The 72,089-nt window shown below is 43.2% G+C and overlaps 2 protein-coding genes across 2 annotated transcripts in view; both read right to left on the bottom strand.

The window, feature by feature from the left end:
- LOC139204896 (IgGFc-binding protein-like) overlaps positions 1–101 on the bottom strand; it is a 10,988-nt gene extending 10,887 nt beyond the window's left edge. The window contains exon 1 of the mRNA XM_070834920.1: positions 1–101. This exon is cut by the window's left edge and continues 114 nt beyond it. Coding sequence (XP_070691021.1) covers positions 1–101 — 101 coding nt within the window.
- Positions 102–41,476: 41,375 nt separating this feature from the next.
- LOC139204895 (blood vessel epicardial substance-like) lies at positions 41,477–62,393 on the bottom strand. Its single transcript, XM_070834919.1, has 10 exons — positions 61,857–62,393; positions 60,430–60,538; positions 57,954–58,229; positions 53,549–53,789; positions 52,506–52,630; positions 51,647–51,834; positions 47,331–47,439; positions 46,955–47,122; positions 46,636–46,777; positions 41,477–42,509 (listed from the first exon to the last, which is right to left on the bottom strand). Exons 1-10 carry the CDS (start codon positions 62,354–62,356, stop codon positions 42,394–42,396), a joined length of 1,974 nt encoding a protein of 657 aa, XP_070691020.1. The 5' UTR covers positions 62,357–62,393; the 3' UTR covers positions 41,477–42,393.
- Between the last annotated feature and the right edge of the window lie 9,696 nt (positions 62,394–72,089).

Below are 72,089 nucleotides of genomic sequence, written 5' to 3'. Positions count from 1 at the left end.
GTGGTGCCTCCAGCGGTTGTCAGCTCATCCTCCTTATTACCGTTGTAGTTACCACAGAGCCCAGCAACATTCTCATAGTAACTGCTGCTCATGGACACCATGACAAGTGTGGACCAATCAAAAGTGATTTCAACACCAATGTCACTCTGGAGTATGCCTCTTATTCCAGATTCTGTGATGGCGATGCTGCCTCCTTCAAGAAGCACAGGAAGATCTCTCTTAAGGCCATCCACCTGGAGAGAGAAAGACAGAACGCGTGGCACTGAAATCGCCTGTTAATTGCATGCTGATGGGTTGCTGCTGCTGTCACCCACAAGAGAATTTTATCAAACCAGTTTGATAAAATAGAAATATTCTGCCACACTTGGGATGGGCCTTAGAATGCATGCCAGTAGATCCAAAGTAGTTGTCTATTATTTACAATGACATCTACAGGAAATATTGAAATGGTTGTGAAAGAACTTCAAGAAAAAGCAAAAAGAGCATTTAAAAAGATTGGTACCAAGAGATATCAGAACTGGCTGAAAATATCTAAAACTCTTATGCAGCTATTTGCACTCTATGGTTGTGAAACATAGTGTCCTCTCAGACAATTCACATTTTGGAATTGGAAACACATTTTGATACAACACCATGCGATTTAACACAATACAATGCAAAGATTTCATCAGGTTAAAAATCTGATTGAATCTTAACTATGAACTGTGCCTGAGAAGGTGGCACAGTATTGACACAGTCTATGTGCTAAAGTAAGACCCACCAATATGACACCTCTGTCGTTCCTTGGGATGGATATATGGTGGCCCAACATCTCCACGGTGACTGAACGCACAAAGGAACCTTCAGAGTTCCCACGGAGCTCATTCTTAGTGGTCACAATTACCTCTGGCAGGGAGGGATCAAGACCTGAGGATGTCAGAATAATTGATATTGAGGTCAGCGGGACCACGGCCAACTTTTAACAAGTGCTACATGAGCGCACGTCTCATGCTGTCATCTAATAAGAGTGACTTTTATCCTGCATATCCTGTAGTCCATCTTTGGGTGATTTGGGAATACATGACTCACAGTGACACAGTAAATACTTGTTTGTATTTAACTAGTTTTTTCCATGCAGACAGTTTGGGTTTTCATTTAGGTTTTTATTTATAGGTTTTGAAACATCTCTCTCTGAGATTTATCATATAAACCAATGCTCTGCCCTCTTTAATACCAAATAATAGTCACTGCAACTTTTCATTTGACAATGACAAAAAAATATACAAATTATTATAAAGACTTCTTAACAAAAATGTGTAAGTTAGTAATGTAGGTATGTGTACATGGAGAAGTAGCCTATCCAAGGCAACACAATGGAGCAATAATAACATAAAGTTAAAGAGATCCTATTACGTTAATTTTCTGGGTCATATTTTCATTTGTGGCCCTTGTAGTATAGATTTACATGGTTCAATGTTTGAAAAAGACATTATCTTTTTCATACTGGCTCCCGTCTCTTTAAGGCCCGAGCAGGCACTGACCACCATGTTACTGCAACAGCAAAAATGTTATTCATTCTGGACCTGGGGAATACATTTGGTTCCTTCATGTTTTTAACATGCTTGAATGACAATGAACTAACTGAGCAGAACTTTGTTTTCTTCTCTTTATTTTATCAGTCCACATCAGTCCGCGGCGGTCTGGAGGGTCCACTGATTGTCAAAAACGTGATTGATAAAGTAAATGACCGGTTAATGTCATGACCATCCATTTGAATTTATTTCTCCTTCCATCCTGAAAAATCATGTTTTGTGTCACTTTTTAATAGCCAAAGGTGAAGACGCTCCACTTTTCCTCACTGTCGCTGCTTCCTGTTAAACATTTCTCTACATAAAAACATGACAGAGTCCTTGACAGCTCAACAATACAGCAGACTCTCAGTGAGGCCGTCAGTCTGAATTATTTCCTAACTGCTTCAAAAAACAATCAACTTTTTTGTCCATTTTTCATAGCTGAAGCATCTTCATTACCCATGAGCCACATCAACTGATGCTATGAAGATGAACACATCCGCTTTGCTTTACGTTACAAATCTTTAATTATTACTAAGATACTATTATATAATTCACTATTCAATTCAATTCAATTCAATCGTTCTATTGTGATATGTACAGATGAAAATAAGTGAACAATTCAGTTCAGTGAACAATGAAATTCTGGCTTTGCCCTTGTGCCTTCAATGCTGCTTCAGGATTTAAAAAAAATAGATAGATTTCCTGGTCTTCACCTCCTCAGATAATGGGAGGACATGGAGACTGTCGTGTGGGCTTTTGCAGCCAACTATAGAACAACTGGCCTGCTTTGCTCTTGCCTTCGACATCTTCATGTTACCAGAGCCTGCTGCAGTGAGGGAAGACAACAGCGAACATTGAGCGAGATTTGGCCGTGGTGCCAAACTAGCGCAGGGCGGCCTTTATTACATAGTGATGTCACAAACAAGGCGTTTTCAGGCAGAGTATTTCCCTTTAGTGTGGACTTTGGGCTTTGCAACTATGCAGACCTTTTACACATTCAATAAAGCTACAGGGTAAGTAAGTTATGTTTAAAATGAGGTAATTACACACCTGTGGTGTTGACGAGGACGTAGGTGCAGGTTCCCTGGAACGAGTAGCTCCAACCATCAAATGTGGTGTAGTGAGGGTCCCCGAAAGCCCAGCATAAGGCCTTCGAGTCAGGCACACACACTCCTTGGCCCTCTGACACCTCACAGTGCTCCTTTACCCGGCACTCAACCTCAGCACAGGGGTCTGGAACACACACAGTATGGATTAGTTCATGTGTAACAGCAAGATAAGTCAGTCAGACATGAAGCTGAATTATCATGACCTTCCTCTTTATCATACATGATGTTCACATAGTACACAAAATGTTCACTACTAACACTTATAACAGTTATAAATGTATGGTTTTAGAAATTGTTGTAAAATAGTTGTTCCACGCCACAGTTAGGTGTCAGTCTGACTGATTGTGTTATTTGGGAGTAACTCAAAGACACATTTCTAAACATTCATTTCATCACTCCCCTTATTTACAGTGGAGCCATTATTTCCCTGTCAATGACTTGATCCTAAACTGGGAAGCCCTTTCTAAAGTCTGTTTCAGTATGAGCTCTATGAGTCACTCCCAGATCAGGTATCACCACCAATAGTGGTTTACAGGAACATGTAAACATGTGATGGATTAGTGCTGTGGCAGCTAGAAAGCCCCACAGCCGTCATGGTGCTGTTAGAAAACCACCCTTATGGACACACAGACTGCACTCATTAGTTCCTTTCACTGACAGGTCTACTGAGTGTGGATCTGCCACAGAGCCCATTACGGCTGTTTTTATGTCTATTAATGACAAGGTGTGGGAGGGGAAATGAGGCTCGTGGGCCTGGATCCACAATGATTGAGGTGTGCCTGTGCCTTTATAATCTGACAAAAAAAATGGGTTTGCACATTTCTGTCTTTTTGCGTACACACAGTTTTGTGGTTCTGGTTTCATGGTTCTGGTCCCTGGCTCCACCGTTTACACATCGCTCATCAATGTGGACGTTCACAGCGTTATTGTTACAGTTATCATTGTTGTATACTGTATAAACACTATATAAACCCTCCATTAAGCTTTCCTATATTCACCCCAGGGCGCAGCAACAGATTAGCATATTAGCTCGCAGGCTGATCATGTGACTAACATCTGTGACATCAGTCATGTGGGACGAGATTGTTTTGTGCAGCCAAACATGCAGAGGCCACGAAGGATTGTTGTGTTGTAGACTAATTATGTTGCATAAAATAAATACGACCTGTCAAGGAAATATTTGCACTTTTTCTAACAAACCTGAGCCCTTCATTTTTATCTTAATATGAAATCATTACATTAAAACTGCGTTCCACAGACTAAATCTGGACTAAAACAAAGGAAAAGTCTAAAATGTGAGTGTCTAGAATGTCAGTTAGCAACTTGAACTAAAGCTAAATGTAAAATAAATGAACACAGAGTTGGAACGCTGCCATTGGTCCATCTGGCAAACGTCTGCTCTTTGGTCAACTAGGTGGACGAGCTCCTGCTTCTCGAACTGACCTGGTGAGCCTGGCTTCAGCTCCCCTGAGCAGACTGTGGAACAGATCTGTGACCCACCTTCACCCCCTAACACCACTCTCCCTAATCCACAGAGACATTCAGATTGTAGGCATCATGCAAACATAAACACATGTAACAGAAAACACATGAACTAACCTGTGGAGTAGCAGTCAACTGTTCCATCCCTGTTGCGACACTCCTCACCCTCCTGGCAGCTTGTGGAGTTGCAGCTGAACTGTCCGGACTGGCAGACACAGCGCTCTGAACAGTCCTCCAGTAAAACTGATGAACCCGACTGAAAGAATAGACATAGAATCCAACATGTTGTGCAAAACGTGTTATGAATTGGCACTTTATAAAGATTGATTGATTGATTGATTTTCACTGTAAAGAAACGATGCAAAGTCTGTCTAGAGACTATGAGAAAAGACCATCCTTTCCCTTTTTCTCCTGCTCCATCTCTCAGTAAACGTGTAAAAACACTCTGTTTAGATTTGGCTCCCCTTATGATGTCATAAGGAGATCTGTTAATCACATGACCTCCTCCAGCCCTTCAGCAGGCCGACCTGAGTCCCCCTCTCTATCTGCCATTGGGTTTTCTTTCCTAACGCCAGCTACTGCCAACAGGAACATGTCGAAGGCAAAAGCGAAGCAAGAGATTGTTCGGTTCCTCTAGAACGGTTCAGACAGAGGCTGAAAACAGCTGCAGCAGCCATGTCTGTTATCTTTCAACATGAGTCCATGTAAACGTGTTCTCGTACTCAAAGCAGCAGGATATGGTACCTTTGTTACATACTGCCTGACAACCTGCATCTTCGAGTGAAGCACAATTCAAGAAAAAGAAAAAGAAAGGAAAAGATAATAAAAGATAATCCTTTCTAGATCCCAAAGAGGGGAAATTCAGGTTATATCTGTATAGAGACAGAACACACACACTAAAGTAAATATAATTAGTATATATCTAATATATTCAACACCATCCAGCCCTTCCTGCTGAGGGAGAAGCTGCAGGTGATGAGTGTGGACGCTCCCACCATCTCCTGGATCACTGACTACCTGACAGACAGGCCGCAGTTTGTCTGACTGGGCAGCGCTCTGTCTGATGTGGTGGTCGGTGCCACAGGGAACTGTGCTGTCTCCTGTTCTGTTCACCTTGTGCACCTCAGATTTTAAATACAACTCAGAGTCATGTCACTTACAGAAGTTTTCTGATGACTCGGCAGTTGTAGGGTGTATAAGAGGTGGGCGGGAGGAGGAGTACAGGGCTCTGGTGGGTGATTTGTAGAGTGGTCTGGTTGGAATCACCTGCATCTCAATGTGGCCAAGACCAGGGAGATGGTGATCGACTTCAGGAAGAAGAGGACAGCTTCACAGCCCCTGAACATCCTGGGAGAGGACATTGCCACCGTGGAGGAGGACAAGTACTTGGGCGTCCACATAGACAATGGACTGAACTGGAGGACCAACACTGACGCCGTTTACAAGAAGGGGATGAGCCGCCTCTACTTCCTGAGGAAGCTCAGATCCTTCAACGTGTGCAGCAGGATGCTGGAGATATTCTACCAGTCTGTTGTAGCCAGCGCCCTGTACTGGGGGGCAGTGGTCTGTTGGGGGAGCAGCATCAGAGCCGGCGACATCAACAGACTGAACAAACTGATCAAGACGGCCGGCTCTGTGATTGGCTGCAAACCGGACACTTTTGAAGTAGTGGTGGAAAGGAGGACCATGAACAAACTGTTGTCCATTCTGGACGATCCTGACCACCCACTTCACCCACTGCTGGATAGACAGCGGAGCAGCTTCTCAAACAGACTGGTTCAGCTCCGCTGTCACAAAGACAGATTCAGGAAATCTTTTCTGCCAACAGCCATAACACTGTTTAACAACTCTACTCTGACTAGCAGAGAGCTCTCAGCACCCTCTGCTATTTAACAAACTTGGACTTTGGTTTTAACTCTAATCTATAAACAGCACCTGAACTAGTATTGTACATGAACTATTTCATGATCCCTAATAGAAAAGTGCACATGAAACATTCATATCAATCCAAATCCAAAGCCACACTGCTCTGTTGTGCACTTACTGAGCAGACAGACTAGATGTTAATTAGCATTGTGATGAAGGAGGTGATGTGGATGATGACGGTAATTACCTTATAATACTGTCCATCAACTCCACAACCACATTTGTCCACAGGAACACACTGGGCTCCATCAGACATGAGGCCGTCGTCACACTGGCAGCCCTCCTGGCACACCGGGCAGGGCTCGGAGCTCTGCAGAGAGAAGCAGGTGGACGAGCAGGAGGCGGCGCACAGCTCATAGTGACTTCCTGCTGGGCATCTCACAGCTGCCAGGACAAACAAGGCCAGACACCCAGTATTAACAGCTGCGTTGGAATATCTGTAGCTCTTTTTCAATTTCTGGTTTTTAATCATTGGCCCATTCAATCATGTGGCATGGTCATAGGAAGGTGACTGCAGCTGGGTTCTTCTGCTGCTAAACTTCTCCACAAAGCATTCCCTGCTGCCCACCTGCTCAAATACTTATTAAAGCTACACATGGGGCTGGGTCTTTTTGTGACCAAGCATTTGATGTAATACTGAGAGAGGAGCTAGAAAAGATGTGGGGGAGTAAAGGCAACAGTGGTGCCAGTGATGATGAGAGCACTGGACGTTGTGACCCACAAACTGGGAGAGTAGCTCCAGCAGAATCCAGGTACAATATCTGAGGTCTCTGTCCAGAAGAGCACAGTCATAGGAACAGCTGAGAAATAAAGCACTATTTACAATATGAGGGTAACTCCCTAACTGTGGGGGTGAAATGAATGCTCATGAAACACAGATATAATCTGGGAAGAGCTGTCTTAGACATGCTCCCAATATTTTGACCCCATACAGGACAAGTAAAAAAACCCACTTTTGTAATGTATTTCTGAAAATGTGTTTTTTTTGAGTGCTCTCTTTTCTGAAATGTTGTTCTACTTTCATCCACTGTTGTTGTGCTTGCACCTCCGGACCACAGAAAAAAAGGCATGGGAGAATGAACACATCAAAGCCACATTCAGCATCAGGGAGTCAGATCAGACTTACAGCAGAAGCTGTCGCTCCTCCATTCGCTTATCTTGGTGCCAGCTAGTTGACAGGCAGTAACATAATTCTGGATGTGACGACACAGGACATCCTGGCCCCCTCGGCCTGTGGACATCTCCCTGGAAACACACTTTCATTTAATGACAGGAAACAACAGAAACAGCCTCAACAATAATACATCACAAATCTGGTTTATTACAACTTGGATCTTAGTTTTGGAGTTTTATCCCTCATTTCTATCAGTTAACTTCCTCCTGACGATCTGGGAACATGGAATCAGTGCTATGACACTCTTCTATTACTATTATTTTGGTTACTGTTTGTTTTGTGCATGATTTGCTGATGTATAAATAGCTCACTAACTCGATCCTTAATTTACACCAACATTCTGTCCTCAATCCCAATCCAGAAATCTATATAGAGCACTTGAATTTCTCATCAGATCTTTGAGCTTGTATCCACCAGCTTACCTAGAAAACACCTGTGCTGGTGTGGAATCACTGCTGTAAGCTAGAGAGATAGTCTCTTCACTCACAAAACCAAAGTTATAATGTAACCATGTGTTCTCTGCTGTATCGGGCTATCCTTCCATGTGTGAGGGAACTCTTTATCTGTATAGCCCACAGGCCCAGTTCACAAAGCAACGAGTAACAAACAATTTTCAGTAGAACACAAGAGGAAGAAAGGCTGCTCAAGTTAGTTTGAAAGACACAGACTGACCCAAGGAGAACAGATAAAGGCCTGGCAAGACTCTGGTCAGCAGTGGCTGAGCTGACCGAGGGAAACAACAGACGGAGGAGAATAAGCAGGCAGCCTGCAGCAGGCCTCGAGCATGGCCTAGTCATCTACCAGTCAACCAGCACTCAGTCACAGAGGGAGGCACTGGCTGCTATGTTCAGATGGTAGAGCCTGGAAAATCTGTAAATGTAGAGATGATGATGTGGCTGCAGCACATATGGTAGACAGGGAGGGCTATGAGGCTCTATGAAGCATCAAGGGAAACTACCACCTTGGTCTAGTAGGACCCCCTATGGACACAGCAGGCAACCTTGTACCCACCCTTGTGTCACATGTACAGGGTGAGCAGACTTTACCATGGCTGTCATAAAGCCCTTGGGGTGAAGGCAGACCCCCACTCTACGGAAGAATGCAGCTGGAATATGGATGTTCTGTCTAGTCTCCCTCAATTTCCCATTGTCTTCTTGTTTCTCTCCTCCCTTTTGTCTTGTGTGCATGTGGGCGGAGCTGCCTGAAGATCACTTCCTGACAGGTCATTCAGCTGCACATCTGCTGCTCCAATCACCTAAACCCAGTCCAGCACTCCAATCTGTGGTATAGACACAATGTCCTAATCTCTAGTTTCCTTGTGCTCTTGTGTGACATTTCCTGAGATATTTATCTCTACTTTCCTGTGCTCCGGGTCTCCACCAGCCACGCACACCTCTCTCCGGGTCTTTGTCATCTGTCCCCCCCCCCCGCTCACTGTCAGGACTCCCAGATCTCCAGTCTCAACCTGTTTCTCACCACCTGCCCTGTCTCCCACTGTTAAGGATCTCCTCATCTGCCCTGCTCACCCTCTCTCAAAAAAACAATGCTTTCCACTCCAGAGTCGGCTTTTTTGGTTGGTAATATGTTGCAGCTGTAGTAAAATTAGCTAGCTCACACAGCCAAAGTATTTCACCATATGAGCCACAGTGTCGGTAACAGTTGCTGTTCCTCACTTCGCCCTGGCAGAACAAAGGAAACACCAATCCAGGTAGGCTGCTACTGCAAACACACACACACACACACACACAGAAGTGTCCATATCCCCTGACAGCAGGGCGTCATCCCCTGTACATGTGGAATCTGTAACAAAGTGGAGAGATCTGATGGAGAACTAAAGAAATGTATATGTATGTGAGCCTTGATGCTAAACCCATCAGGAAGCTCCTGGCAGTGGTTTGGAGTGGAAAATGACTTGTAACATTTATCACAAGAGTTGTGTCTGAAGCAGGTAGGATCATTTGTAAATGTTGCACATACTCAGTATATGCAGTATATGGGATTTATCAGCTCAAATACACAAGTAGTCCTTTTCCATAGCAGAAAGTTAATGAAACATGACAAAAGTGGCCATTCTAAGGGAGCTGCTTTCAGCGGTCAGAGACCAAGCGATGGAACAGAGGATACAAACTGAGATACAACACACAGCCAAACATTACCCAATGTTCAAAGAGGTCAGATGAGACACTCCACATTACAGGTTGCTAAGTTCCTGCAGTGGAAAAGGGCTGATGGAGTGTTTAGACTAGAGACCAGGGACAAGGCAACATGCTGAGTCCCAGGGACATCAAGCTTGGATCACACTTCACGTATGTAATGTATCGCTTTGACATTGGAGCTACTTTCAGATATTTCCTTGCCTGACACAAGCGTTGTAGTCTGGAGTTGGAGGCACTGTCGAGTGGCACCCAGCAAACGGGCCCTGCTGGGCTTTGATGATGTCACAGGCCTTCTGGGCTTCTGGTTCCTTCTGTCCTTCTGGCTCAGGGCAGGAACTGACCCCACAGCTGGTCTCACACGGAGCGTCGTCCTTCTTCACTACCCAAACGGCTGCCACGTCTGCTGGTTTCTTACTGCCTGAGGCTAGGTCATCAGACACTTCACCATTATAGTTGCCACACAGACCACGTGGCGAGCTGTGGTAGGTTGAGGGGATTTGTAAGAACACGCCTGCCACACTGTCAAAGGTCAGCTTCAGACCAAAGTCAGTCTCAATCAGGATGTTGATGCCATTTTGATGCACTCGTACTTTTCCGTCAGCCAATGACACAGGGAGGGACACTCTGATGTCATCAACCTGAGACGTAGAGGAGACAGACACACACACACACACACAAACACACACAAAATCACAACATGGACTGTCGGTGGAGAACAACCAGTGACTCACACCCGAACCCGAAGCCAAACCCTAAACCTACAGAAGTGTCCATATCCCCTGACAGCAGGGCGTCATCCCCTGTACATGTGGAATCTGTAACACAGTGGCGAGATCTGATGGAGGACTAAAGAAATCCCCTCTGGGGTGTATGTGAGCCTTGATGCTAAACCCATCAGGAAGCTTCTGGGAGTGGTTTGGATTGGAAAAAGACTTGTAACATTCATCACAACAGATTGTTGGATGATTTGGCCCTGAGGCTCCATGATGTCTTCCAACACTGGTTTTCTTTTGAAAACAACGATCATCCTTACAGCTGGGCAAAAAAAAAAGTCTTTCATACCTTAATTTCCCACACAGCCCCAGTCTCCATAGTGATGTCCATGTTGTACACTAGGAGTTCCACGCTGCGAGAGACACTGCCGTCCTTGTCGGTTTGCTGCTGTACCAACACAGAGAAGGCTGCTGTCCCTCCGTCGTTCTCCTCCACTTCTGACAACGTGAACAAACAGTTTCCCCACAGAGGATATGTCTAGAGGAACAAATGTAAATCTGAATATATCACCAGTCTTACAGAAGATAAAGCAATATTTGAAAAATGGAAATGATTAGAATTAAGTTTATGGGGAAAATCAGTACTGTTAAGATAACAATTATCCTAAAATGTAACTACATTTCTATGATGCTTCTAATAAACTTCCCAACCATCCATTGTCTATACCGCTCATCCTTAAGGGTTGAGGCGGGGAACACCCTGGACTGGTCACCTGTCAATCACAGGGCAAACATGGAGAGAACCCATGCAAGCACAGGGAGAACATGCAAACTCAGCACAGAAAGGTCCAAGGTTCAAAGCACGAACCTGCCGGCCGAACATTGTGAAGCAGCAGTGCTAACCACTGCACCACCGTGCAACCCCAAATAAGCTCTGCTATTAATAGTTTTTAATGATTTTTATGGGAAGGAAAAGGGAATCAAATCAGATTTATTCAGACTCCAGAAAGGGGGGATGGCTAGGACTCCCAAATGTTGAGCTATGGCATTTAAACTGTCAAAACTGGCTAAACTGGGGGGAGAAATGGCAAAATGGGTGCAACAAATGATGAAGGTGTCCCCCCATAAGCAGAGATCCAAATCTGTATGGGAAAGACATCCATATAGTGGGGAAATGGGTAAAAGAGGGAGTGCACACTTTGGGAGATCTTCACAAGGATGATCGATACCATTCATTTGATGAGATGTGTGCTCAGTGTAATTTGAATTGTAAGGATGCTTAAAGATACATAAATAACTGAATAAATGACTAAATACTTGATGTATATGACTGTCATGGACACTGCTGGAGCTTTCTGCTCCTCTCAATCCCCACCTTCCTTCTGCTTCTCATGCACAGCCCCTCTGCTCATCCTGCAGTCAGCACCAGCCAGCCTTTCCTGCCAGTACACCATCCACACCCACTGCCACCCACTACACCCACCCACCCACACCTATTGCTGATTTGCTCATTTACCCCTTAGTACTAATACCAGTCAGTTTGCCTTAGTTCTTCACTAGATTGGAGTTTGTGCTCCTGCCTGCTTCGTATCCTTCATATTGCCTTTTGGATTTCTGACCTGTGTCTCTTTACCTGATTTGGATCTCTAACCAGTTGTCTGGATTTTTGGACCGGACTGTACCATACTCCTGCCTCTGCCCTTTGATCATGTGTGTGGGTCTTCTGAACTGTGATAATAGCACCAGGATCCACAGGGTAACTAATATGACTGAGGATGTTTTTCCCTGAAGTATGCAGACTCGGTATGCTATAAAATGTTGTGTGACATGACAAGAGGAGCTGAAATGTGAAATGGATCAGGAGACATGGTCATATGTTGTAGTGAACGGTGGGAGGACTCTGAAACAGGATGTGATCTGGAGCTCTAGGGGGGCACGGGGCTCCCTTCTCCATGCACTTTGGGCCTGTCCTATCACACAGTGACTGTGGGCAGGGCCTCCAGGAACTTATGTGATAGAACAGGAGGGGAGTAATGAGCCACTCCTTCATGCCCTTAGTAAAGGCTACATCTAATGAAACTATGTCCAGGGTGTACCCCCACCTCTCGGCCAGTGTCACCTGGGACTAGGTAATTGTAATATAAATGTATTATCATCTGTTTATATAATCAAACATTACAGTGAAATATGAAATCATATTATTGATATTAAAGAGTTTTTTATTGAAATGGAAGTAAAGTACACACGTTACCTGTCCGTCAAAGGTCCGGACTGTCCTGACTCCACTCACAGAGCAGGAATTAACACTTCTGGGAGAACAGGAGGCCACACCCTCTGTCACAACACACCGCTCATTGGCTGAGCAGTGGAATTCATTATCACACTGTACTTGTCCACCATCAGAGCAGACACAGCGAGCATCACAGGACTCTCCTGGATAGAACACCTGTCAGACGAGAGAGCAGTGAAGACATGTCAGCAGTAGCAGTGGCAGGACACACAGAAATACTCCTGACAGAAGCAGCAGCATTACCTGCCCTTTGATATGAGAGTGTCACTAAAGTACCTGTCCGCTCTGATAATACTGTCCTTCGTGCTGACAGCCACACTCTGCCAGAGGTACACACTTGTCATGGCTCAGCATGAATCCATCGTCACACACACAGCCTTCTGTACAGGAAGCACCTTCGTCACAGCCCTCAGGGGGGGTGAGACCACTGCAGGTCTGCTGGCAGGGGGAGGCACACAGCTCATAGTGGCTGTTTTCCTTACATGATGGAGCTGGCAGAGATACACGTAGTCAGTCACATCAGTCCATCACAATAAAACCCAGCGACTATGATATATGACATTCTAAACATGCTGGGGACTCTTTTGGGACATCCTGTACTGTCCAGACAGTTTGTCAAGATGGAGAAACAATAAAGACATGACCACTCACTCAATGAGAACATCTACAGTAACCTTTTGAGAACTATGCTTGTTTGCCACTTCACACAGAATCAGCTGAGAAGACTGACATCAGATTGACCTCTGTAACCCCGGTTCAGACAGATGTTGGCTCACATGATGGGCTCAAATTAACACAGAGACCAGAAACAGTGGAAATGCAGAGAAACTCTGCGTCCCAACTGTCCTAGAATGAACGTATGCGTGTTTATGAACAGCTGCAGGGCGAATGACTGAATGCAGCCGCTTAAACCTCATGACCTCCGAGAAGGGCTGGCAGCTAAGTTCATGATCCCCATTCTGAACACAAGGAGGGGGGTGGGTGGATGAATGGATGGATGAATGGTTAGGTGGATGATTTTAGGTTCAATGGATGGATGGATAGATGGATGGGCAGTTTTCATTGAGTGTTGTGTGTGTGTGTGTATGTGTGTGCGTGTCTTACGACAAAAATGTTCAGCTCTCCAACTCTCCACTGTAGCTCCTGCCTCTTGGCAAGAGGTGCTGAAAGCTGATAGGCTGTTGCATAGGGCGGAGGCATGTCCTCGGTACATACACAAATCAAAAACACAGTCGTTGAGGAAGGGGGTGTGGTCCAGTTTACTGTGACACTTTCTATATGAGAAACACAGCAAAGACAGAGCAATCAGAGACACAGTGTCCAGATGCCATTTAACAGCTCTTCTTTGAATGGGCACTGATGCTCATTTATATATCTGACCACATCTAGTCGTTTCACATGATGCACGAGCATATATAGTTTTAGCCAATGTTCTATCCATAGGGCTAACATTGGTCCTTCCCTTCCTTCACTTTTGGTCAGTTATGGCACATATTTAGCCAGCTACTGAAAACATTTAACCATGTGATTAATTATGTTTTTAGTTTTCATGCACTCTCAGTGGCTTTTGGCTGAATCTGGCTGGTGGAAGATGTGTTCAGTGCCGTCAGCCTATTGCAGTGACAGAACATTTACTAAAGGTCTGCATCATAGGAGTCTGCAATGCTATTTAGATGGTTGTTTCCCTCCTAAATACAAACATGAGGATGTATACACTGTTGCCCATAAAGTTGGAATCAAATGTTTTTTACCTCTTCTCATGAAATGATTGTGACAATGTGATTTATTCTTGATAAATAAATTGTATATCTTCTCAACTTCATTGATCAAACTCTTCCAAACATATCACAGTGAAACTTAAACCACAATGAACCTTTGCAAACTGTGTATTCAGGCTTTAACTAAATTGGGGGTATTGAACAATTATTCCAACTTTATGGGCAACAGTGTAGTATTTAGTCAAATTACAATTTCCATTTTTCCTTTTAAACTGTTTGAACTACTCCTCAATCTTCCCAAGTACTCCTTGACAGCTGCTGATGCACCCACCTAAAAGGCCCAGTTTTGTCAGCGATGACACCACAGTAGCGTCCCTGTTGGTAAAGAAGTACCAGTGCAGGCTCACACTCAGGACATTTACCACCAGGACAGTCACTAGTGCAGCCAGGGTCTCCTCCAACCTGCGTTCAATGACATTTAGATTAAAACTGTGAAAATACAGAGGTTACTGGCTACAGGTTGGTTAATAACAATACATTAAATTCTTATAATACAAAGATTGATATTGTGAGTTTAAAGGATAGGTTCACATTTTCAGGTCTGTCTCATCACAGTAGGCACATGCAAAACAAGGTACAATAAGTGTGCTAGGTCCATAAGCTAAGCTTGACTTTTTGTTTCTCATGGGACACAAAAAGCAGTCTCCTGGATGAACTATTTAAACTACGTCAGAAAAATGAAAAACAAAATGCCTCGGAAACACAACCAGAGAGGGACTACTCAGTTCTACTGAATGGTAAAAGGTGTGTATTTGGATAGCACCTCTCTAGTCGTTTCCACCACTCTAAGCTCTTTTACATTCACACATCATTCATTCAGGAGGAATCTAAAGTTGGAGGAGACTGTTCTTTCACACAACTAGGGATCAAATTGATGGACTGTCCACTCTACCTGTGAGCCACAGCCACCCAAATTTAAATTGAATAGCTCTGATTTTTTTAATTTCAAGCACTCACTGACTCCCCCAGGTCTTTTGGCTCAGATGACCCCACCTCCCTGTGTACCATCAAGCAGTTTGGAGCTAATGTCATGCTAACAGTATAGCCCTATATTGTAACTACCAAAAGCACTTACACGAACATAACTGTTCTGACTGTAAGAATCATGACTGCTTGAATGTAACACCCCCCCAATAGGCTCAAATCACGCTGCTCTCCCCATAATATATTCCTATTGAGCAGATCTGATAGAGTTGAGCAACTTGTGAGCAAACAGTGAGCCTGCTTCATATTAGCACCACTATATTATCTTAACTTATATTTGTTTGTCATTCATGACTTTATCCAAATGTTGGTTTGTTCTAATCTATCATAGTAAGTAAGCCTATTGAGGCTCTGATGGAGCAGCACACTGTTCACACATCTAAATTATGTACCATAAATTTAAATGCCTTTAAAGAATGACATCAAATGAAAATCCAGGATCTCATCAGGTAGGTGTGTGTATTTATTATTTATTATTAATATTTTATGTATGTGTGGGCTGGGTGTCAGTGAGGTAGATCACTTATAGATCCAGGTGGCAGGATGTGTTTTTACCCTTGCTCTGACGGAGCCCGATGTTCCTGACCTGGAAATCTGTGTGTGTGTTTGAACTGTAGCTGAAGCACAGTGTCATTAGGAGAGCCTCCTCTGTGGTTACTCTGGTTAAACACACTCTCTCTATCTATCTCTCTGTGTGTGTGTGTGTGTGTGTGTGTGTCTCTCTCTCTTTCTCTCTCTATCTCTGTCTCTCTCTCTCTCTCTCTCGCACAAATGTCCTCACAACTATGGTGTAAAAACAAAATAAAACACAATCAAACTTTCTTTCTATCACGTTGTACTAATTAACTGTATATTTAAAAATCTTTTAAGACTTGATCAAATGTGAAGTAGTGCTCTGCAGTTCAGAGGTCTTTTGCATGACTTCGCTCTTCTCCCCAGCTGTCCAGCCATACGCAGGTACCACCCTATATTCAGGGTTGTGTAAAGTCATGATGACCTCCTGTTTCAACCAATACAGACCTTCCAGCTGTGTCCAAAAGCGCTAACATGCTTTGCCAGGGCGCCATCAGATGTCAGGAGGTCATCACCAGGTTTTCCATTGTAATTTCCACACAAGCCTGTTAAAGAGAGCAGGAAACAACCTCAGTGGTCACACATCCAATAAACACCTCATCTACATTCCTGTGCATATTTGGAAGCATGAAAATAATTTTTAATTATTATAATAAATAAATAATCATTTAAACGCGCTGAATTCTTGTGAGACACGTGCCCGCAGTTAAAGGAATAGTTTGGCAATTCTGGAAATACACTTATTTGCTTTCTCTCCAAGAGTGAAGTGAGGTAGATATCAGAAGCTTCTGCCAGTATAACAGTTCAACTTCGCCACAAACAACATACACACAAACAACCGTGTGTACACAGGCCCCTCACAGGCTTCATGAATGCTGCTGGATTACATGGAGTTCGTTTGCAGAGCTGGACCTGATGGACTGGACCGAGTGGATATATTGAGTCAGCTTCATTATGCAGGAAAACCAGTATGTTTAGCCCAAAGGCAGCTGGTCAGACACTGGCCGTGCTTCACGAGAAGGGCAGCAGTATTTCCACTGCTGACATAAACCCTGCTGACATTGCTTTGCACGCTTGTTTGCTTTCTAGCTTAAACACCGTTAAGTGACCAAACCAGCCCCCGGTGAAGAACGTCGACTCACCGGCTGTAGCACCAGAGTACGAACTGGGCAGAGTCAAGCTGACGTGGCTGTTCCAGTTGAACCTGAGTGTCAGTCCAAAATATGTTGTCACAATACCAAAGTAGCCTCGGCGAAACAAGGTCAGCTTGCCGTCTTCCATGGAGTAAGGCAGGTTTACTGACAGACTGTTTACCTGTGGGGGGGGGGCACAGAATCAGCATTTACCAGTTAGAGCCATCACTTATCTGTGCAGAGGGCACATTTTTCCATCTTAATAGTCCTGATGATACTCCTACAGCAGAGCCACCCAGCTAACATATGATGTCACAGAATGGCGTCCCATTTAACTTCCTGTTCCCTGGTTTCTCTGTCTGTTCACATGGTGCATCTCCTGCTGCTTAGGCCAGTTCCACGCAGCTCTGACGCCATTCACGTGTGTGTGTGTGTGTGTGTGTGTGTGTGTGTGTGTGTGTGCTGTAAACGTAACTGAATGAGGGGGGATTTAAAAACACTGTAGGGGATGTAAGGGAGACCGAGGATGGTTGTAACAAAGGGATAGTTGTAACAGCATCACTTTCAGTCATGTGATCAATTTCACATATAACCACTCCCTCCCTGACTTTGCATGTGAATTTGCACGGCTATGTGACAAAGTGTTGAGATCTTACAGGCAGAATACTGAGAAGAAAGCATTTTTTGGACCAGGTCTGTATTTTGATTTGTACTGATACAGTAGAAGTCTGAAATAAGTAACTTGTATTAGATTAGTGAGTAATCATCCATGCTAATTTCAAACCAGCATGCTGGTACAGCTAGCTAATCAATGACTGACAGTGTTACAACCATCCCCATAATTACAACTTACATATTTTCTCTATCCTACTCCTTTTTTTCAACATGCCAAGACATTGGATGAGGAAAACGAAGAGGGGTGGTGGAGGTGTTGACTGGTTACTTGATTGAGGCACCAGACTTGTACTATGGACTCACTCCATGTGAGGAAGGCCTGAGCATCTGACAGGTGCAGATTAGTGTGTCCTAAGTAGGAATTGGTACCAAACAGGTACCAATTCCTACTTAGGAACCAAAAAAAGGTTCAGTACAACCACAAAAGATGTCTTATCAAAAGAGACGAACCTCCACCTAATAATGGTTTTGAAATACTCAGGACCAAAGTAACACGGTGGCAGTGCATTTCAGGCAGGAAAATCATTGGCCTCTCTCAGATACATTGGCAAAAAGCACGTTAGAACTCCGAGAAGACAACTTAATCACCCTCTTACTCTAAAGAGAGAGTTTTTATATTTCTCACACCTGAATCAGGAGTATGAGATCAAACATTTTCTATCAGAATAATAAAATAGTGGCAGTGACACAATGTTGGTAGTGTTTTTCATTGTATGAAAAGAGGGATGTACTTGGTATTATGTCTGTTTTTTGAACATATAGTCTTTCATTGTTGTTTCCATTCATGTATTTGATTTTATGAATGAATGAATAGTTAGTGATGATTTGGAAGATGGGAAGATCTGGGTGTTTACAATGGTTAAACACACCTGTGATCATGTAGCGTGCCAGTCCATTGCAGGGCGTGATGTATAAATATGGGTGTGGTCACCGTTTTTTAAACACATTGACCAGACAAAGATCCAAGCAGGACTGACATGCCATTAATAAAAACTTTTTTGTGGCTTGGAGCCAGCGTGCAGGTGTTACCTCTTCTTCACTGATGCTGTCCACTGCTAGCCTTGCACCTACATGATGTGTGTTTAACTACTCTGTTTCAAATTCATTTTAAATGTGACATCAACATACACACACAACCATCCTATGGATTCCATGAAGTCAAATAGATTTTTCAATGTCACCTCAACAGGAGGACAAAAAAAGAAAGCTTGCTGGCTGTCGATCCTGTCAGCAGTGTTCTACAGTGAGCACACTTAAGATCTGGTGAGCTAAATACTGGGGCACACTGATCTTACCAGTATCTGTCCAGGGCTGGCCCGACTCATGCTGACAGTGAGGTTACCAAACAGAGTAAGGGAAACGGACTTGGTGTAGGACACGGCCTTGTTACGTCCTCTGTTCTCATTTTGGACCATCACTTGGAACGGCACCAGGCCCTGACCTGATCCCTCGCTGAGCTGAGAGAGGATATAGGTACAAGTGCCCTGGAAATCAAATCGCCGGTTGTCAAAGCTTCGGTAGTGGGGGTCTCCAGTGCCCTGGCATGTTGCATAGGATTCTGGGTAGCAGTCCCTCACGCCCCCTTTCAAGGCACAGTGCTCATTCTTCTTACAGGAAACTGATGTGCACTTCACCAGAGGGGAAGAACAGAAGAGAGCAGAATATCAGATCCCAGTGACAAGAGATGAACAAGAAGAGCACGAGATACAAAACACTAATCAATAAACACTTTCTGAGTAAAATCCATTTATTCTATATGTTCTGTGTTTGTATTCAGTGTGGGGGCCTAAGGCCTGTTGCTGTACAGAGGCACACACAACTGCAGGACAGCTTGGAACAAAGATGCATTACAGTTGGCTTGTCCTCCCCGTGTGCCTGCTGTGTCCACAGAGCCACTGCAGACTCCCACAGGACAAGACTGTGCACACACCGGCAAAGGTGGTGGTTCACGCATTAAGTCTTACATGAAGTGTGTAATTGCACACACACACACACACACACACATACACCCACCAACCTTGGTTTTTCCATTAAGACATTGACACCTGGTGGTGCAGGTGTCATCACCCCAGAAAGTGGTGGTTGATGGGATATATTTGCCCTGATAGTGACATCCACAGCTAGACTTAGGAACACATCTGACACACACACACACACACACACACACACACACACACACACACACACACACACACATAGTTATTAAATGTACAGCACAGTGAGGCTCTGTTCTCTGTAATGGCTTAGCCAGCTAAATATTCAGCTCCACTAACTGACACATCCTTTTCCTGCTGATTATTCTGTTGTCCAGGCCGGTTGTTGTCTGAGTTAACAAGAGAGTAAACAAGCGTGTTTTGGTGCTCAAACTACATGAATGATTCTCTGGAGCCCTTGAAAACCTCTTGTGCTTGCTTGCCATGCATTCCTTCATACTTCTATATTTGAAGTCAGACGGCTGAGCTCTGACAGTAAGTTCAGCCACGGCCCATGAACACATTGTAGCTAGGTGTGGTGGCTGCTATGCTGTGGTCATGATGTGTTCACCTGTAGATCACCATCTCAATCAATCAATCAATCTATCTTTGCAGCTACGGGTAACACAGCTAGTGGAGGTTAGTTAGTAGGCTCAAAACCTTCCTTGGTGATAAAGCCTATAGTTTAGTGCTGGCTCAGGCCTTGGAGCAGCCCTTAGTTATGCTGCTATAGGCTTAGACTGCTGGGGGACTCCCATGATGCACTGGGCTCCTCTCTCCTCCTCTTCCTCTCCATCCTTATGCTTCATGTCTCTGTGGTTCTCAGGCTTCATGAATCACTGCTGTGGATCGTCAGCCAGAGACACTTTTTACTGGTATTGGTCCTGTTATTATTATTCAGATATTAACTATTGTCATGTTTTTCAGTGATGCTTTTTAGTCATATTCCTATTGTCAGTACTATAGTTGCTGTTAGTATTTTGGTTACTGTTTGCTGTGTCAGTCATCACATCTTATTAAAACACTTCCTAGCTGAGTGTTTGGCTTTGCAGTGCTTTCTCTGCGTACTGATATGTTGTAGCTAGTGCGAAAGCCAGAGCAATGATCCTAGAAACAGTCCCAGCCATCACTACGGCTACAGTTGGAATCAAAGAAGACTATTAATTAAAGAGTTTGGTCGTCTTGAGATAACACTGTTATATATATTGTAATATAAATAAAGATTGATTGATTGATTGATATCACTTAATCTCAGTTCTCTATGAAAACCGACATACAGCCACTTGAAACCTGTTTGACTTCAGGCATCAAAATGTACCACTTTTATTTCTTTTTCTCAAAGGTTATGTTCAGAATTGGATTTTATTTGATAAACGCCAAAAAAGCATTTTGGAATAGGAGCCTGATTCTCCTGGGACATCAAACTTCAAACCACTGGCCTGTCTCGATATGAACAACAGAAAGCTGGCACCAAATATCTTCTTCTATGAGAAGCACTTTAGTGATCCTACGTTAGCAGTAGCTGCATCACTGCCACATTACCTGTCCCCACTGAGCACCCGTCCTTTATCACACTGGCACCCCTCCACACAGGGGGCATCACAGCGCTCCTCGCTGTCTGGGGATGTGCACGTGGCCGAGCAGGCTGAGCCACACGCCTCATAGTGGCTCCCTGCTGGACAGGAGAGGACTGGGGACAGCAGAGTGGAGGTCATACATCATCACTCATGTTTTCATTGCGTAGGTCTGTGTCTAAACCAATGCAACCGCACCAGAAACATTACTATCAATATCTTTGGATTCATTTACTGGACATTTATATTGAAGATAAATTAGAACATTTTATCTATTCAACAGATCGATTTTCAATCACATTTCATCAATCACGTTCCCATCCTGTAGTTCTCAGTGTGTAAACTATGAACACGTCACAGTGCGAAACAGATGGAAAAGGGCTGGAGATGATGGAAGGATTTGCACTTAAGGACATTTTCACCAGGACCCACCCCAGGAAACAATCCCAGTTTGGTCTCACTGCTGCTAAAGTAAGAAGTCAAGTCAAACAGCAACTGAACCAGCTTTACTGATTTGGTTCATGAAGCGATTGTCCTGATTAAGAAAATGTGGAGTGGATACAATTAGGGATGTACTTGCGATGCATTAGCTTTTTTCATTAGCTGCCCCTAGCAGGCCAGTAATAGTTTTTCTGTGTTTGAATTTTCCTTTTTACATTTATTTTACACTACCAAGGATTTATGAACACGCCTGTTTGTGAAAGAACCAAGTGTTTTTAACTGTATAGCAGCACCACTTGGCCCAGTCAGAGTATCTAAATGAACTAAACGCACCCACACCTTCAGGCTTGGGGACAGGAGGACACAGCCTGCTTCTGGAGTCCCCAAGTGCCAGGAAGTCCTCACAAAGTACAGAGGAGTAAAGGACCTGATGGAACATCTATCGCTCAAATCTGGACCTGCTCTGCTACAGTTACACACCCGTATGTGGCCAACAAGTGTCACATGACATACCGGACCTCAGTGACTCAAGGTGTGAAGAGCCCTGCAGATGGTGGAAGGCCTAGAACTCTCCTTGTCAATGAAGGCAGAAGACAGTAAATACTGACCAGAGCTGGCAAAGTCAACCAAACTCCCAGTTTCTACCCAGAAACCATAAGAGAGGACTGAGTCTGGGTGGGGGCTTGTGGTGACTGGGATTCTTGGTAGGCAATAACAATTTTACTGTGCTGGCGTCAGATTTCCTTTTCCTTCTTTTCATATGATAGAATGAGATGTGTGTCAGCAGCTGGAAATAATCGTTAGCTGGTCTTGTCTGGAGGCCGATGGATCTCAGCAGTAAATTAAGCCCCGATGATGGTAGCAGTAGCTGAGGTGATTGGCAGAGGGACATCCAGCACAGCTCATATTTATCAGCCAGCCACCAGCCACCACAACAAAGTTCTGACACAGGTCAAAGGAATCACACTTTGCTCAGTGACTTACAGCATTTGGTCACCATTCTCCAATTAGGGTAGACTTTCACTCCCTCTGACAGACAGGCATCATCATAACTCTTCATGTTATCACACAAAACTTGTCTTGCACCTGGACGAGCACACAGACACATGAAGATTTTATTTTACACAGGAACTCTTAACATTGAAGACATGTGTTGCAGCAAGCCTGGACCCCACTGTGGAGCCCCTAAAATGCAGTGGGAGATTGAAAATGATCATTAGTTACTATTCCACTGAAAACATCCAGCCTGGAACAGACAAACAGTTGTAGTGAGCACCAAGGCAAGCACACAAAATTAAATTCACAAGTATTCAACTGAGAATTTAAATTTCAGTTAGTGTGCATGTGGCATTACACAACTGCAACAGCTGGATTTTTCCATGAAACTGTTGCAGTGTGAAGGTATGAGGATAATTCCATGTATTTTGTGTGTGTTTGGGTTACCTTTATTGACACAGACATCGTAGACACAGTTGTCCAGGTACACAGTGGGGTCAACATGTTTGTGGCAGGCTGAAAATGGTCCGTCTGCCTTCGTCAGGATCCCACAGAGGTTGGGACGGAGGAAGTGGGCCTGCCGACTCTTTGAACATTTGGGACAGCGGCCACCACAGTTATCATGACAGAACAAATCGGGATCCTCCACCTTCCACTGCTGGATCATCTTGAGCACAGCTGAGAGAGGGGAGCCTGCAAGAGACAGAAAGCTGCTGTTTGGATTGCAAATGCTTCAGAATCACAAGAGTTGGACTTGTAGGTGAGTGAACAAATCAACATATGGGTTAGGGTTAGCTCAGAACTCTGGATTAAAATCATTTCATAATGTCCTTCCAAGGTTCTCACCTCCACAGCTTAGTGAAATATTACCTTTGGGACTTGGGAAAACCTGAATCGATTTCATTTCAATTCATTTTGCCACCATCTCTCCTACTACCATTTTGTGTCCCCTCCTCACCTGATGGTGCAGGTAGGTCATCTCTCCTGTCTTCATTGTAGTTTCCACAGAGGCCTCCTAGGTGTTGATAGTACGAGGATGGCACTGTGATGTATAGCCTCATGTTCCGGTCATATTTTACAGTCAGGCCAAAGTCAGTGCTGAGGGAAACATAGACTCCACTCTGCTTTACAGAGACCTTGCCAGCCAATAAAGTGACAGGCAAGAACTGAAGTTCTCCATTCACCTGAAGGTAATAACAGAACAACTGCTAGAACAAGCTGTATGTCTGATGTTGCATTGCATATAACAATGGTGAAAGATGTATTGCAATACAAGGTCAGCTTCTGAGAAAGTTGTGTGTGTAGTTGTCTGAAAGACAAAGATAACGTGTGAAGAGAACCAGTTAATCCTGACATTCATAGCATTCAGCACCGCAGTGAAGTTGTACTTGCATTAGCTTATTTTCATCAGCTGCTTCATTCAAGCTTCACTACACACATGCTTGGCCACCCGCTGACTGGTATGGTGTACAGCATGGCCATTATAACCTCGCAGTCCTCACTATTATGCTGTGATTCCAACGGAAATAAGAGGAAAATAGATGGATGGATGGATGGATGGATGAGCTAAGCCTTAGCTCATCCATCCATCTATGGGTGTCCAGGGGTGTCAAACTCATTTTCACCGAGGGCTACATCAGCATAATGGTATCCCTCAAAGGGCCAGATGTAACTGGAAGACAGTATAAGTGTAACTAAATGTAATGTAAAATAAATGCAGCTACTCCTTAATGTTAAATAACTCTGAATTTCTTACTTATTCAACTTACAAATATTACATATTTATTTGCATAGATGTAAAAAAAATATGTTTGCTTGTTGCTCTGTTATTATAACATAAATCCTTTTAATTTGTCAGGTTATGAAACCCACATTACTCCATCAATCAGAAAAATAACAACAAGTTATGACCAGCTGTGTTGCCAGGTTTCCTGCTAGTTCCTAAACTCGGTCCGCGATGGTGTTTCTTGATGATGGACATTTTTAAAAGTCAGTATCTGGTCGGGACACACCTGCTCACAGACCTTCAGCAGGCACTGCTTCAAAAATGCACCCTCTGAAAAAGACTTTGCAGACTTCGATGTGGATACACTGCAATCGAGTGGCGGGATGCCGTCACTTCGCGGGTAACATAATCGGCATGCATTATGGGAAATGTTTATGGTCAATGCACTCTTTTGATTTATTTATTTTAAGACAATCAGACCTTTTAAGCTCTCGCGGGTCACATAAAATGACCGGGCCTTGAGTTTTTGTGCGAAAGGCCTCCTTACATTCTTCAGACCTCTCTTCACAACAGATTGGTCTGTGGTTCTGTTCACAAACGCAAAAACTGCACGAGCCGTGTTCAGGTACAGGGAATAGGCCAATCAATGGTACCCAATAAGGATCATTAATATTTTGCAGCTGTACAACTACTATATGTAAAAAGTTTTGTAACTGTAGAAATATTTTGTGTTTGTGTCATTAAATGTACAGGAATATTTTTAACAGAGAATTCACAGTCTAAGTAAAGAGTTTGGTCTAGACCTGCTCTTTATGGAAAGAGTCTTGAGATAACGCTGTTATGAATTGGCGCTATATAAATAAAGATTGATTGATTGATTGATTATTCTTTGCAGAAGAGACAACCACACACACACACACACTACAGAAACACCACACACACACACACACACACACACTGACTGCAGAACTGCTCATGTGTCACTACTGGCCCCAAAATCAAGGTGGCAGTGGCTGTAAACCAGGATCATGATTTCGCAAATGCCAAACTCAAGGCTTAAAAATGGCAGTCCACAAAGCTTCCACATGGTGGCTTCATCCACTTTTTCTATACAGTCTATCATCATGCATTACTGTAGTGGCCCCAATCGGCCAATTCAGTTCAGAGAGGAGTCAGCAGGGATAAGGTTATTCAAAACTTGCAAATCACAGTGACCACGAGAGGCAGAAATGTGAACAAAATATAAGGCTGGTCCCGTATTAGAGCCACACACACCCACACTCACACACACACACGCATGCATGACAACCAAATGCATGAACCCCAACATCAAAGACACCAAACACCAAAGGTGCTTCATCCTTTCTGTCTACTTTGCTGCGTCTGCCATTCTCTGAACTCTGTGTGAGGGTACTTGAGCTGAGCAGCTAATCTGGTCAACACTCTTCCATCTAAACCCGGCAGTAAGCCTTCCTCCAAATTAGCTAACCATTAGCTAACAAAGCAAAGCCCAAACAAACAATGTTCTTCGCGCAAGTCCATATCCCGGATTTATCCGTCACAGCACAGGTCCTGCTCTTAAAAAGTTGTCCAACTACTTTCGGCTGTGCAGGCTTTAACCGTGTTATCTGTATTAGAGAGCGGAAGTAAACGTGCAGTTTACTTTTCTTTCTCCTTCTGGTCCAGCAGAATGAAAACCACATTCACACGGTCCTGCCGCATAACTTTAATGAAAAGTATGCCATGCACTTCATTCCAGTCGTTTAGACAGCGATGGTAACTTTTCCTTATTGTTGTCTAGTTAATGTTTCTGTTACAAATTTTCATGTGAGATTTTTGTATGCCCAGTGACACAGAGGCTAGCCTGGAGGTTGAGTCCAGACTTTATCTTTCTACAGACCCCATTTACATGTGTGCAATGGTGCTATTGTCCAATACCATTTGTGTTGCAATGTCCATTGCAATAACAAATAACTATTGGAAAACAATGTTGCAGTTTTTCTACAAAAGCTTTGTGTTTAAGCAGTTTCATGATCTGAAAGCAGACATTTGTAACAGAGCTGGTGCTGATGCTACTCATGACAGCTAATGCCATATCACTGGAGGGAGAATAGCTTTGTCTAAGTCTTTCTATGGTTTGTCACTGTCATGATGAAGAGTACTCAGTTACTCAAACACTGCGTGTTACAGTAGGTGACAGTAGATGAGGGAATATATTACCTGTATTCGTCCTTTGTGTCTGCCGATGATGATGGTCTGCTTGTGAACACTGACAGTTACAGTCCTCACAAATGAAACTTGACGATTGCCGCGGTGATCATTCTTGGCCGTCACAGTGAAAGGCGCAAGGTCGGATGCCATCTTTGCAACTGTTGCCATAATGTAAGTGCAGGAGCCCTGAAAGACATGTTATTAGCCAACTGTAGCAAAGTCCATCATAAATCCTCTTGGCACCTCACCAGGGATAGTGAGCTGTAATTAGTAACAGACCATGGCTCATCCAGCATACAGGCAAAATAACAATGACTAGCTACAATATGATGGAATTGTGTCTCTGAGACACGAAATTAAGTCATGATATGTTTCTGCATCATCAACATGCAGCTGAAGCAAGCTTTGGCTGTAGTGCTGGCACTGATTTGTGTGTGTGTCTATTTGCAGCTAGTTGGTTTGTTGACGCTGCCTGTAGCAGCACTCACATGGTGAGAAGTAAGTCCAGAATTTGTGACACTGTCAGAATTTTGAAGCGGTCAGTTTTGGCTATAAATGACCTAAGTTGGCTATCAGTAGACATGTCTCCAAGTAAGACCAAGCACCAGGATTTCACTAGTTTCATCTGGGACAAGTGTAGAGTGTAGAAAGAGCCTTTAGACATAAGTCAGTGTTAAAGATGCAGTCTGTAGAATTTAGGAGGATCTATTAGTAGAAATCGAATATAATACTGGTACATTTTAAAGAGTTTGGTCTTGAGCTGCTTTATGAAAAGTGTCTTGACTTAGTTTTGAATTGATGCTGTATAAAGAGTGACTGATTGATTTATGATTGATAATGATGTTTTCAGTTGTGTTTGCCCTTTATATCTACACAGGGAGCGCGTCCTCCTCCACAGAGTCCGTCATGTCACTCCACCATGTTCCTACAGTAGCCCAGTACAGACAACCAGGGCCTTTCAGTTTTATACTGAAGTGGCACCTTGAGGGTGGTGGCAAGAATGCACTGGCTGAAAGATGAAAAAGAAGAAGAAGACCATGCCGTGGTCTGACAAAGGAGGATCAGACTTATCATTTAGAAGAAGAAAAAGTAAAGGGAGTGTGAATCCTCGTGGGCCACCATAATCTCTCCTACATGCTTGGAAAACGAGAGGTGAGGCAAAGGTGTGTTCAGATGGTTGCAATCTGCAACATCACTGCTAAGTGCCACTAAATCCTCCAGACTGCACCTTTAAATCACACAAGGAGGAGGACTGCCTAGTCGGAGTTACTTCAATAGACAGTGAGGGGAGCTCTTAAGTGTGTGGCAGGGAGGCCATTAACTGAGACAGGACAGGTAAATCACGTACTGCCATGAAGCACTCTAGTCTTGGTCACTCATTTGAATCATTGTCCAGAAAAAGGCTCAATAAACGCAGCTTTTAAAAAAGAATTACTACCTCAGTAGAAGCAGTTCAGACTAATACATTTGTACCAACTCAGAGTATATATTTTATCATTTGCAGCCTGGCTCCTACACGACACTTTAGCAGCCTCATTCACTTTTAGTTTGCTAGTTGAGGAGCAACACACCTGCTCCAACAGCAGGGAGAAGAAGGCTGCACATTATTAGAATATTCGTCGTAGTAGCTCAGTTCACCAGAGTTGATAGAACCAACAGTGTGTCCCTGTTGGCCTCATCAGAATAGAAGTGTAACAGAGCCATTTCCCATGATGAATGACTCAAGCTGTCCCCAGCCTACCTGAAAGTCATAGCGTCGGCCATCGAACGTGACGTAGTGGGGGTCACCCACCACACGGCAGGTTGCTGTGGAAACATGGACACACGCTCCGTTCACACAGTGTTCCTTTACTCGACATTTGACCTCTTCACAGGGATCCCTGGGTGGTGCAGGTGGAGGGGTACCTACAATAAACACAACCACACCCTGCACATCCATATCATCACACCACAGTAGACGCATTTCACTGTGTCATCATCAAGGGTATTACTTCCACATGTGCTGTACTCATTGATTCAAGTGATAGCTTTTTAGTTTAATCATTTTATGCACATGTCTAAAAGAATGTGTGTGTGTGTGTGTGTACCTTCAGAACAAATTCCAGCAGTGCCATATGCATGGCGATATTTCCCACCATAGACGTAGACTGCCATTAGGGTGTCACCTTCTACTGTCACATGACTCTGCTGTTTCCCCACAGCCACATTAGACCACACCCAGCGCTTATCTGACTGGATGTTTCTCCACTTAGGAGAGAGGCACCGTCCCTTCAGACACACCTTCACACTGTCCGCCCCCTCCCTCTCTGACAGAATGGCAACACTACTCTGAAGCCCGCCCACTGTCTCTGCAGTCCAATCAGAGGCAAACTTGGAGGTAGGAGTCAGTGTTATTAGAAAAGGGTCATATGGTTTATTGTTGCTGAGAAGCAACACCATCACTTTCTTGTTGCTCCTGACAACCAACGGATATTTGATTACTTTTTTTATGATGACGTCCCCAGCTGTCCTCAGCTTCCTGTTTGTGTAAAGGAACACGATTGACTTGGTTAGAGAGTTTACATCAAGTGAGGAAAGAATATAATAATTACAAAGATGCCTCTTGTAATACAGCCAGTACAAGACGGAATATATGATGATTTTATATATTATGTCTTAAGGTAAAGGACCACTTCCAGGAAGTGTTTCTGTGGCCCACTGAAGTACCATTGTCAGGTCAAGTGATCAACAAATGACCACCACGAGAAGGCCATGAGATTTTTCTATGTAGACTCAACACATCCACAAAGAAACTTTACCTTTTACTTATGAATGACTTCCACATCTCCTAAATATTCATACCTCAGAGTTAAGAAAAGATCCCATAATTATCTCACATGAACCGGTGTTACACCAGGTTCTGTGACCACTCAGCTAGCTAGCAAGTTTACATCTTTATCAAACTTAATTGGATGCTTCATCACCACAGAGCCAGCCTGGATACAGTTTAGGTGTGTAATGACTGCTGCTTCTGAAGGCACAGCTCAGTGTGCTTTCCACCTGAACACCCCAAGGACTGTGGATGCCTGCACAATGTTCTCTACTCTAATCTTATCATCCACAATACTCAGTGACATTAATATCTCCCTCTATCTCAAAGAACGTATTCAATTAAAGCAAAATCAGCTATCGCCATCTTGTCTAACTCTAACCCTAACCCTTCCCAAACAGAGATGATTAACCTTTTGTCATCATTCAAAATCTCATAATAACTATGATATGTCATTATGACTCTTGTAATTATAAGATCTTAACTTGTAATTTTCAGAAAGTAAGTCACAGTTATGAGATGTGGAATTCTTAATTACAAGACTTGACTTGATTTCCAAGGTTAATGAAGAACCTTAGTGGGGGTTTTCATCATGTGCTGATGTCTTGTTGAGTGTGCTTGCTGTGTCCATTACATAATGAATGTTTTCTGGCATGTGCTGTAGAGTAAATTGATGTATACCGACACATATTACATTACATTTTTTAGCAAGCACAATGTAATTACATGTTCAATGGATGGGTGGTAGCAGGACTGCCAAAGAGAAACTATGATAGCCATGTCTGTAGCTTCAGCAGTATGTTAGAGTGAATTGAACTCAACTGTTTTATTGGGAATCGGCCCTTGTGCAGTGCCACCTCAGTTTTGTCTTCAGCAGCAACTATCACTGCCCAGTTTGTGGTCCTAGATCTGCCAGTCCAGGGTACTATGTATTCTTTACCCAGGTTTGCAACAGTGGGGAGCTGTTCATACACATGTTCACACTTAGAGCCCAACGACAGACACTGGTGGCCTGCCAGGACAGCTACAGGCTGCTGGGATCGAATCCGTGTGCCTGTCAAAGTCTTACGGCTTCGTACGAGGTAGGTGGCATGGGGTGCCAGGGTAATGGTCACTGCCCTCCCACGATGCCACTTAAGCCCACCTCTTAGCACCACATCACCATCAGGGAAGATGGTGACCTGGTTGTGGCTATTGCCATTAACTACAGCCAGCAGCTTGTCCATCCACTTTGTGCTTCCTGAGGGTGTGAACACAAAGTAGTCAGTCCCCAGCTGTCCTGTTGGAAAAACCACTGAGCCATCTCCTGTGGCAAAGCGACGGTTGAAAGAGACCACTGAGATTTCAGCACTGGATGAGATTCGAACCGCTGAGTTTGGATTAACAGATTGCCTCTGCAGCTCAGATCCACTTGGCAGAGAAACCCACTGACTTTCACCTGGAGGGATGGTCAGATGCCTGGAGAAGTCCAGTGAAGCCACCTGCAGATCAGCATGTCTGGATTTGTTAAACATTCATAAGCATCATTAAAACAACTTGGATGTTTACTGGAAATACCAAATGTGCACCTTAGGGTGTCCGTCAGGCAATATCAGGACATTCTAATGTGGAATTTCAAAATGAAAGCCCTCTTGTGTTCCTCTTGTGTTTTCATAACCTCTCACAACCCTTTTTGGAAACCACGGTGGTGGCCTGCTATCAGTCTGAGCAAAATTAGTGTCTTGTCTGTCCTTTTAATTCAAATTCAAATATGCGGGGAACAACAGCTTATATATGAGAATTTAGAAGGCGTTAAGACAATCAGATTGTTGTGAGATTTTCTGAGGGACAGCCTGGGGTGGTCTGCTATTAGTCTGGAGTGGTATTGTTCTGTGGAAACTGGAGGCTAAAAATGAAAAATAACATAGCAAATATTTGAGAATTCAGAAGGCTTTCATTTTGAAAATCCAAATCACGTTGTCCTAATATTGTTTTAGTGACAACCACTGTTGTCAACCAAATGGAACTGGTCTGTGGATCCTGAGTGACTCAGTGCCCAGGGAACACTGCCCTGCTGTTGGCTTTGCATGGGAAACACAATTATGCAAATTACCATTATGAGCATGAGGTCATAAAACAGGCTCTGCCATCACTCAAAGGTGACTCTAATGCTGGGACTGTTGCATTGTCCACCACATTTTCTTTCAGATGTTATTCTCACCTGTATGTGAACACTGGCTTCAGAGCCCTGAGCGGTCAGAACCACATGGAGGCTGTGTTCTTTTCCAGCAGTTCGCTGGTAGTTAGGAAGAAATGTTGTGATGAACTCCTTTCCTGTGGAGCACCCATGGCATACTGGAGAAGAAAAGAGAAGGATTTTACAAAATACTCTAAATCATGACAATGGATTTCGACTTAAGGCTCACTTTTAAATTTGCTGGTCAGTGATATACCTGCCAAGAGTGCAGCAACCAAACACACTGTGAGCCACTTTATTTCCATAGCTGATAGAGGGAGAGAGAGAGATAGGGAGAGAGAGAAAATAAACATATTAAAGCATGAATTAAAGGAACATTTGCATACTCTGTTGCCTAGTGTAGTCTGTTAACCAATCCATTAATGTTACTATAGCCTGATGAATCCACTTAGCTTGACTGCTTACACATCCCTGCACTAATGCTGTCACTAACACCACCTTCATGCCTTGTTAGATGTTTCTACATGGTAGGCTGACACCAGTTACCTGGTTGGCCACAGTGGAGGCACAGCAGGACGGCTGTCAGATTACTTCAGTTATTATGAAACTCAAAATTGAGACAAGGACAGAGACAAGACAAATTGTTGACTTGATTTGGTATTAAGTTTGACAAATGAATTCTCCGTCAGTCAGTTATGTCATTCCATTATAATCCAAACTCTAATGAGGACCAAAGAGACAGCAGTGAGAAGCTATCTGGAGCAAATGTTAGACCAAACCAAGAGTCTGTAATATAGTGTGAGATATCACTGCAAGGACGTATAACTGTCAGCTGCACGTCATTCACCTGACTGTTGATTAAAAAACTGCATGGTTTTTAATCCAAAAAGTGTCTAGAGTGTGTACACTCTAAGAGGTGAAACAGTATGTAAACATACAACATGAGAGAAACCTGAAACCCTTTTAGATCTAAATATCAGTGACACGCTGGTGGTGGAAGAACACTCCTGTTTATTCATGCCTTGTATTGTGACGGTCTGCAGACGTAGACTATTGTAGAATCACACAAAGATGAACGGCATTGTTTTGGCTGACAAGGTACCATAAAATAAATACATGCCAGACCCAGAATGATAAAGAAAAACATTTTAACTATGCTCACAGTCAGATTTTCAGAATTCATATCTAGATCAAATTTTACTTTATACTAAACCTGAAATGCATAGTCATGATGATGGAGAAATATGTAGAAATACCAATGAAATCTTGCCATCTTTCTGTGCTTTTCAGATAAATGTATAAAAGCTAGAACACATCCAAACTAAATAACCATTTCATTTTCTTATAGAAACTGTGTATATTGAGTACATGTGATCATAGCTTCTATAGACCATCTCTGTTATTAACATTCACACACAGGAGCCAAGATCCAATGTTCCTGGTTCCAGTTCCCAAACCAGCACCAGAAAAATGCATACTGTACCTGTGGCTGAACGTGAAGGCTGCATCAGGCTGAGGCAGGATGGAGGACACTTATATCAGTGGGCGTGTGGGGGAGATATGGAGAGGGAAAAAAACACACGCTGCTGTCCAGTTGTGGCTGAATGGGAAGCATATTGAATGTAGGTGTGTTTGGAATTACTGCAGAAATAACAGCCAGCGTGGAAAGGGTGGAGGCCTGACAAGGATGGATTTGACAGTCTCTGATGTAAACAATCTCCCAAACGACAGAAGACCTGGCTCTGCCCCTCTGTGTCCTCTGCCGTCTCTGTCACCTCATTCCACCAAGCGGACGTCTCTCTCAGCTCTTTTAAATGTGTTGTTGAAGAGCTCTTTTAGCTCAGTAAGTGGCTGTCTGACAAACAGCTGTGGCTCAACTGGTGTTTTCCTTTAAATGAAATTGTGAAATCAAATCAAACAAGGTGAAAATCTCTCGCAGTCCTGTCACAGGAAGCTGTCATCACCGTGTTTCTTACACTTAGTGTTTTCACATCCCATCAAATCAGACTTGTCAGTCACAGGTTCGCAATTGCTTTTCTCTTGTAAATCCTCACTAAACCAGCAAGCTTGACATTCAGCAATATTTTTCATTACTTCATTCATTAGTGGGTCGTCACCCGTAGAGAATTTCAATTCTGTATCCTCCTCTGATGGGATGCTGTTATCGCACAATCTGCCCCCACAAGTATTCACTTCTCTCCCTTGGAGTTGATTCTGGACGAGCCCAAAAATTGACATGGCAATTTTGCAGTTCCACTCTGGCAAAGAGAAACAAGGTGAAAATCTCCTACAGCATTTGTAACACAGTACACTTGGTAGACAGCACAAAGTTTAGTCTGTAGAACACAGATGGGAAACGGTTCTCTCCTTTTACATGTTGGAGTAATCTTCTTTCTTCCCTCAAGATTGTTCCTTTTGGTAAACAAGCCTTGTTATCAGAATCAGAATCAGAATCAGAATCAGAATCAAAATCAGAATCAGAATTCCTTTAATAATCCCCAGGGGGAAATCACTTTTTGTTACACACAGCTCCAAAAGAATAAGAATAAACTTCAAACATGAAAGTAATAATAATGATAATAATAATAACGATACAAATAATACCACTACTACTAATAATAATATATAACAACATGTACACTCAGAGTGAGCTGTATTATTTAATAATAATAATAATAATAATAATAATAATGTATAACAACATGTACACTCAGAGTAGGGAGCTGTATTTCTGCAAATCATCAGTCTCAACATTTCATAATAATTAAGGAAAATGGTAAAAATAGGTTAAAATAGGTAGAATGAAGTCTCTCTCATTCGCGCCCTGAACATCTGAACATCATATTCTCAGAAATAAGAATTCCAAAAGGGTTTTCCTGAGGGGCTGAGGTGATACCCAGAACCATTTGCCATCAAATACATCTTATGTATGTCTGTATGTTGCAGGTGCAGCTAAATGCTCCCATATCCTTTCATGTACTCCCATTTTGTGAACCCCGAGAGAACCAAGGCCCTAATTGTTTCTATTGCACATTATGTGTTACAGCTAGAGACATGACAGGTAATGAGTTATGTGTGGTCAAGAATCTGGCGACTGCAGGATTTGGCACAACTGCCACTGCACACATTATATCATATAATATGTCCAATCACAAGAGGGTACTTTCTTTCCCTCCCTGAACTCTGTGCCTGCCCCTTTACTAACTGAGGCTGTGCAGTGTATGTGTATGTGCTGTTACATTGTGTGTGTGAGTTATTCCAAGCAGCTATAAGGTTCTGGGCCCAGACAGGGCCACTGTCAACTGGCCCCACTGTTATATCTACAGTGGTGCACCACACCTGAATTATACATATTGACATGTTGAATTATAACTCTTTCCTCTGAACAATACCAAATCAACAAAGCAACATTTGGAAAAAAGGATGGAATGGTTTTTTTTCTATTCCCATCCTGTGTGACTGCAGACGGGGGCATAGTATGTCATTCTTTTACTGTAAGATAAGATAAGATCAACTTTATTCATCCTGAAGGAAATTATTTTGCCAGAATACAATTACAGAAAGGTTAGTGATTAAATAAAAACCTAAATAAGTCTAAGTGGATGCAGAGAAATAGTGCCTAACAAATTAAATAAGGATACAAAATGTAGAGTGAATTGAGACAGTAAAAACAGTAAACAGGTATTGCACAGGAATATTGCACTTGAGAACTATTGCACATGATAATATTGCACATGATTGAACGAATCCGTTAGTTAAGTATCCCTCCTGCATCTGTTTTGGAGGCACTGGAAATTCATTTTGCTTTATTACAGAAACAGTAGCCCCACAATAAACCAGAAATGTACTACATTTGCTTGCTACCTGTAGAGTCATTTTCAGACTTCAAATCCGCTCCTTTTGGGACCGTGTCTGGACCACATCCCACTGCTGTCCTTTAAGATCCTGCTCGATCTGATTAGATGGTCAGCAACAGGTTCAGTAGGCTATTCTTTACACTCTTTCATGCTCTACATGTTAATGTGACCGGGAAAGTCTTTTTAGAGGTTCTATATGTGAGATTCAGAGCCACTAGATGTTGCTATATAGCATCAGCCACTCAGTTCAAAACAATGGCTGTGTCTCTTGTCTATCCCTATGTATCTGCTGTTTAATGCTACATTAATGTTGTGTAGGAAACCATTAAGTCTGTCATAGAGTTCCTCCACATGTGGATGATACTTCATTGCAACATAAAGCTGTCTGGTTGTCTTGCTGTCTGCCACACATTGTCTCGTTCTCTGCCACTTCGGCCTGTTAGCTCGTGTCCAGTGAAAGAGAAAACTGTTAACACCAAGCAGTGAACTAGTACAGAGGCCACCTCTCTGCTCTGTGCTGCACCTCAGCCTCCCCAGCACTGCACTTTTATCACAGGCCAGATAAATGCAACAATGGTCAGCTCTGACTAGACACAACACACACTCAGCAGGGAAAATCAAGAAGTCAAGATGCACAACAAACAACCAACACAACACCAAAATGCAGCAACTATATTAGTGACAATAGGAATATGACTAATGATTAGCAATATAGTAACAGTGAATAACATGACAATAGTTAATATCTGAATAATAATAACAGGACTAATATCAGTAAAAAGTGTCTCTGCCTGACGATCTGCAGCAGTGATTCATGAAGCCAGAGAACCACAGCAGGAGAACCAGGACCAGGATCCACAGGAACCAGAGAACCACAGCAGGAGAACCAGGACCAGGATCCACAGGAACCAGAGAACCACAGCAGGAGAACCAGGACCAGGATCCACAGAAACCAGAGAACCACAGCAGGAGAACCAGGACCAGGATCCACAGGAACCAGAGAGATGAGAAAAGCACAGAAAGGCTCCGGGGAAAATCCCAAGTTAGTAACAGACATTAAAGAGACATGAAGCATCAGGATGGAGAGGAAGAGGAGGAGAGAGGAGCCCAGTGCATCATGGGAGTCCCCCAGCAGTCTAAGCCTATAGCAGCATAACTAGGGGCTGGTCCAAGGCCTGAGCAGCCCTAAACTATAGGCTTTATCACTAAAGAAGGTTTTTAGTCTACTCTTAAATGTAGAGAGGGTGTCTGCCCCCCCGAACCCAAACTGGAAGAGGAGGGGAGAGGAGCCTGATAGCTGAAAGCTCTGGCTCCATCACTACTTTAGAGGACTTTAGGAATACCTGCACTTTCTTAACAACCGCCCTTTTTGAGGTGGAACGTTTTAATAACACTTGATGTCAGACACTGTTGTCATGTGTGCATTGGTACTCTGATTGCCACTAATGCCTGAACTAAACATACTAATGACTCACTAATGACTTTTAGCGGTTAATGTCATGCATTTGCATTTGACCTGCTTTACCATGTCGTGTTCCACGTCACATCACCCAGATAGGAGCCTAGAGAAGGGACATAATCACTAGACCTTGATGTGAAAACAACATTGTCAGTGTCACGATGCAACACCTGATCCTGCAATTTATCCAGCAAATCCAGCATGAGTCCTGTATGACTAACCCACACTGAGTTTAGAAGAGGCTTATTAGAACTTCAAATACACACTTTGTCAATGATCATTATCTTTTCAATCACTTTTGGAAGCGTAAGTGAGCCCCATAAACCCAAGAGCTGTCTGTCTATGGAATCAGATTTGTTTCAAAAGTTTCAAGCAAAACATATTAAAAGTCAATCAAAATAAATGGATTTGAGAGAGAAAAAAATGAACTCAAGCAAAAAATTATAACCTTCAAAATAAAAAATGTCTCTTGAAAACAAATAACTGTCTTTTATTTTGTTCAAGGATGTAGTTGTGCTCTCGCCCTCTCTCTCTTTTGGTTACGCTTCTGGCTTTTTCGTTCGCGCTGCCAGATTCTTTGTTTGAGTTTTGGCACAAACCTATCGCGTGGCCGGGCTCTTTCAAGGGCGCGTTCCTATTGGCTGTTGAGTTTTTGAGCGACACGGCTGTGACCCGGAGGTTGTTACCCGTTTGCTTGAATTGACTCCTGGGGATCTATATAGTTTTATAGTCTATATAGAAACTTTTGAAACATATCTGATTCCATATCTGTCCCAATTGCCATGTGTGCAGTCATCAGTCTGCTTCAAGTCTTGCACACTTGCTGCAAAACATGAGTTTGTTGTGACACCTGTAGGGCAGGACAGGGTGGACCCTGAACGGACCTTTTGGCGGGAGCTGAAACAAATGGGCTGCAAGGTTTGATTTTGTTAACGATGCCCACTCACATGTTCTCCCTGCGCTTGCGTGGGCTTTCTCTGGTACTCCGGCTTCCTCCCACAGTCCACAGACATGCAGGTTAACTGGTGACTGTAAACTGTCCGTAGGTGTGAGTGTGGATGGTTGTCTGTCTCTGTGTGTTGGCCCTGCGATTAAGTGGTGACCTGTCCAGGGTGACCCCGCTTCTCACCCAAAGTCATCTTAATTGGCTCCAGCCCCATGAACCTTAAGGATAAGTGGTATAGATGATTCAAAATAGTGCTTTGAATACCTTTTGTTGTTCAGGCCTACAGCTAACACAGATTGTAACTAGATAGTGAATGAGAGACCAAATCAAATATTAATATTAGTTGTGTTGAGCTATTTAAATTGCAAAGGGGGTTGAATAATTTTGACTGCAACTGTAGTAACACGCACAGTGGGAGTATTCAGTTTTCTATCCCTCTATTATGATCCCATATCTAATAACATTGGAGTTGAAGGTCAGTTGAAGAAGTTAATGTGTGTCTGTTTTATAATGCCGTCCATTTGTTGTTTGTTCTTTTTGTTCCCATGAATCACAAAATAACTTGGTATGAGTTCACTGTGTAAAACTAACATTTACTTAAGGTGGAGATGGATAAACCCAATGCTTATGTACACAAGGAGAATTACTCATCCATCATTGTATCACGGATGGACGGGTGCCTTCTCATTATAACTGCACAAAACATTTTCAGCTTGCTCAAAGGAGGTGGTGTCATGATGAAAGGAATTCAACCAGGAGAGACTTTTTTTCACTACGAGATCAGAAGTATGAAAGATTGGGTCAGGATGGGTGTGTGAGTGGGGGAATGAGTGTTAAAGTGCTTTGAGTGGTTGAAAAGACTTGAAAGGCACTTTACAAATGCAGTTCAAACTTCAGACAATAAAGCAAGCTACATCTACATTTTCCTTACAAACTACCGTTAGGTGGCCAAATGCCTGGCACTGCCTCTGTAGGGTAATCTCTCAGCCTTTCCGTACTCAGGAAAACACAAAAAACCTAGCGTAACATTTCCAGGAAGCTCCTCTTTATAAACCAGCACAGCTTTCTCTCCTTTCTCCACAATGGTTCTTCTCCATGTGAGTTAATCTTAATTAATTCATTCATTTACTTAATTAATGTAATCAGTCTTCCTCCATTTGAAATTACTTTTAACTCCTCCACTGTTTGTGAAACCAAAAAATTATCCACTGTCTCCCTTTGATCGCAGCAACATCACAGTTTCCACTTGAATGCTTTCTTAGTCAAATCATACACATTTTAAACATGTTAAAATGGTGATGAAGGTGCAAAAGAAAAAGAACTTGTATGTGTTTGGACTTATACAAGACTGCCTATCATTTCATGCTGTAAACAGTTTCATACTTTTTAGGATTTTTTCACATTGAAGTTATTCTGTAAACTCTGGGTCACAAGCAGCAGCTACAACAAGCAAACCTCCTCTGATGACATACAATCCAGCAATCGAAATTCAGGAAGCCAATAAGATCACATCGTCATTTTATTTCTTATCTGCTGAGTTGAAACTCATGAACTCATGAACAAATGATCACACAATCAGGCTCCTCAGCTACTCAGTGACCTTGTGGTTCCATTTAGAGTTTCAGGCTCAGTAACAAGTGAGCATCCAGCTGGAGTTGTGAGGTACTCTTATGTAAATCTTCATTTGGACAAAGAGTCTTTTCTTTGCAGGGATCAACATACAGAATACCAGCAGAACTCAAACTCGCTCCTGACTGGGATCATTTTAAACTCAAACTGAAACAGTCATGAAGTCATTACTGACTTGGTTCTTCTTGTTGTTTTATGGTGTTTTAATGTGTTCCATTAATGTGATCTCTTATTGTTCTGTATGGATCCTTCAGAGAGCCCTTCTATCATGTCATGGTTTCACGTAGAACCCTCTCTGGCAGTTCTATCCAAATCTTTTCCACCCACAGAGTTCTACTGAGAACCCTGCTATATTCCAAGGGTTTCATCTAGAGCCCTCTTGTCTTCTGAGGGTTCTGTGAAGAACCATATATTATCCCCATCAGTATCTGATAATGTAGTCCAACATTCAGCTCTCATCAGAATCAGAATTCCGTTTATTTGCCATGGAAGTTTAAATAGACAAAGAGCTGTCTTATATAATATCTGATGCTGCTCATGTGGGGATTCTTGAATCTTTAATTTTGAATTCCTGAATCGTTGGGTCTCTCTCTAATTAAAGAGTTTGGTCTAGACCTGCTCTTTATGGAAAGCGTCTTGAGATAACTCTGAATTGGCGCTATATAAATAAAGATTGATTGATTAATTGATTGCTTGATTGGTTGGTTGGTTGATCGATTGATTGAGTTTGTTCTGGTATGTTTAGTGCATAACGAATATAGAAGGAGACACTCAGAATGTAAAAAGGTATGTAACTGCAGAGTCTACCAACATAAATGGAAGAAGCTACAAACAATAAGAAGTGAGTACAATGAGGGGAATGTGTACAAATATGTTGCATATCCAACCTATTAAAATGTATCATCATGTCTTTACAATGACAATTTGTTAAAAGAGCTACACACACAAATGATACTGATTCTGGTAATAAAACACTAAAGATCTAAAAAAGTTAACTCATCAGCTAACTGTGCTACTAAACACAGCTGTGCTTAACTCATTGGAATGTTCAATGAAAAGAGACCCAGCAGTTGAACAAAACGTTCCTCATCATGCAGCGCTCAGGCCATGTCAAGAGAATGAACTTCATGATTAAAAAGAAGTTGACCAAAAAATGAGACTGCTTTTGACTGACAAGTAAATGTGTATGTGAAAAAGACTAACTGAAAACCATCCAAAACCAAAACCATCAGAACAGCTCATTCATCTGTTTAAGTGGGTGACTTTGTACTAATCAAATGTCACAGCTGCGAAGGGAGAACGGAATAGATCCATGCAGTCCCCCAAGGGCTGACGAGAAGGCGGCGAACCACAGCCAGGTGGTTCCTCGTTCTATTACTGACCAGAATTTGTCTGCTGCTTAAATACCACTACTTTGTTTGGAGGTCTCAGACACAGCCTGTTCATTCAGTGCTGGTCAGTCCCTGCACTGCTCTATCTAACACAGCATCATCCACGAGTCTGTCCTACTTTATTATCCTGCTCTGTTGTTTTATGCAGCTTTCAATTATCAGAGTTAGCAATCTGTCTGATTTCATCACCATCCATCATGCTAAAGACTTCACTGCAAAAACACATTATATAAATAATTTATAATGAATAAATAAAATGAGAAGTGTAACTTATTGCTTGGTACAATTGCTCCTTACTTACTTTTCAAATAATAAAAGAGGCATCCACCAAAGAGGTGAGATAATTGTAAAGTCACAAAGTAAATCCATTTGACATATTATTGTCATAATAATGTCATAATAATCTGTAAGAGGAATCTTCCATATGTGTTGTTGCCTGCAGATACTGACAAATGTCTCTGAACAAACTGATGTCTGTCACCCCTTTGGTAGCATGCTTTCAGACACAAGTCCTTAAGACATACGTAAGACATAAGTGACTCATTTAAGACTCACTGGATCTGTGGGTCGATGGTTAAGAAGCGACAACTAAACGGTTTTTACTGTAATGAACCAAGCATGCATAATACATTATGGTCACTCGGGGACACTCAACACCCATCCTTTAACACCACAGCGTCTGACAACCCTGACACTGATGATTCACTTCTAATCTGGAAAGCAAACAACAGAGTGAGATGAGTAATATTGTGTGTATTTAATGGGCTACAGCAGTGAAATCCCAATAATAACTGAATCCAAAGATTTAATACTCATCAACAGCTTGTGAGTGGAACAGGAACATTTGTGTCTGTGTACAAACAAATACATAAAAAAACATATTACCTGATCTTTTAGAATCACAAAAAGAGAAGACACTGTTCAGTTTTCCAGAATCATATGAATGAATTTATATCAACATTTTTGATATTGATATTTGATAACTTAGCTGCACTAATAACAATAGATTGAATAACTAAATGTTGCCCAACCCTAGCCCGAAACTACAGTTCTGCTCAGGCCTCTGTACTTTCTAGTATCATCTAGTTCAATGGTTTGGTGTTCCTGCCTCCAACTTTCCTCTTTTGGTTCAGTCATTCCCATCAGCACTGTTTCCAGCAGGCAGCTGGTTTCACTGAAGACGCTCTGAAAGCTCAAAAGGGAGTCAGAGAGGTGGACACAGCAGAGCGTTTCACAGGACCACATATTGTTCTGAGGAGTTGGTGGAGACAAAGACGGAGCTAAAAGAGGGTGAGCAACACAAACACAATCACATTTCACCATTCTAATGTTCGGTCTGTTGGAGGGGCAGTTGTTATGTGATAATTTGTCAATTCTGTGTTTCACAGCCTGTTCTGCTGCCAAAGAAATCAATGAATGTTTTAAAAAATCTGTTAATAATACATCAACCAATGTTGTTTTTTATTGCTAGTTTTGAATGGTTTGACATATGTGGGGACATGTTACAGTGTACATCCTCGCGGCCAGTGCACTCTCTAGTGGACAAACTTTGTATATAGGCACATATCCATGTACCTGCTTCGATTAGGTTCTAGTTGTTAGGTTGCTAAACACACTCATACACCATGCATTTGATCGTGTGTATGCTTTCCCTCCTGGCTACACCTCCTGAGTCGAAGTGCTGGATAGATGATGGGACTCTTCAAAAACATCATCCTCCATGCCCTCTTCTATGGGCTTCATCTTTGCAGAGGTCTTGGTGCCAGGTGATTTTTCTGAAAATAAAAACAAAACAATTGAATAAATTATTTTTAGAATATATAATCTATTGTCATTTTCTTTTACTGGGAAGAAAGCACAGGCCACACAGCAAACAGCTGAGACCAGAGGAGGGGATGGATGTTAATACCAAAGCCCCAGGCCCTGGCACAGGATGAGTGGATGAACTGATATTGTGAAAGCAGAAGTCGGTGAATCCTGTAAGAAGACAAACAGAGCTGCTCTTCCAGACTGAAAGCATTGTGAAGAGCAACACTCCACTTGGGCGTGTTTAGTCTGTGTTCATGCTCCATATGACTCAAATGTTTTATTTAATCTTTGTTTAGTCAGACAGTCTTATTGACATTAGGATCTCTTTTCCAAGAGAGACCAGAGAACACACAGCACAAGATACACAATTACACAATAGCAACAATTAAAGAGGCTTAGACATGAAACACTTAGAAGAATCAACAAAGACATCAGTTGGTGACTGACAGTTTGAGGGCATAATACCTGAAAGCAGTTCTGCCAATGGGAGTGTTGGGCAAAGTGATCATCGAGTACTCTTTGCCGAATCTTAGCATTTCATTTTAAATGCTGTCTAGACTACAAGCTCTTCTTGGCCAGAGAGATTTCATCTTTTCCAAGTCAGTTTCCAAGTTAATGGCCTCCTCAGTGTCCTCAAGTTTCATGTTGGTTTCATTTGGCTTTTTGTGTCTAGTTTTGCATTGCATTTGTATAAAAGGTCAGTGTGTCTAATGCATACGGCTGGTTGTTGGTGATGTTTTTTCATTTGTCTCTTCTGATGGTCTTAAATTCTTGATCAAACCACTTTCCCGCATTTTGACTTTTAACCCTTTGAACGCTGTCATTTAAATGGTCGTTTGTGTCCACTTGGTGTTTTTGCTTATTGTGACGTCATCTCTTGGAGGATCTTCAGATGCTTCATGTCCCTAAAATCTGTCCAACCTCAGCTAAAAGGTTCCAGAGGTCAATAAACCAGAATTATTGATAGTGGTATTGAAATTAGCCCATATGTAAAAATTGGACATGTTTTTTTCATCAACTTTGATCAAATAAAGACACAACACATGCTGATCCAGAACAACAGTGAATGTAGAAACATTTAATATCTGTTAACCCTCCAGAAGTGATTTGAACTGTTTCCATGTTTTGAGCAAGTGCCTACATTGGTATTTCTGTTTATTGTCCTCATTGCGGCCTCCATAGACTTCCACTACACACTAACACACTGACTAACTAGCACACACACACACTATAGACCTGCACTAACTTTTTTACACTACACACTGAGGATCTGGAGCTCAGAGGTCAGCGGATCACTTTGAAAATGGCTCTGGTCCTTGAAAGACTGTAATTGACTTTGTGACGACTCCCGCTCCTCCTGCTTGTGTCTCACTCTTCTGTTTTGCCGTCTCTGGGAGCTGTTGGAGGGTGGAGCTGGGAGTGTCCCCTTGTTTCCTACCCATCTGGGTGTGGCCTCCAGAAAGGATAAAGGCCCACCTTTCTAGGAGTTCACTCTCTCTCAGCAAGGCCAGCATCAACCAGCACAGCCGCTGATATCCAACATCCACTACACACATTTCCACCCATCCACACACTGCTGACACACCTGATGCCTCTGTCTTCCTCGCTCCACCTCTTTATCATTATGTTGAACAATTTATGTTAAATAAATCTTATTGTTGACAGCCTTAGCTGTGTGTTGCTTCCCTTCTTGTTATCACCCCTGAGCCAGATGGTAACAGGTCATATATTTGTACGTCATTCATCAGATCAGGTGAGTTTAAGGCCGTGAGGGCCAAGGCCTCCACCTTTTCCTTCTCTCTCTCCCCCTACCTCTGCATAATCTGGCCAGATTAATGCCATCTTTTTTTTTATCATGTATTCTTTACATAGAAGTGTATCCAGCATGTTTTGGATGTTAGTGCAATCTGTGATTGCATAATCAATGACACTATTTCACAACACAGAGCAGTGGGTAAACCTGCCCAGGGAGTCTCCCTTTCTCCTGGTGGGGTCATTTGATCTGGTGTGGATATGTATATGAGGATATGTTCAACACCTACAAACCCTCCACTGGACAGTTGATCCACAGAGTGGTCGGGCTCCAGAGTTTCACAGATTTCCTTCCTCAGGTCTGACATGTCATATTTATGTACTTCCCGTTGGAGTCGCAGAGAAACCAGACTTATGTGTGTGTGGTTACTGTATGTTGAGCTTGCTGTCAGGGTGGCTTTCAGCAGAGGTGTGTGTGTGGTTGTTTCTGAGGGCTGTCTTGACGGATCAGGTTTCCGGGTCTCTGTAAAGATGTGGATCAGGTCTCTGTAAAGATATGGATCAGGTCTCTGTAAAGATGTGCATCAGGTCTCTGTGAAGAGGTGGATCAGGTCTCTGTAAAGATGTGGATCAGGTCTCTGTAAAGATGTGGATCAGGTCTCTGTGAAGATGTGCATCAGGTTTCATTGAATAGGTGCATCAGGTCTCTGTAAAGAGGTGCATCAGGTCTTTGTGAAGAGGTGCATCAGGTCTCTGTGAAGAGGTGTGTCAGGTCTCTGTAAAGAGGTGCATCAGGTCTCTGTGAAGAGGTGGATCAGGTCTGTGTGAAGAGGTGGATCAGGTCTTTGTGAAGAGGTGCATCAGGTTTCTGTAATGATGTAGATAACGTCTCTGTAAAGATGGGGATCAGGTCTCTGTGAAGAGGTGGATCAGGTCTCTGTGAAGAGGTGGATCAGGTCTCTGTAAAGATGTGGATCAAGTCTCTGTAAAGATGTGCATCAGGTCTCTGTGAAGAGGCGGATCAGGTTTCTGTAATGATGTAGATAACGTCTCTGTGAAGAGGTGGATCAGGTCTCTGTAAAGATGTGGATCAAGTCTCTGTAAAGATGTGCATCAGGTCTCTGTGAAGAGGTGGATCAGGTCTCTGTAAAGATGTGTATCAGGTCTCTGTGAAGAGGTGGATCAGGTCTCGGTGAAGATGTGGATCAGGTCTCTGTGAAGAGGTGGATCAGGTCTCTGTGAAGATGTGGGCACAAGCACTCTCTTATTTCCGTTGCCTGGCCAAGCTGAGAGTCATTTTTCATTTTCCAGTGCCTCCAATGCGTGTTGCGGACATGGGTAATACATGTTTTCAGCAATAGAGATGAAAATCTGAAGGAGCCACCTGCCAAAACATTTCCTGAAACTGTAACCTCAAGACACCTTTACAACAAGAAATGATGAATCCCTACGGTAGGAGAGGATGAGTGGTAGGAGCACATCTTCAAGATGCTGGAAAGGCCAATCAGTGTTTTACTTTATTTTCAATATCTGGAAGTTTCAGTGAAAGGGTATGTAGCCATATGGCACCACCATGCAGGACAGGACAGCATAGAACTTTTACATTTGTTTCAGCCAGGGGTCCAAGGAGCCTGTCTCTAATAGAAGTTTGTTCCAAAAAAAGGCCTCTCTGCTGTCAAAGCATGGTTTTACTCTGTGGGTATTTATTTCTTACATTTGTTTAATTGGGGCAGCATGGTGGTGCAATGGTTAGCACTGGTGCATGTTCTCCCTGTGCTTGCATGGGTTCTCTCCAGGTTCTACAGCTTCACAGACATGCAGGTTAACTGGTGATTCTAAATTAGTCATAGGTGTGAGTGAGTGGTTGTTTGTCTCTGTGTGTCGGCCCTGTGATTGACTGGTGACCAGTCCTGGGCGCCTCTCGCCCCCGTCAGCTGTGATTGGTTCCAGCCCCCCCCGCAACCTTTAAGAATAAGCGGTATAGATAATGGGTGGATGGATGGGTTAGTGTAATTGGTTAATTATTGTGGGAGCACTGTAAATATTCATGTTTTTATGGGTGAATACATTGAAACTTTGAACCTTTGAGGTAATGGGCCACATTTTTGGCACATGACAAGAAAAAACGAATGATGCTCTAACCACTGTGAACTTATACACCTAAAAACTGTAATAGCTTATTATAAACATATTTGATAACTCTGAGGTTAAGACTTATTTTAAGGAAATCAACAAATGGAATAATCTCCTGTAAACTGGCCCCCTGCTGTAAAGGCACTTTTTGATTGTAGTAACCTGGAAACACATTCAAACATGTTGTTGCATGATATTGTGACTTACGGAGAGATGAGCCAGCAGATCCTCCTCGTAGGATCTGGTTAAGGACATCATCAGTGTCGCTGGTGCTCGCCATACTGTTCCTCATCTGCATCATAGACAGTTGAGAGCACAGGCTGGGCTGACGGTCCATCTTCTTCACCGCCTGAGTATCCACCACCAACATGATTATCATCACACCATTGGTACAATAAGCATCGTTGTATTCTTCATACAGTATGATGTTGACGTGTTAATACTTAGTTAATAGTTAACTGACGTGCTATACCTTATGTTTGTGCTACTACTTTTCATTATGATCTGACAGCAGAGCTGGACCCACCTTGTCGCTGAGTGTGGGGTCATTCAGAGAGTACAGTTTGTTGGTGATGTCTTTGCCAATGAGGTACCTGAACACCTCATTGAGGAAAGTATCTGACTCCAGGAAGTAGGTTAGCCTCTCTCGAGACCAACACAGGAACTTGCAGTTCTCCTCTGCCATGATGGTCACCTATGTCAATCAAACAAAATGACTTTTAAGAAATTAGGTTCCTACGATCTATCAATGAAAAAGTCCCATTATTCATGTCACCACTGCAGTCAATAAGTGGATATGACAAGTCAAGTCCTTGTTTATTTTTCTATTTATCTAACCTTATTGTTTTTTATGCTTGGGGAAATTAAGCAATGCTGGCACAAATGGGGTTTGTTCATATTACCTGGAACTTTTCTCCTCTGTGCAGCTCAGTGGACCTGAACTCTGGAGAGTCAATGAATGAATTGGTATAGATGTTGTGGAGGAAATGGCCGCGGTATGACACCTTCATCCTGTCATGCAGAAAATTCAGTCAGAAGTTTAATTCATAGGACAAACCAAGCAACAGTGACTCATGTGATTGTAACCAAAGAGTTACTGAAGAATCACAGTAATGAATTTACTACTGTAGGAAATCACAGTAATGACTTATTTACTGTGATTAGAGAGTACAAGAAAGTACTATATTTTTTAATAATATGGTAATTTAGATTATCCAATTGTGTGACTTGACTCTATTGGGAGGTAATACGTAAAATACTGCATTTGATCTAGATTTAGCTGCGTTGATAATTAACAGTTAATCCCGAGCATTCTTGGTAAACTGCTTTAACTGCATAAGCTTTGCCATTAATGGTGTATATTGCACATATGTCAATTTAGCTATTATTTCAATTACCGTATATTAACAAATCATTTGCACGATCTGGATATTTAGAAAAAAAATGGTCAAAGTTTATTTCACCTCTTAAAACCCAGCTGCCCAACAGTGACCACGGTTAAGGTTAGGGTTCAGACACCAGCGACAGAGGTCTGGAGTGTTATACAGGTGTGGTAGATTAAAACAACATAGAAGTTATATGTGGGTGATTTGCTCACCTCTATTACATAGCCTGTCCTAGTTATTGTTATTTAAATATGACTATCACATATATGAATGGGTGTAGTTTAAACATCATATTGTGCTGTATATCCCCCACATAACAGTCAATATTCAAATAGTGGTCTTAAATAAGTCAGGTTAAAAAACACACATAGAGTGGGTTGGAATTACTTTAACCAACAACATTGATACATTTAGAAATAAAGACATGTCTCCAGGTGAAAACTTTTATTAACCTCAGTGGTCCCCTGCTGCTGAGGTTAATAAAGGTCACAGACACTATTTGAGAATACGGTCTTAGAAACAATATGTGCAATGTGACAAGTGACCATAGTCATTAAAACAATACAGAATGATTGTGCATTTACTTTTCTGACTACATGAATCAAAAAGTTAGCCAACAATGTCCTGAAGGATACAAGAAGCCACAGAAGCACTGAAGATCTCTGAACACTTCATGAACTGGCCAAAGACGTTATTCATCAGACATTAATGAACTGCTGTAAAAAATCCCTGATGATGTCATGGTAAACATAGTCGCCTGTAACATGATGTAACTTTAGGTCCTGCTACACAACATTACCAGGTTTTCCTTACTACCATTATAACACTCAGATGCAGCATCTGTTTTTTTTTTCACAGTGTCTAAACCAAAAGTACAGAAATAAACTATGCTGAGAGTTCTCTACTGTGTCCCACTGTCATTTTGTGGTCATGCCAGCTTCTCTGTTCTCTGGGTTGGGGTAAATGGTAAATGGTCTGTATTTGTATAGCGCCTTTCTAGTTATTTCAACTACTCAAAGCTCTTTACATCACATCCTCATTCACCCATTCACACATCATTCATACAGGAGGGATCTAATTTGGAGGAGACTATTCTTTCATACTCATTCACACACTGAAGCTGCTTCAGGAGCAGGTTGGGGTTCAGTGTCTTGCCCAAGGACACTTCATGTTGACCCATAGGAGCTGGGGATTCTGATTGAGGGACGACCCACTCTACCACTGAGCCACAGCTATTTTTTCATCTGCAGTTTCTTCCACCACTAGTATGTTTTACATGGCCACATTGTGCCAGCTAAGCTAATAGTGTATTGTTATGAACAAGCTCAAACCAAAGCTGTCTGTATCTAGTCTAAGTCAATGTTGTCTTAGTCTGTAATGTATCTCAAAACTACCCTTGTCAACTGAGCTACTGGCTCAGACTGGCAGCCCACCCTCCTGAACCAACCCCGTTCGTGCTAATGTCTGAGTGCATGGGGGAAAAGTAAAACCTGTGTTGTTATCTTCATAAGAATTGAAATAATAGTCCAAAATTATGTGAAAATACAGTTTTACAGGTATACTCTGTGAACACTGCCCCTTGTAACCAATGCCTCTTACTAACTCCAGTTCAAAAATTAGGTCACTCACTCAAGTACTGAAAAATATTTGAACTTTGACTAGATCAAAGATGGAAAATGGTGATGGACATGACAGTTAAAGAATCAGCTTATTGGAGAGAACTGACTGTAACCTCAGTGCATGTAAAAAAAAAGCTACTTTCAGGGCTTGATGTGTTCGTGTTTATCTGCAATAGAAAGAATGACAGTTTACTTTAGCTTATGAGTATGTTTTCTCTCCCCACCTCACGAATGTTTCCAACCACTAAAACTTCATGTGGGTCACCGATCTACCACAGGTCACAAAATATCCCCAAATCCCTGTCCTCCATACACTTAATCACGGTCATTTCTTTTGTACTGTGTTTGTCAGGGATCTGCTCTGCTCCTGATGGACTTAACAGTGATGGAATCACTATGGCCCTCAGAAGCAACGAGCCATAAAGGTTTTTTTTTAGCTAAGTCTCTTTAATTCAGCTGTGGTAAGGGTTGGATTTGTCTGTAAAGGGGAGAGCACTATTATGAAAATGAGTTTTAAGATAAGGTATAGAAGTTTATTATAAATTTTAAACTGTTATGGATGCATATGCTGGGTCTGAAATCCATAAAATATAACAATTTTGAAGTATGCAGTACATACTCATCTTTATAGTATGATGTTTTCACAGTTAGCATTTAGGTTTGTCTAAAGTTGTGATACTTAATTTTCTCTGATATTTAATTGTGCCATTTTCCTGTCCGGCTAGAATGACCTCCCCCAAACAGAGTAGTCATTTCCTGTACATGTCAGAGTAGCAGCTCTGTCTCAGCACTCGTTCATCGACACCTTCTTACTAGTGGGGAATTAAATTGTCTGCCACTGTTTTTGGACTTGGTTGTTTGTATTCAAAGTGCTTTAACTATTGTATTTTACATAAGACTAGTGATTATGTTCTTGACAAACACTGCCTTTCCAACTACAGAATGTCTCTAAAATTATTTGGCAGAAGAAATGGTTTCACATTTTTTGTGTTGATTTGATATTGCCACTGTCTTTGAGTGACAACTGGAAACCGTTGGACATTAATATAAAAAATGTCATTCAAAGACAAGACTGGAGCCTACTTAAAGACTCTGAATGTAGAGATTAGAGACTACAGCTGCTTGCTTATGCTTGTTACTATTGGAAAACTAAGAATAAATAGTTAAAACGTATTATTTGCTGTCTCTCTGCAGTTCTTGTTGAAGCAGTTATCACTATGATAAACTGTACATTCACAGTATGTCAAGAAGTTATAATACTGATACTGTACATTAAAAGCACAGTATTAAGGTTTCTATTTTACTACTAAAACAGTGTTACTGTCGCTAAAAACTGTAAAGCTGAAAGATACATAATAATTACTTTATTTCATTTTACAGTTACATTATTGTTACTGTAAAAATACAGTAAAAATACTGTAACTTATTTTACAGTAAGTTACTTTTTACAGTGTGTCTTACGTCAGTGAGTGGTTAGGTTACACTCAATTACACCCAAATTACACTCAGACATACTCAAAATATCCCAAATTCATTCTCAAAACTAGTTAAAGTTTTAAACTGACTTGCAGTTTCCCTCTAAAGTCCCTAAATAACTGTCAAGATATATCCATGATTTATACCACATATCTGTCAGGGTCACGGGGGGGCTGGAGCCAATCCCAGCTGACTGGTTGCCGGTCAATCACAGGGCCAACACGTGGACAGACCACCACACTCACACCTATGGGCACCAATTGAGCTGCATGTCTTTGGACATGCCCAGAGAAAACCCACGCAAGCCCGGGGAGAACATGTAAACCAGGTCTGGACCAAGGTCTAGGGGCTCTGAGACTGAGTGAATCAGGCCTTCATGGTGAAACTGCTGCAAAGAAGCCACTACTGAGGAAGAACAAGAAGAAGAAGAGAACTGCTTGGGCCCAGAAACACAAAGACTGGACATTAGACCAGTGGAAATCTGGACTTTGGTCTGATCAGTCCACATTTGAGATTTTCCACCCCCCCATGTCTTTTTGAGAAGCAGGGGGGCTTTGCTGGTGACACAGTTGGTGATTCATTCTAAATTCAAGGCACACTGAACCAGCACAGCTACCACAGCATTCTGCATCAACATGCCATCCCATCTGATTTGAACGTAGTGGGACCATCATTGTTTTCCAACATCACAGTGCAAAACAGAACAAAACAGAACAGTTGCAACAAAACCACACATACTTTCCTTTGAGGAGAATGCTGAGGCGTTCATCCACAGAGGTCTTGTCCTCAGCAGCGTAGGCCTGGCCTTTCTTCAGCGTCTGGACGGTGCAGAACTGTCCTGTGAGCCTCTGAAACAGAGCTTCCGGTACATGGAGCGGCTCAAACATCCGCTTGTAGACCGGCCGCAGCTCCCTGTCGATTTTAATCTGAAAGAGCAGAGCCACTGCATCAATTTATCTATCCAATGAAAGTCTATCTATGCTGCTGTGGTCTATGTGAGAACACATTCAAACAGTCGGTGAATAGGAGCAGTGACTGAGGAGTGCAGCTCTCCTGTCTCGTTATGAAAAGTCCTGGGGCCTCATTTCTAAAACAGTGCATAGGATCTACACTAAAACTGCATATTTGGACAAAGGTGTGTGGCACTGCAGCTGGTTTCCACACAAAAACTACATTTAAACCAATAAAAGTGGCACCAGGTCATATCTGCACAGGGTTAGGAGATTTCATGGTGATGGTGACACAGCTGTGATAAAACAATGACAGGAAGGTGATTTCAGCTTTGAGTTGGTTTCTGTCTTTTCCAATTGAAAGGCACTTCTGGAATATTTAAGGCTCTAGCACAAGCTTGAATGTACATAAGGGTTATAAATGAGGCCCCTGGTTTGAGTCTCTCAGCGCCCTGGTGGCCCCTCAGTTACACTAAATCCATTACCTGTTGATTTTATTCCATTATCATAAGTTCAACCCAAACCAGAAGGATGTTGTTTCCTGCGCGAGACAGCTTTGAAAAACTCAACACTGAGCTTGACATCTAAGCGACACCAACCACTTTACAAAGAGCGTGTGACTGAGGGACTGCTGATGTGGGACTCACTGGCCTGCGCTTGTATAGGAGGAAGAACAAGTGCATGAAGTTGACCACCAGAAATACCATGTTCCAAACCATCACATCCAGGTTGCACCTGTACATGGTTGCCCAGGCAATGAAGAGAGCACATCCTGTCAGGGTTAAAGACAGAGAACATAGTGAATTTAGGAGAATACGTGTCTACACACTGAATGATCACACTCGACTTAAAGTTGAATCCTCTCCTCTCCTTTGATATCCATCCATTAAGCGTTCACATGCAAACACCGGAAACAAGATGAAATTATAAATGAGATCTTTTAGAAGTGTAGAGAGGAAAAGAAGTGAGTATAACTGTGACTTCAGATGAAAATGAGTACGTTATTGAAAAATCATCAAGGTGTTTTACTTTTAAAAAATAAGGGTCTCAAAATGCAATAGAGTAAAAAACAAGTCAAACCAAGTTTGAGAAAAGTCTGTTCAAAGATTTCTGATTGTTATCAGACCAATGAAAACAAAATCATTCACTGATTTCTTTCTTTCTCTGTCTGCATAATTATGGCCCAATCTAGTCTCTGATGTACGTTACGTCACAAAGTAACCTACAGTCGTTCTGTCATTCCCTAGGTCTGTTTCTTCTTCTCTGTGAAACCCTCTGAACACTGTCTTGTGCAAGAGGGCAATATAAATAAACGAACTGTCAAAATTACAACCACATTACTCATAAATCCTGTTACTTCCTGTCTCCACTCTCCTTCCAAGCAGAGGATAAACATGTTGGAAGTTCTTTTTCCATCTGGCATTTTCTCTTTCCTTTATCTGAAATTGTCAGAGCCTTTTAAGGTCTACGCTCTGTGCAGGACAGCTTTTAAAAAATCCAAATCTTGCCAGTGACAATAAGCTGGTGGTAATAATTTACATGTACTTTGATACACAGGGCACTCTGGATTAAAGATTGGTTGAGGCTGTGATAAACCCTTGTGGTACTCTTCACTATTCCCTGCTATAGTTTTATTGGTACAGGAATTCCATGGGGGGGGGGGGGGGGGGGGGGGGCGCTGTGTACAGACCTGTCATCACGAGGAGGCGCAGCAGGATCATGTGCAGGCCCAGCGTGGTGGGGATGAGGAGGCCCAGCAGCAGGGACAGGTTCCCCAGATGGAAGAGGAGGTGGTGGGCCTGCTCCCATTCCTGGCACGAGGTGACATTGGCTTCCACAGCCAGGCCCCCTAGAGTGGCCGAGGGAAAGGGGGAGGGTGTGGTGAAGAGGAGGGAGGGCAGCCCTGGGGTAGAGGACATCCTGCAGCAGGGTCACCTTGAAGACGGGGGGGGGGAAAGTTGGAGAAAATGAGAGTGGATGATGAATTGTTCAGGGCACATAACTTCTGTTCTCAGTCCCTTTCCTCTGATCGGCTGCCTTATTCCTCCAGTACAGTGTGTTGGAAAGTGCAGTGAAACGAGGGCTTTGCAGAGCTGAGCAGCACTCTGACAGATGCTTCCCTCAACTGTCGACAGGTAGACAGGCAGACAGGCAGAGAGACAGACAGATAGACAGAGACTCCCTCCCTCCCTCCAGACTTCCTGCTCCCCCTCCCTTGTACTACACAATAAACATCCAATCTTTTCTGTGCACTTCCATCATTGTCTGGTTTGGATCACCCCCAACCCCCCGACAGGACAGGACCAGACTCAGTGGCTCAGAGGCAGAGTGGGTCGTCCATCAGTTGGAAGGTTGGCGGTTCGATCAGTGTGTCGAAGCTTCAGGGAACAGGCATAGCTTCATGTGTGAATGTGTGTGTCCTCGTGTACGAATGTTGTGTGAATGGGTGAATGTGGATGTTGTGTAAAAGCCATTTACCATTTACAACCGATAAAAGCAACCTGCCCCCCCTGCACTGCAGACCATCAGAGACTGGGCACAACCTGTACCACCTCTTTCCCTCTTGGGGGCGCTATAGATCACTGTATGCCATTTCATGTGATGCTGATTTTGGTTGGAGACATTCAAGTGGTTCGAATATTGTTGTGCAGGTTAGATGGTAAATGCCCTGCTTCCTTAAGGAATGTATGTGTGGCAGTCACTATGCTTCTGATGGCATGCTGCCATTTGCAGTACAAGGAAACATGCTTGAAGGGTTTAACCCATTGTCTTCAAGAGCACGGGGCTCGTTGGGTACATTTCAGGATCCACTTGCCAACAACTATCCCTTTTTACAAGAGCTCTGTTTGACCATATTTATTCATTTTGTTACGTCTCTATATTTTTGTATCTATACTTTTTATATTTTGCTGCTTTTAATTGTTTAATGCAAGTCCCTTTTCATTGTTTCTTTTTTGAGTGAATAAGGGTCTGATAAAATACTTTTAGTATTTCAACATGTCACATAATAACCATTTCTTCATTTCTCCATTTCTCTGTGTTCTCGTCCTCCCACGTCTTCCTTTCAATACTTTAGAAGAACAGGTTTTTGAAATCATCCATCAATCTTCTCCCAAGTCTGTCACATTAAATCACCATCTCAAAAGGCACGTATGAGGACCACATTTTGAACCGTCGGAGGAGCTGCTGTCAAACTTAGGAAGTTATAGTATATTCTTGTCATGAATTTCTACTGAAGTATACACAGATTTTCATTAGTGGTGATCTTACGTGCCGGTTGGAAACATTCCTTCCATTCTCTTGCGTCTTTCTTCCATTGCTTCCAGATTTGTCAAAATCTGTTTCCGAGGTCAAAGTTGAATGTTTTCCAGTTTTTTATCACAAACACTTAAACAATTCTCTCTCTTCCTTTCTCTTCACTCTGTAGTTCTTACTTAGCGTTGGTTTATAACATCTGTCCATGGAAGAGGAACTTTGGAGCACTTATTTATAGACATTTGTATATGTTTAGGGAATTCTATTTCAGGAAATCATCTTTTCCTTTTTTCCAATTCAAGTGTACTAAGAATTGCAAACGGTAGAGTTATATTGGAGAAATAAGCTAGAAGGAAAGTATTTTCTGGAGCTTCCTGGTCTGTAGGAATTATTTGGTCAATGAGGAACATTTGAGCAGTAGAACCTCATTTCCTACTTCATTTTTATGCACTTTGTTTTAAGATTATTTTTGGCTTTTACAGCTTTTAGACAGAGACCGTGGATAGAGAGGAAACGGGTGAGAGAGGGGAAAACATGCAGCAAAGGAACTGAACCCAGGCCGCTGGGGAGCAAGGGAGCCACCAGGGCACCGCATCTGTATGCACTTTTCACCTTATTAGTTTCTTGTCCTTTTTCATTTCATGTTCTACATCAATGTGTTTGGTGTGAGTGTGATGCTGCAGATACAGAAGCAGAGTACAGGACGGCTTAGAAAAGACTCAACTGACAAAGAGCAGCTCATGTCCAAATGTGGCAGAACATCCTGGGGTCCTCTCCCAGCAGACCCACACATTTCAACACATCTCCTGTCCAAGCATCAGGTTCTATCTGTTCATTCTGTTCCAACAGAAACTACAAACGTGAATGTACTCACAGAATAACACTCCAGTTTTGTTGAAGATGGATCATTTCCAAGTAAAGCACATATCACTGTTCCTCTGTCACACTGTGAGCTTTTCTCTCAGGCTCGTGCGCTCCAGCGCTGGGAGGCTCCAGGGTAAAAATAGATGTGTGGATACACGAGAAGGAATTTCTCACAGCCTCAACTTTCTAAGCGCTCCTGAAAGTAGAGGGAGGAAAACAGCTCGTTACTTACCGATTCAGCAGAGGACGGTGGGACACGAAGAGGCCGGACTGTTTCCTCTGGATGACTGGAGCCACTGCTGCTGAGAGCCTGGCCCCTCACATGGGGGGGGGGGTGCGTCGCACATTCCACATAGCTGACAGGGACAGACTAAAATGGGCAAGAAGGCGAGAACAGTGTGGTGCAGAGAGGTGGAGCACCGGCAGGGGGAGATGGACCACCGACAGGGGAGGGGGGGTGATGTCCTTCAAGTCTTCTTCTTTTTCCCGGTGAGGTGGAAGAAAGACTGGATGGCTCCCATCACATATTGTACTATTCTTCATCATATATTCCCTCCTTCTCAGCCTCAGAAGAACACTCCTGGAAACTAAAGAACTGGTAATAATAAGAGCAACAACAGCAATAATAACCACAATAATATTAATACCAACTATAATAAGAGGACGATGAATCTTTCTTTCTTTCTTTAAGCTTTATATTTCGAATGATTGTACTCCTGTTCCTACAGGCCTTTGGTGTAAGGGTTTGATGAATTTATTTCATTTTGACAAAACAATGTCAAGACCCACTTTCTAAGCCGTCTCCATGACAACTGAGCAAACTCCATCCTGAGATCAGATGGTGTTGAAGGCCTATTGTATACCTTTAGCTTTCCTCTGATGACACCCTGGGCCTGTACATGCTCCAGCCTGTGCTACGACATCATGTGGGTGTGGAAGTGACAATCCAAACACATCTACACAGTAAAATAAAGTGTCATTTATTTTTACAGGACAATCCACAATGAGCACAGCCACATTTACATTTGTACAGTGTTACATTGGCAGAGGGCATTGATCTAAGCTGTGAACACAACTAATTCCTATCGGATCAGACACCTGCAGACACCTGCTGGCTTCACTGTCTACATCCAAGGAAAAAAGGAAGTATGAATTAAGGCTTCTCTAAGAATACAGTTGTCATTTCCACACACACAGACACTCTGTCACACACAGACACGCAGTTCTATTCACTACTTTTCTGTGGACAGAGGTCAGGCTGCCCTGAAATCAAGCAGCTCTGTCTGACTGTGTCACATTTGAATGGATGATGGCAATTAGACAGAGGTGGAACAGTAGAGTGACAGCTGACTGTCCTCCTTCAATGTGGAGCTCAAACCACTGACAGATCAGCCAGTGCCACTATCACAGCATCAGTTGTTGTAATGGTTGTCTTCTCCTGGGCAGAGGAGGACATTTCAGTTAGTGCCCAGTGCTGCATGGTCACCTCTCAGTATGGACAGAAAATCCCTTTTGATGTTTCAAGTTTACAGAGAGACCAGCCAAAGAAAAGCCTGGGAAATGGAGGAAGAGACTACAGAGCAGTGGTGTAAACATTAATGACATTTCACTAAATCACAGGCAGGCTAAGGACAGTGCTCTCTGCACATACTGAATGTATTCAGAGTATTCAGATTGGGGTCGCTGGCCGATCAGTGAAGCTTGCTGACAGAGGTCACATGCTTTTTATTTAGTGATTCAAATCTTTCACACTGAGGGCTAAGGACACATTCTTTTAAGGACTCTGCTCCCCCGACCTGAATTATATGACCAGAGGATAACGCCCCTGACACCCAGAGAGCCTTCATGGTACAGATACTCCACACTGAGCCCAGATCCCTGACAGCCAGCACACTCAGCCAGGGTGTGTACATATGTGTGTATGTGCATGTGTGTGTGTGAATGCGTGTGTGTGTGTGTGTGTGTGCTTGTGTTCAGACAGTGCGTCCACCCTGTGTGGGTACTTGCAGAAAGCCATGTGTCTTGTCTAAATCGGTCGCTGGCATGGGACAGTAACTTGGTAAGCGGAGGTCGTAGCGGCGCCCTGATCGGCCCATAGTCTTGTCATTCAGGGAGTACAGCTTCTCTGCAATGTCATTACGCACAACCAGGGCAAAGATCTTGGCTATGTAGCGATGCTTAGCAAACAGCAGGTAGAGTTTCTTCCTCCTCCATGCTACGTATCGGCAGGGGTCATCAGCATGCAGCGTCACCTGTGGAGAATAAAACAGAAGAGAGAGACAATGCTGAAAGGAAACCAGGATACTTTCAGTTTGTTACAAATTGGGTTTAATCTTGTATCCAGGCCAGAAGTGCTGAGACCTGGGAACACATGGACAAACATGCTCCATGGTGTCATGGAGATTGATGGACTTAGAATCTGGGTTACAGTAATTGGATTTGTGGTGCACTAGAATGCGCCACGGTGGGGCTGAATGGTGGGGCTCAGGTGTTCCTTGGACCCTCCGTCAAGTGATGCCCTGAAGACAGCGCAGCATCATGAAGTCTCCTTGCACACGGGAAGAAGCTTCAGGATGACCACTGTGACCCAAGAGCTCCTTCACCACCTGACACTTCAGCGTACTGTACTATATATAGTTTACTAAGCAGGATTGGGGCTGGTTGGTACTTGAATGGGAGACTGCCTGGGAATACCAGGTGCTCGGGGTAGAGGTAGTGGGTCCGCATCAATCGAAGGATTGACCCCTAGCTGGAACCGCATGTGGAAGTGTCCTTGGGCAAGTCACTGAACCCCCGACATGTTCCTGAAGCAGCTTCAGTGTGTGAAAGAATCCTTCTGTATGAACGATGTAAAAGCGCTTTGAGTGGTCAATGACTCGAAACACGTACATGCGCTCTACAAGTACAGACCGATTATAACCCTCATCTCAGTGGAGAATGAACGTTAACAGCTTTACGTTTTTAATGTTAATAAAGTGCTTTCTGTTTAAGGAGCGTTTTTAAATGTAGCAGTAAGGGTCAAGTGATAGCAAAATATATCATGTTCCTTCACAAAGGTTTTATGTCATTTAACTTTTTTAACAGGTGATAAGAAATACTTGCATATAGGAAGGTCAAACCATGGCTGGTTAAACCATGATGACGTTTTAGAGTTTTACTTTTGTACCACAGGTAGTAAATAATGACGGTAAGCAACAATCAATCAATCTTTATTTAAACACACACAGACTTTATTATAGTGCTGACAGATCACAATGCAGATTCTACAACTTTCTCTACTGTGAAAGGGTTTTAAACTGATAATCTGCAGCTTTGACGAACATTTTCAAGTATAAATATGGAAAAACGTCCAAAGTGAAAAGATCCCAGTTTTTCTGAAGCATGGTGCAGTCCTCACACACTGAGATACACAACATAAACAACTAATACCACTACTTCACAAGATCAGTCAGTCCTTCAGTTCTACTGACTGGTTAACGTACAGGTGAAAGTCTGTTCCAGGTGGTGAGCATCTCTGGTCTGTAGGTTAACTAATAGAGTCAGGATAACAGGCTACAGTAACCATTACACCATTACTGCAGTTACTTTAGTGGGCTTATTAGGTGTCATTTTACCAGAGATAATGACTTGACTAATGTTTCACATCATCTGTTTCACATGCTACTTTCCGGCCCCACAAGCTGGTGATTACCATAACACTACATAGTGTTGAGCCTCTGAAGCTCCTCAAAACAAATGCTCTCTACGTCACTGGGCTCTGTAGGCCACATCTCACAAATCTACCTGTGAAGACAAACGGAAAACAGAGTGTATGTTTAGGGTTTAGGGAGTTCAGGCTAACCTAATATGACAGAGAGATAAACCGTTTAATAAATTAGTAGGATTTACCTGAGGCAAACGTCAGAAGTTGCAGAAGTTGTTCATTTCTCCACGATTTCAGATCAGACTCCTGCTCGAACATGTGCAGTCGTTTATTAGAGGCGTTTATTGTGGTGACACTGTAGTAGAACTGCAGCTACAGGCTACGTGGCCTCAGAGACAGCAGCAGAAGTGAGGCGGAAAACTGAGTGGACAGGGCCCACTCAGGTTTGTGGGAGCTGACCAGTCAGAGAAAACTGGGCTTTTTCTAGCAGGACCCTGAATACAAGTATGAACCTGACAATGAGCAGAATATGGGACCTTTAATAATTGACTTCTTTCTAATAAGTCATTTATTCAATCCACTCTCCTTATTAAGATTGTCATTTATAACAGTCTGCTATTAACATTTTCTAATCTCTCTGGAGCCATGAGGACATTTACATTCTGATCTGCTAACCCTAACCCATAAACCCCCCCCACCCCCCCCCCCACCCACCACCACCACCGCTTAGGAGCAGAGAAGCCTGACGTTGCTCCTGAGTTATGAAGGTATGAAATGGTTGTGGCACATACACACGAGTTGAGACAAACCTGGAACATCCCCTCTTCCGCTGGTCGAAGAGAGTCCCACTCAGGTGAATCCAGAAACTGGAAAGGGTAGATGTAATGCAGAAACTCTCCGTTCACTGTCACACGGACTCTGTCAGATGGATGGAAAGTTTAGATTAACTAATTAGGAACCCCCCCTGTGACCCTTAAGATTCAAGATTCAAGATGTTTATTTGTCATGTGCACAGTGAAAACAAGGGTAAGCAGTATAGATGACGGATGGATGGATATAACACACAGGGACAAGTCACCACTAACCAATTACCTTCCTACCTAACTAACAAACACACTAACTAACTAACTGACCAACTAAGTAACTAACACTCACACAGGACACAAAAACAGCAGCTGTTTAGCCACAGACTACAAAGCTTGACAGATTCTTTGCAGTTTAAAGTGTGATCAGCTGAGACCAGCCAGGAGCCAGCTGAGAGGAGACAAGGTCCTCAGCACACTCACACTTTACAGCACAGCATCATGTTCCTCCCACCACTTCACTGTCTTTGCTCTTTGGATACTGGACATGGAAGCAATGACGCACTGCAGTCTTTTTCGATCCTCACCACAAGCACACTTCCCTAAAGCCAGAGGCCAGCTCTCTCTGAATTTATCCCACGATTCACTGCACATCAAAAACTAAATCATCAGCGGAGGCCACATCTTATTTCTTTAGGATTTACTGGAGAGCTGCCCTGTGATCAGACCTCTGCATGCTGAGCTCCTGCAGTGATGGTCTGAAGAAACGTACCATCAGCAACAATGTCAGCTTCCATTCCTCCTCCTTCAGGCACAACAGGGTGACTCCCGCTGCCCACTTACTCACTTGATGACTGTGACCCACAGAGAAGTAGAAAGAGTCCCAGATGACCCCCTTGACTGTATGTTTAAAGGTTCTTGTGGCTCCTGTGCTTTCTCCATGTGGAAACATGCAGCTAAGAGACAAAGTGTGGCAATGCTTCCATCACTTCTCTCCCCACTAACTTAGACTCCTGCAGAACCACATCTATTGTAGTAAGTAGCATCAGAAGAGACTCCAGCGGGACGATGCCGAACAGGGTTACACAACTCAGGGGACACCAGAGCAGCAGACACCAGGCTTAAGTCAGACAGTCTCAGACAGCTGAGATCAGTGAGCTGTTTATGTGAGCGTGCTTCACAGCGCTGACTCAGAGCCACATTTCACTCCTCACATTCATTTAGCAGCTGTTGCATCGTGCTGAAAGTACACAGAGACACTAACCAAAGACTCAGACTGTCACACCTCAGTGTCTCATGCAACAACTCAGTCCTAAGCAACACCGCACAAGCACCTACAAGCTGCAACAGCCTGTCACTGATCAGCTGCTCTGCACCAGAGCTGAGGAGCTGACAGGCTCTGACACCAACACCGTGCTCGTGGAGTAAGTCACCTGCCCGACAGCAGCACCGACAGCTTGTCGATGGCGGTCTTTCCCTCCACGGCGAAGCAGTGCTCCTTGTCCAGGCTGTGGATGTCCCCGTCACTGCACGCCACGATCTTCGCGAAGTGTGTGAGCGACACGCCGAGCTTCTTAAACAGGCGGTTGTAAAGCTCCTGGAAGTCCCTCTGGAAGGACACGCTCCTCAGCTTGAAGGACACGTGCAGCACCTGTCCCAAACACACCCCGAAGAGCGCCAGACTCCACAGGACCGAGTCCGTGGTGCACGGCTGGGACCATGCCCAGAGCACGGAGCAGAAGAAGCCCAGCGAGAGGAGGGCGAACAGGTAGAGCAGTCCGTAGAAGCCGCTGCCGCCCATGAAGCCGAACAAGAGGAGGATGTTGGCCAGGTGGAACACGGAGCCCTCCGAGCCCTCCCTCCATGTCCCACACAGCGGCTGCACCGCCGGAGCCCCCGTCACGTTCACCGCGGCCTGGTCCGCTGGATCCATGTCCACACAGTGACGGAGAGCAGGAGAGCACTGCACACACAGCCACACACACACACACACAGCCACACACACACAGCCACACACACACACACACACACACACACACACACACACAGCCACAGCCACACACACACACCTACACAGCCACACACACACACACACACACACACACACACACACCTACACACACACACACACACACACAGCCACACACACACACCTACACACGCACACACACAGCCACACACACACACCTACACACGCACACACACACCTACACACACACACACACACACACACAGCCACACACACACACACATACACAAACACACAGCCACACACGCACACACACACACACACACACACTGCCAGCCACACACAAACACACACACACACACACACAAATACACACACACACACACACACACACACAGCCACACACACACACACCTACACACGCACACACACAGCCACACACACACACCTACACACGCACACACACAGCCACACACACACACACCTACACACACACACACACACACACACAGCCACACACACACACACATACACAAACACACAGCCACACACGCACACACACACACACACACACACTGCCAGCCACACACAAACACACACACACACACACACACAAATACACACACACACACACACACACACACACAGCCACACACATACACACACACACACAGACGGCCACACACACACACACACACACACACAGCCAGCCACACACAAACAAACACACACACACACACAGCTGGCCACACACACACACACACACACACACACAGCCAGCCACACACAAACACACACACGCACACAGCCAGCCACACACACACACACACACACACACACACACACACACAGCCGGCCACACACACACACACACACACACACACACACACACACACACACAGCCGGCCACACGCATGCAGGCACACACACTAATATAGTATGTTTTGCTATCCTTGAGGGGACTTCCCATAGACACAACGTGTACTGTAGTAAAGACATTACCCCCTCCCTGACTCTGACCTTACCCATCACCAAACTAATATTTTAACACACATCACAGCTGTGGACAGGAAGACACTGGACAAGCTCATCAGCTCTGTCCTGGGTCGCCGCTTGACCCTGTGGAGGTGGTGGGAGAGGAGGATGTTGGCGAAGCGATCATCCAAGAGAGGGAGCGCCCCCCCATCCCTAATGAAGGACACACTGAGAGCACTGAAGAGCTCTTTCAGTGACAGACTCCTCCACCCTCAGTGTGTGCAGGAGACTGTCCAACCAGCACTGCTCCCAGTAGACTGTGCAGCATGTTTATATTCATATTCATATTCAATACTTTCTAATCTCCCCCCTTTTAATATTCCCCCTATGTATATTATATTGTCTCTATTTTTATACAGTACCTCCTCCGTCTTCTTTTTTTTAATATATTCTCCTGTCTGCTGTGACATTGTACATTTCCACATCTCGGGACTAATAAGGGAATATCTTATCTTAACATCTCACAGTGAGGTCCATCCAAACGGCTCCACTAAACACTGTGGGCCCCATACTGTAGGCGTTCTCCCAGTTCTCTGGCCCCATCAAGTGTCTAATACAAGAGCGCGTACAAACAGAAATAAGTGAGCCAGTTAAATGTAATGTTCAAATGATTATTTACACACATACACTACTCACAAAAAGCTTTCGACTTTCAGGTGAAATATATGGAAAATGTAAAAAGTGAATGCTACAGTGATATTATATCATGAAAGTAGGGCATTTAAGTAGAAGCATGCAATGGTCATTTCTTCATCTTAAACAATTTATTGAAAGAAAATCTACCAACAGTGGTAGGTATACCACAACAAAAAAATTTCAGTGTCTCAATAAATTGGGATGTGGCCAAAGGACGTCCACTCCTCTCCTTTCTGTGACTCTTCCAGTCTCTGTATCACTGTTCCAACCTCCTGATGACGCTCTGTGACCCTCTAAGCTCAGTGAACACCTCCGTCTGAGGACTTCCTGTTTGAAGCCTCCAGTGTTGAGGTGCTGCTGATCAACTGTTAGGTGTCGTCTTGGTCTCATGATGTCAGAATGTGAACAGCAGGATGAGGAGGACTGTTTAAATACCAATTCTAACTGAAGCAGGAAATGTATTGGTGGATTCATGGATCAAACCTGTTGTGAATGTTGCTGTTAAGCTGAAACACTGAACAGTTGGACAAAAGTTTAGAGAAGGTCACATTAAGTTCACCTGGAAAGTTTAGAATGCATTTTAGGTTCATCCTGAAATTTCACCAGAAAGCCGAATATCCCTAACTTTTTGTGAGTAGTGTATAGGCCTATACATGTAGAGAGAGTGTTTATATACATATATAGCCTATATGTATATGGACGTTCCTGTTTAGCAACACAGGAAAAACTCTCTAAGACTGACTCAGAATACCTTTTTATTGCATTTATGCAGATCTTTGCAAAACCCAGTCTGTTGGTGAACTAGTAGGCTATTGGCTGTGGAGATCAGTTTTAGTTAGGCTTAATACTGGTTCTTTAACTGGAGGTCAGTCCAGAAAAAAGGAAACTACTCAGAACATCAAAACGTTTGTTTTGAGAGGCAGAACGCCTCCTTTCTGATTAGTCTGTGTGAGGATTTTAAATGGATTTTAAATATGAAACTGTCAAAATGAACCCAATAAAAATAAAACAAATCTGTAGTAAGCAGGACGAGTGGCAAAGTGGGTGAGTAGTAGCTTGTGTGACTGAAGAGTGTCTTATTTCCCCTCATTAATCAGAGCTATGCAGCTCTGGGGTTAGGACTGGTCTTTGTGGACCAGAATAACAGCCCACCCCCATGTGTGCCTGCACAAGGTGACTTTGACTATCAGCTGGAAGGGAGAAAGTGAGTGTGGGTGATATATCTGGGGCAGCAGAGGAGAACAAACCCTGGGAGGATTTCACATCATGTCAGACATAAGGAGCTGGTGCAGAAACATCCTGACCAAGTCCACCCTGGTTTTATACACAAGACTGTAGTCAGAAGATAAGCAGGGGGTGGGGGGGTGGGGTATATAGAAGGATTTATCTCTGCCATACATATCAGCAGACACCTAACAACAGCTATTTTTAGAGCATTCCCCCCCTGCACAGTCTGTATCTGTATAATTGTGGGCACAAGTAGGACAGCATGTGTGCATACCTGCTTTTACGTCTGGGTCAATAGCCTGAGAGCTCAGATAGACACACATGACAAAATGCCACATCATACACCACCTTCCCAAAACACACGCCTGAGAGACAAACAGCAATATTGAATCTCCTTCACAAGCGGAGCCTCTGTGTTATCTGCCAGTGCGCTTTTATTTTTAGCTGACCCTGGATACAGCGTTAACTCTTTGGCCAGTGTAGAAGGTCTCAGGTTTCATCTCATACATAACAGCCATGTTATGCTGTGTGTAAAAGTGTCCTGAACTACACGAACACCTGACTGGGTCATTCTCAGCACGACATGACGTGAAGCTCTGGAACATTTCATTAAGACTTTATTTGGTTTATTCAGTTAATCCTTATTTGGAGTCTTACACCAAACAGCTTTTCAAGTGATTTCACATCACAGACAAATCTCCAGTGGCAGAATAAAATCATAAGAGTTTTGGTAGAGTTGTGGTTCACTCCCGTCATCTCGATCGTTTGGTGTAATGTGGCCATAAAACTCAATCCGACACAATCTTTGTCCCGTCTTGACGTTCCCTAATATTATCGAAAGTTTTTAGTCTTGGCTCATGCAAATAGTGAACATCTATGACGTGACCATTGTCAACAGTCAATACAAGCGCTCTCCTCAGCTCCAAACTCTGATGAGAAATGAGAACACAGTCTGAACAGTTTATAGAAAAGTTCTGTCTTTGCTACTTTGTATATTGTATTAATTTCCATTTTATTGGCTATGAATAAAGTGCTTTGTTTTTAGGGAGAGTTTAGGTCATTTTTCAGTTTAGCATTAAGGGTCTGTGGTATTAGAGAAACATGTCATGTTCTCTCACTAAGTCTTTCTGTAGTTTCACTGTTTTAACAGGTGATGCAAGATCCCCAGCCTTTACAACATCTATGTCTGTGACATGTGACACATTGTCTTTAGATGTGAGAGGGTGTCAGACTTTGGTCTTTTAAAAGGAAGGTATTATTTGGTCTATGTAAAAATTAAAAAAAATCCACATCAACATGAAGCCACCAGTTAATGGAGATAAGTACATTCTGTGATTTTGTTGAAGCGCCAAATATTTCACCCAAATCCAACAACGTTTCATAGCATTAACTATGAATTGCATCTGATAGTGCTATTAGTTGGTGCACCAAAACTCAGGGAGTAACTACCACCAACCGCTGGCTGACTAGCTGGTGAACACAGTGAAGCATTCATGGATTTATTAAACAAACTGGACTAAAACTAAACAAACTGTTCCAAAATGGCCTCCCATTCACTCTAATCAGCCACTCAAGGAGCGCACGTCGGAAAAAAATGTCAGGCTTCAACATTTCAGCGCCCATAGAGCACATAGAGTATTTCTTTGGCGGGGGCAGAGGCCTTCCTGCTCCTGTTTGTGTTGTCCTCTCTCTCTCTCTCTCTCTCTCTGTCCAACCTCCACCCAACACATGGCCCACATTGAGCCTGGGTCTGTTCCAGGTTTCTTCCCGTTAAAGGGGAGTTCTTCCTGCCACTGTTTCCTAATATAATACCTGATGCTGCTCATGTGGGGATTCTTGAATCCTTAATGTTGAATTCCTGAATCGTTGGGTCTCTCTCTAATTAAAGAGTTTGGTCTAGACCTGCTCTTTATGGAAAGTGTCTTGAGATAACGCTGTTATGAATTGGCGCTATTATTATTTTCATACAAACAATTCAAATTGACACTGTCCAGCTGAATGCACTGAGCAAGGCTAACAGAGTGGGAGGCGAGCAGGTGGCTGCTAGATGGCTGATGGATGACAGTTCAGATTTCCATTTGGTGGCCAGCAGTGTCATTTATTTCTGCTCATTTGATGTGCTGGAAATAAACAGAAAGAATAAATGAGTAATAAGAAAGTGGCTACTCACAGTATTACAATGAAAAATCCCTTGCAGCTGTAGCAGCATAGAAATTGTGTTGCCATTATTATACTTTGACAGTGCCAATTGGCAGCACCATAGCCAACCACTGACGGCGCCATGGCTATTTAAGGGGTGGATTTCCCCCTGCTGGCTCTCCCTCTCTGCTTCCTGGTTGGTTGCGTCACTGCCGGCTCAACCACGCTCTCATCGGGCAGGGCCCTTGGATCGTGTACCCCGCTCACTGTCGCCACGGTGATTCTTGCGGTCAGGTGTGTGGCGTCAGCAGCTGACTACACAGTTGGCGCTGCTCGTAGCTGGGGATCGCTGCTGCTTTGTTGGGACCTGCTTTGTTGGGACCTGCTTTGTGGAGACCTGCGTTGTGTGGATCGCTGCTGCGTTGTGGAGATCGGCGTCAGTGAGTTTCCTCGGCGTGTCCGCTATAACGCGCCGATTTCCATCATCCGTCCGGTGGAGAGGTTCTACTTCACCAGCTGTGGACCTGCCTTCTTAAGACAATTGCTTTTCCCCTGGCTTACATCACTCGCAAGTATTGCGTGGTACTCTGGTGTGCTGACTGTTATTAATTGACTGGCTTGATTGGAGCCCTTTTAAAGTCTGTTTGTTGGGAGTGTGGGTTGCATTTTTGTTTTCATTGCCCTGCTCCTTTGTCTTGATTTGTTGTATTGATTATTTTTGTATTTAGATTTATTTGTTTAGATATTTCATTTGGGCAGAGTTTTTCTTGTTTCTTACCTTATTTCTCTTTGTATTTTGAGTAACTTATATTTGGCAACCGGTAGTTTAGTTTAGTTTAATTGATTTCTGCTGCCATTTATTTGTTTCCATATTTGTTTTTGTATATTGTTTGTTCTGTTGGATTACTGTAACCCCACTAACCTGTGTGTGTGTTCCTTTTGTTTTAGTGGCTGAGGTCCGGTGGTCTGGTGGTGGGATCCCCTTTTGTGTGCTGTGCTCCCTGGGATTCGGGTATCCTTCACGTGTGTGTGTGTGTGTGACTGTCACAGCTGGGTGTCTTCTCTTTTTTTTTGTTTTTGTTGGGATTCACCGCTCCATCAACTCGTGCACCGGTATCCTCAGCTTTAATTTAGTCCCCTAGTTTAATCCCCGTGTGAATGCTGTGTTTTTATATCATTTTAATCAAATTCTGTTAATAAAACTTATATTTTTTTTTGAGATTGGAACACTGTCTCTTGCTATTTGAGTGAACGGACCTGTGCGCCTTTAAAGGTGCGTTATTCAGTTCTTTGGGCTGAGATCCCAAAGTGGCGTTGTCTGGCAACTTGATTTGTTAAATAGAGTAAGAACGACTATCTTTTTATTTTCCTGACCCTCCGCTCGCCACACAGCCATTTTGGAGGTAGTCTACATTTAATTCTCCTACCGTTTGTACTTCTCCTTTGTCTCAGCACAGTCATCACACAGTAGAACTTTCCCTTCCTTTGCATATTCACACACACTCACGCTCTCACACTGTTGTCCTTTAGCTAGACACATTTAGGTAGATTGTTTGTATGTTTGACTTAGCTATGTTGTAATAAATGTTTTAATCCACATGCTGTCTTCTTTAATATTGTACAATAGTGAATACTGCCAACCTCTACTCAGTCAAGAACTCTGAAATCCTTCAAATAGCTGTCAACTTGGTACGTTTGGGTTTAGTTATTAAGTTGATTATTAATCATGATACCAAGTTGATAGTTTAGTTTACACAACGAGACTGAATGAATTCAACTTGCTATCTCATTCTTCATTTACAGAAGTGGTGAAAGAGGTGAAGAGATAATTATGAATTATCTCTTATACTTATTAACCATTTCGGATCCCCACCACAATACTGTCATAACTCCCTTTTCCTCAAATTTTAATTTCAAAGCCATTTTAATCTTTTCGTTGAGATGTTTATCCAGCACAGCCATCGAGTAGTGCTCAGCAACATTAAGCAGCTGCTCATTTGTGCATTTTTTAAAGCCTCCTCAGATGGAGAGGCAACACCTCTCATTCAGCCACTAAATATTTAAACAATTACCACCAATTAAGCAACTTAACAATAATCAAACAGAAAAAACTAACAAATTTACACTGAAACTACGAGGGACCGCACAGTTTTCTAGTGTGCACTTCGAGTATTAACCCTCAGCCAGTTTGGAGTTTGTTCACTACCTGAAACAATTTAAGCTCCCCCCTAGTCTTCATGCTGCAACCTGTGACAGTTTTTTATGCACCAGAGCCTGATGGATCAGGGGGGCGATTAGCGAACTTGCAACCCTCCTTCAACCACGTTGGCCACAACATTACCCAGAATGCCCGATGAACCCAAAGGGGAATACAGCTACAGCCTATCAGGGAAAAGCTCGCACCAATCTGCAGATACTATATACCAGAATTTCCCCCGGGGATCAATAAAGTATTTCTATCTATCTATCTATCTATCTATCTATACAGAAGAACCCCTGCCACCAGCAAAAACAACACCTGGCCAAAAGACTAGACCTTACCCCTGCCAAGTCAATCAACACTCAAAAAACAAAAACTTATTCAGTCAAAAACCATGCATAAACCACCACATGGATAATCAAACTTAAATTGTTCAGCTGTCCAGTCACCACTTATGCTCATGAATGAGCAAATGTTTACCGCCACTAGTAAACAAAAGCCAAAAGGAGCCAGGGCGTGCCAATAGCGCTCCAAACCAAATCAGAAAACCTGGAACGTAGGAAAACACATACAGCCAGACAAATACTCGCCACATATGGATAAGTTCAAAAATCAATTTTTACCATTTAATTGCGCTACAACGCACCAAACAAAAACAAACCTTGCCATGCAGACCTAGGTCCACCATTTTACACAAACTCAGACCAAAGTCTGCTGCCAAGTGCAAACCCTACTCACATTCTAGAAGCCCAAATAATGGCCTGCCAGAAGGGAGAACAGACAGGGATAATGGTCAAGCCAAGCTATTTTATTTATTTATTTATTATTATGTGCCGTGGCAGACGCTTGACCTTGCAGGGCTCGTCGCTAAGGGTGTGTAGGCCCAATGCTTTGGGGCCCCCACCATGGAGAATCTTTTCAGACACAGTTACACACAGTTTTCAGACACAGGTGGATGTTGGAGCCTCAAGCAGATGGAACTGAGTTCAATGCATATCCAGCCCACCAGAGGGGACCCTAAGGTTTTCAGGGGGGAACCACTTTTGGAGTCTGAGAACCCGGCCACATGTATCACCCGACAAATTTTGGTTACTAGGGGTGCCCAGAGAGTCTTACGGGGGAGGGTCAGTTTCCAACGGTAACAGTGGAAGCTGATGAAGAACCTATGCTGCATGTTCAAATTGAAGGTAGACAAACACCAATGCTGGTGGACACTGGAGCCACTTACACATGTGGAAGTCCAAATTATGTCTGACAAATTTGTTGAGACGGTAGGATTCTCGGGAACAAAGCAGCTGATTCCCATGACAGCTCCAGTGTGAATAACCGCAGAAAAGGATTAAATTAAAATTCCCATTCTAGTATCTGACCAAACACCAATCAATTTATTAGGAAGAGATGCACTGTGTAACTAAATGTCACAATATGGTGTTCTCCCCAAAATATACATGCAAATGAAGACAGTCTTGATTCTCAGATGGCCATTCAACCAGAAAGAGCCAAAGTTTATTGGCTGGGAGACATCACTGAGCCAGTATTGCAAGCATTTCAGAAATGGGAAAAATATTTTACAGCTCGACAACCAAAAGCAACAAAATCATCCTTTGAAACCATTCTTCCTGTATGTCACTAACAGACAAAACATGTACGCCTCAGCAGTATTGATGCAGGACACGTGTTGTGGGTGTAAAAAGCAACCGTTAGCTTATTACAGCAGGGGTGTGCAAACTACGGCCCGCGGGCCAACTGAGGCCCGTGGTCCAATTTTCAGAAATTTGCTACAGGTGACCCAAAATGGCAGAATTAAGGAAACGTAAGAGAGCATGTGAGTGTAGAAAGTTTCAGACGTGGTGTGCGATGAGAGCTCAGCTAATAACTAATGAAGATCACTTTTGCATTATGGAGGAGCTGCTTGATGTTAGCAGGCTAAAGAGCACCACGATGGGTGAGGATGTTTTTGAAGCTGTGCCAGATGCCGTTGGCATGATCGGAGTTAAATGGGACGAGCTGTGTGGAGGTACGACGGATGGGGCTCCAGCTGGGACAGGCCAGTACAAAGGAATCACCTCTACGGTGTCCGCCGAGGGGCAAGAAAGTGGAAGTAAGGCTGCTAATTCGAGCACCAGGGCTCTAGTAGACTATTTCAAGCTTCCCTCTCCGATGCTGATGATGATGCTGGTGCTAGTGCTGGTGTTGGGGGGGGGCGCTGCTCTACCATTCTCATGTGCTCTGGCTGAGTCGTGGCTCTGTGCTGCAGCGGTTTTATTCCCTGAGATCAGAAATCGACCAGTTTTGAACAGAGAAGGACCTCGTCATGAGCTCAGTGACCCTCTCTGGTTGGCATTTTTAGTGGATCTCACTGATCACCTGAACAAGAGCCCACAAGGCAAAGATCAGCTTGTACCACAACTAATAAATGAAAGCCCACTAATGGAAAGGCTGTTTTTTTCTTGAATCATA

The sequence above is a fragment of the Pempheris klunzingeri genome, chromosome 8, assembly GCF_042242105.1.
Source record: "Pempheris klunzingeri isolate RE-2024b chromosome 8, fPemKlu1.hap1, whole genome shotgun sequence".
Classification (NCBI taxonomy): domain Eukaryota; kingdom Metazoa; phylum Chordata; class Actinopteri; order Acropomatiformes; family Pempheridae; genus Pempheris; species Pempheris klunzingeri.
The sequence above is the reverse complement of the archived record's forward strand: the minus strand, read 5'-3'. Positions and strand labels throughout refer to the sequence as shown.

Coding starts and splice junctions, on each gene's coding strand:
- LOC139204895 (XM_070834919.1), bottom strand. CDS start 62,356: ATGGATCCAGCGGACCAGGCCGCGGTGAACGTGACGGGGGCTCCGGCG. Junction 52,631..53,548: donor GCGCCTCCTCGTGATGACAG/GTCTGTACACAG, acceptor TAACCCTGACAG/GATGTGCTCTCTTCATTGCC. Junction 47,440..51,646: donor AGCATTCTCCTCAAAGGAAA/GTATGTGTGGTT, acceptor TCTGCATGACAG/GATGAAGGTGTCATACCGCG.